This window comes from Saccostrea cucullata, unplaced genomic scaffold, assembly GCF_032062105.1.
Source record: "Saccostrea cucullata isolate Sc308-1 unplaced genomic scaffold, CSIRO_AGI_Scuc_v1 ctg1781, whole genome shotgun sequence".
NCBI lineage: Eukaryota > Metazoa > Mollusca > Bivalvia > Ostreida > Ostreidae > Saccostrea > Saccostrea cuccullata.
The window spans coordinates 1-57215 of NW_026922689.1; the positions used below are offsets into that span (position 1 = coordinate 1).

Genomic DNA, 57215 nt, shown 5'->3' on the forward strand with positions numbered 1-57215 from the left:
GACATTTTATGAAATAAATAATAGATTGTATGTTGTCAGTTTCATTAAAATTTGTCAGTAGCTTAGATCCGCCAACCGGAAACGCCACAATACTCACGTTGATGCTATTTCATGGCTGTTTTCAGAAAATTGAAGTAGACTTTTAATTTTATGTACGATACTTACTATCCGAGTGAAATCTAAGTATAGTTTACGGACATCATCTTGTATGTAGTGTAGTATTAGAGGGGTAAGTAAGAACTTTTGTGCACCCGTGTCGGAGTTTATTTGCAAAATTTATTAATTTATAAGTATAGATTATGTAGTTATGTTAATGATATCCTCTGAAGTTTGAAAGTATTTACGCAGTTTGGATTTGAACCTCCATATTTAAAATCTTTTGATTGTTGCAGAAATTATTTAATATTTTACAGTGATTTACAAGCATTTGAATATTTCTGCATGTGGTAGTATGCATATACACATCCCGTGATTTAATTATATATTTAGAAAAATAAATAAATTAGAGCTCTTAGAAATGATCATTTAAACTCAATTTACCTTTAAGTATATAATAGCACATTTTTATGTGTTGAAATGATTGTTTTGAGAGGTATCAATTGTTCTATAAGATTGTTTGTATATTAAGGCTTTATTAATTATAAAATATTATGAAGTTCACAGTTCACACCTCATTATCTACAATCAGGGATATCCCAGCCAATTAGCCAAGAAAAACACAGTGATACTTAATACCCCCTCTCTTTTAAAATACAAACACTCATTTACAAAAAAAGTTAATTTTGAAATAAAAAATAGAAATGATTTTGCAAATTTAAAACACAAAAGATACAAGTATTTTCCTCTTATTTTCTATCAGGTCTTAGCTAGTACAATGTAGGTTGTAGGTTATATGTCAGATAATTTGTTTTCATATAAAAAAAAAAAACTCAAATTTATTTTTGATATATATTACATTGTTTTCTGTCAGAAAACAGTTTATCAGCATCTAAGATTTTAAAAAGACAATACATGTACCAGTATGTCAATAATGCAAATTTTATTGTGAACACTATTCAAGTTATGATTAAAAAAGTTAGGAAATCAACACAGATCAGTGAGTGCTTTGTACATAATATGTATGTTTGACTGACTAGAAATGATTCTACAAAACATTCATGTATAAAGTAGATGTGTATATATGCATAAACATGATAAAGTAATTTAAAGTAAACGAAGAAGTAATTATAGTTATATTGAAAATTTTAGCTGTAATCGATTAAATTACGATTACAAGTACAGTGCTGCTATCCTATAAGTTGACAATTAGGAATAAATTTGACAAAACGGAAAAAAAAAACGGAATGACAACCAAAAAAAAAGCAGATATAGTTATGGTATTCATTTAAGTGTTACATATTTTAATGGATAAAAATAATCGAGATCGACATTCCATAATTCCTGACACACCGCACATTTTAAATTTAGGATTTTCATTACCATGTTAAAAATAAATGTAAACAAACAGATTGTGATAAAACGTGGGCAAGTACTGATTTTGCGAACATCTGTAAAGAATTTGGGCATCCAGAAGAAGGAATTAACGAAAAAAATATAAGTAGACTTTGTTTCAATTTTCCTACAATGATCGGGAGACATGGCCACAGGATCGAGACGTGCTCCCAGTGTGATATAATTTATTATTTAAAAAAAAAAACATAGGTCTATACGGTAATAATGTTAAAGTATATGTTTCATGTAAAATTTTATTTTTCCTAAACCGAGCAGCATAAAAATAACATGCATGTACATGTGAAGTCTAACTGTGCCTGTTTAACATGTTTTTCTGTACGCGGTTATAAAAAAAAGAGATATGATTAGACCATAAACCAAACAGACAAGTCAAAATTTAGATCTAGAATATCTTGACTTTCACATATCAAACATTTTAATTGTGAAATTGTCTTATTATATCAACTATTAAATCTAAATGTATAATTTTTTTTATTTAAATTCATATTAATTTTTTCTTATGTGAATATTTTACAAACATGCAAAATATATAGTTGCTGAATAAAATTCAAGATATTTAGAATGTCAAATTTCTTATTTAACTTCATTTTCTTCTCAGTTTATTGTCAGTTCAGTGCCGAACAAATGTATTTCAATTTTGTTTTATGTGTGGAAATTTAATAATTTATGTTTAATATAAAATATTTTCCTAAATCTTCATTGTCAGACTCAGACAGATTGAAAGCAATAAATATTGTAGCAAGCTCACACATGTTCCTTAGATCTTATAAAACATGCATAAGAAATTAAGAATTCACAGTATTTACAGTATTTATAACTCATTCTTGAGTAAGCCAAGTTTGTATTTTACCTTGGCATTTGATCTTTAATGTTCATTAGTGTCTGATTGAGAGACATTAAAATGATCCACACATCTTACTTAGATCTGATAAAACATGCAAAAGAATTCATAGTATTTACATCAATTATCACACTTTCTTGAGTAAACCTTGTATTTGACCTTGACATTTGATCTTAAAATTTTCAGTGTTTAAATGAGGAAATCGAAAAAATATATGATCAAGTTCACAATATTTTTATTCAGGGTGATTCCTCAACAATGTTTAACAATTGAATATTCCATTACCATGAGACAAATTCATTAAAAGTATCCATGTACAGGATGAATTTCAATGCCAAGATCACAGATAAATTTACATGCACTTTGTTTAAATTTAAGTTTATCAATGTTTTTATTACAGTTGTATAATGTTTTACATGCATATGATTTGGCTTCCTTATCCGTCGCTCAAACTGAATTTCAAATGTCAGAGATATTGTCAGAGAGATGGTCATAAACCGAACAGTTCCACAAATGTCAACAATGCACAGAATAAAGCACTGATCTCCGTAATAAAAGCACCATGATTTCAGACTTAGGACTCTTTGAAACTGGTTTGAACATCTTTCACTATTTAGTCTAACAGCATATGAGATGAACTGCAATCTGTACAGCTGAAATGAGCAGGGTTGTCCTGGAGAAAAAATTATAGGCATGTTGATTGTAAATTTTGTGTTACTACACATGTTAACTGTTTTTGATTGTGATTATCTTTCACATTTCAAATACAACTGGCTTTAATTTCACCCTTTTTCTCTCCCAAAACTAGTGCATTAAGAAATCATGAAAAATAAAATCTTATACTGCAACCTCAGTGATATATTATTTTTTTTTTTATTCTTATTTAACATAATTTACTAACAAGTACATTATCATTCATTTTATCTTGTTGACTTGCTAACAAGTATGAATACATTAGTTTGTGAGATTTATCTCTATTTATTTATCTTTTAATTAATGTTTTTTTCTTTGATTTCTTTTTCTTTTGTCTTGAAATTTGAATATGAAAAAGAAAATACATAATTTATATAACAACAAAATGACTAGAATAATTCAACATTGTTTTCAGTTTAATTTCCTCTCCAGATTTTTAAAATAAGAAAATCACTTCCGAGAATCTGCTGACACGTTATCTCAACTCAGATAATAATGTATATGCATTTTAATGATCATGCAAAAATACATGATAAAAAATCAAATCATACATACTTTTTAGATTAAAATCCTTTCTACTGTGATGACGCATGGGTGCAGGCAAATCCATTCTCTGTAATAATGAATATTAAAGATTAACTTGTGTTTCATAACTCACAATACATCATTACAAATGTACATACAATGTAAGTGCAGTGCTGACTGCTGAATGAGCTTATTAAATATTTAAACAGTAGCATTAGAAATGGTCATAATGATTCTACATTCATTTATCATAAATTGCACTGAAATGAAAGAAACTCTTTTCTAACCTTACTAGGGAAATGATAATAGTAACAAACTGATTAAAGCATAATACGTATGATTGTTTTAGTCTAAGAGCTCATTGATAGCTGATTGAATTCAATCATGTGACAGAGTATTTGTAAATATTTATCCCCCCTTCTATCTAGCTACTTCTATCTACACTACTTCTCTCAATTTTTCCGCACCCTATTTTTGTTAACATAAAATAGAATAAAATGTTTATAATTTAAGTCATTAGAATATTGTCTAAAGGGCGAAATAAGTGTAAAAATTCACACATGTACAGTGTACAGTTTGTAGTGTACTTACATGTTCTCGCACATCATCTATTCAAGTCCGCGGTCGACGGTTCCTGTGGAATTATCCAATCAAACAGAGCAAATTTAACAGGAAAACATGTTACTACACTTTTACACAAGTAAGAATCGGTTAAATCATCCAAACAAGCTGAAGAAATAAGGTCTTTCGATGCCTGGACTCTTCGTTGTTTACATTCTCAAATTATTCCGGTGGTTCGTTCACGGTTAGATCGTACGCCTTATTACTCGAAGTTTATGATGTAAATCTGTTTTTAGTAAAGAGAATGTTTTATTTTCTATTTAAATTTTATAAATAGTTCTTTTGTAAACATTTTATACTGTATTTCTTTTTTGTAAATTATTCTGAAATATGAATGAACCTTTCCTCGAATCTGATTGGCTGTAGGATACAGGATAGGATAGGATAGGATAGGATTGGATTAATTTCTATATGTTCCTATCGTGAATCCTCAATCCCGAATCCTATCCAATCCCATCCCATGTCAACTTGTGGGATAGCAGCACTGTAATCAAAAGTCTCTTCGATTACAGATTACTGTCGATTACTTGAAAAAAAAGTAATCATTACAATCGATTATGATTACTCGATTACGATTACCCCATGCCTGCTCAGGTGAGCGATGTGGCCCATGCGCCTCTACTTTGTAATTTATTTTTATCTATACGTCTGATTTTTACTTTAAATTTTCATTTATTTTTTCGTGTCAGGTAAATACCATAGCTTTCAGCCAGTAGTCAGATGTTTATTGTACTGCTTACTGTTATTTGAGGAATATCAGCTTAATCTCAATGAGCAATCACAGAGAATGACGAGAGACAAAATCAGAGACAGATATTTCCCCATGGTTAATGCAGAAAGCTCAGTAGATATACCACAGGAAATCACAGAAACACATAATGGTGTGATAGCGTTTAAATCAGACGACATCAGACATGACGTCATGTACGCCTTTGTTACGGATTGTATGGTGGAGGACAGTGATCTTGAGTTTTTCCTAACCACAGCGTCACGTGACGTAATATCAGAATACTGCCGGTCCTGGAGTTATGAGAGGAGTGAGGGAGAGAGATGTCTGTATGTACCGGGCACTCCGGAGAAGATGTACGACCTCTTCATAGACAAACTACAACTGGACATCATCACACACTGCACCGTGTCTGATGGGTGGATTCATGACAGTATCAGTAAACGTTGTGAGTATTTATAATTTTTAATAATGTTTCCCCCTAGAAACTAGTTTCAAAAATCGACATAAAAATGTCCTATGTATTGATCAGATTTAATCATGAATTTAAGTACATAATTATTCAGTTCATGTGATTTTGGTATTTCTATTAAATCTGTATTACTTACATGTATTTAGTATTACACACAATTATACATTTTTTCAAATAAAACCATCATATCGTACATCAATGCTCTAAATTATTTGATAAAAGTAAGTTATAAACGACACAATCCATTGAACTGGAAATCACTTTGACTGGTGGTAGGCATATTGGGTTCGTTGTTTTAGTATTGATATTCCTAAAAGCATATTGATTATTTTTACATATCTTTTAACTGCACAAAAAATACTAAGTCTATACATCTAAACTAAAAAAAAAATATGTGATTCATTGTGCAGGTTTACTTTGATTTGAAAGAGTTTATTTTAGATATTATACATTTATTATAGGTTGTAATTTGGGGCATTTCTATAACTTGATGCTTGAAATATTTTAGATTTTGGGGTTTTTTAAATATAATTACTACTATATACATGTGTGTAAAAAAAATTATTGAACATTATAGCACAAAAATCTAGTTGCATAAGTAACATGAGTACAAAGTAAACCGAAAATAGTCCCATATCCACATAATCTGTCGTAAATCTGTTTTTTTATTATAATATTTTTGAAAGATCCTAAATATTCATAATAATTATTAAATTATTTTCTAATACAAATATATGTACAAAATAATAAAATGCAAATTAATATTAATGAATATTCACAAACATTTTCATTTATTATAATAATTTAGTATTATTACATTACATAAAACCTGAATACAATCTAAAATATTAAAGAGTTCTTCTATGACTTCGAAATACATATTTATAATAATGTCAATCTGTCGACCTATCAACTATACATAATAGAATGTTTACAAACAAATGTACTTTTATGACTTCTATGACTTCAAATTTCACAATAGTAATGATGTCAACGTGTCGACCTGTCAGCCAGTAATAAAAGCACGTTATCAACAAATGTACTTTAATGACCTCAAACTTTACAGTAATATTGAGGTCGACCTGTCGACTTGTCTACCTGTCAATTAAACAGACATAGTAGCATGTTTATGAACATTGAAATAAACATTTAGAATAATGTCAATCTGTCAACTAGTCTATTATATTTTGAACACTTAATGAAATAGTACTTTATATATTTGCTAAATAAGGGTACAATTTTTGTCATTCAGGAGAATATTGGTTGTGACATTTATTTTCATCATTTAGTGAATATACCTGAAGAAATATTAAGAAAGGATATCGATGCTAGAAAAAGGTTTGTGAAAAACTTCAAGCAAGGAAAAGTTGAAATGTTTCGCGCCAGAGGAATGATAGTTGGATGTGCAGGTGCAGGAAAAACAACTCTTCTTAAAAAGCTTCACGGAAGCGGTATAACAGATGACGAGAAACCAACTGAGACAACTATCGGCCTTGAGGTCCATGAAGATGTATTTGCTATTAAGGAAAACAAGTTAACAGGTGATAGTTTTTTTTAACAGCGTATATGCTATGTTTCAGTGTATATGCTTTTCAAAGCAAACTGAAGTACGAGGTTCTAATCCTTTGGAATAATACGAGTACCGCTCATGTTTCTCATTTGTTCAAAAGTTCCAATAGTAGGAAAGGTACATGTACAGTGACGTTATTTGGAATTTGTGTAGCATGTTTAGAACTAATGTATACATTGTAAAGAGATGACTACATTAAATATTGCAAGAGCATTGCATTTACCACCATGAAGGTGACCAAGGTATTGAATTGCTAATATACATGTAATTATAATGTTGAATTTTATAAAAAGTTTAGCAAAGATTTTTTGTCAGGAATTCTCTTTTAATTTTATATAATTCTGCTTATTTTCGTACTCGAACAGATTTTGCGAATGCTGACAACAGTAGTAATCTATACCTCGACAACAACTTAATAAGCATGACAGACTTCGCAGGACAAGTGGCATACTATGCATGTCACCAGGTTTACCTGTCAAGGAGAGCATTTTATATTGTGGTTGTCGAGATGTCCAAAAAGCTTGATGAAGAAAGTCGATTGTATGACACAGATCGTCATGATCCAACAGGGTCCTTATTTCATTCATGGACTTACGGAGGTGAATTACATATCGATACATAATTTATCTGCCCCCAGTCTTAGGAAGAACAATTACAAATTTTATTAAATTTAATCAGATTTTCTAAGGCAATTTTTTCTTTACATTTGTGAAATCATGAGCTTCTTCTCCTAGGTATACTTTTTTATGTGTTTGTCTTTTGAATTTATGAAAAGGTATTTTGCAGACGATCTACGAAAGGGTTTGCTAACGAGGTTTATTGTAAATAGGACAAGAACTAATAACATTGTAAATGTATATTTTATCTATATTTACATTGTAGTAATTTAATGTAAAGGGTAATTAATTTACAAACCAATTGAAAGTTAATACCGAAATGAAAAAAAACCATGTGCATAATAATCTGTGAAAAGAAACATTAAATATCTTGATAAATAAGAAAAGAAAAAAAAAATAATATTATATATATATATATTGCAGGAAACTATACCTTTTTCCAAATGAACTCATTTTAGATTGAGCATCAATTTAAAAGCATAAAGGAAGATGATTATATCCAAATGAATATTAATCCTCTAATGTAAATTGTTATCACTGTGTGTTTTTTTTCTCTAACATTAAAGAGGTAGAGCCACCTTGGGCCATATTTGGCCCTGAGAATTTCTGAAAAATCAAAACTGATCAGTTTAGGTTGCAAATGCAGTCTTCATCACTTGGAGTGTTGGTGAACACGTATCTATTAATCGTGACGTAATTTCCCATCTAGTCAATGCATTATGACGTCATAAAATGCGTCATTTTCCTAATATCCTGTAAATTCCTTTGAAAACGACCTACAGTTGAAGCTTTTTTTCAATATTTCATATAGAGCACAACCTCTGATCCAAAGTCTGCATATACATAATGAAAGCTCTGTTTCTGAATATCAAAAAACATCTTTTATTTTTTGGATCGTGGGCTGTGCTCATATTTTAATTCTTTGCCGAAAGTAGTCAAATACACGTGTTTTCTGCAAATTTCAAGAACATTGCAATTTCTCAAACCTGTTTTCCAATATCTGTATTCTCAAAAACGAAATTTTATTATAGGAAATGAGAGCATGAAGTGTCTACTTTCTCTTGATATATGAATTGGGAAAAAGAGGGTGATAGTTAATTAATTTATATAAGTACAGGGCCATTTTATGCATAAAATGGCTTGCAAAATAATAGATTCTTGTGATTATCTTTTAAATTAGTTCACGTGAATGGTTACAAGCGAATATCTATAATCACAGTGTCTGGTGATTGCTTTTCTTCTTCATATCAAGCTAGTAAAAGAAATAAACCTAAAATAAATATATAATAAATATAATAAATATTTTTTTGAATAGAAATATTCATACCGGGAATTAAATTCATCGCAAGTTGACATTAATAATTTTATCCATTTAAAAATAACAAAGTCTTGTGATTATGCTTTTAAACGTGATCACCTGAATGGTATCAAGCAAATATTTAAATCTGGTGATTGCTTGTCTTCTTCATATCAAGCCAGTAAGAGAAAGTGATTTTTTAAATATCATTTTTTAAATAAGAATATTCATATTAAATTCAATGCAAGTTGACATTAATATTTATATGTATCTTTATCTGTAGAATACTTCCATTTTTGGCTACAAACAATAAATACATACTGCAATGACGGAATAACACAAAAGGATCCGAAAGACACAACAGCAATCAAAGATTCCATGCCAAATGTCAATTTACACCCGCTTATTATTATTGCCTCCCATAAAGACCAGCTGGTAAGAACAAAGTGTCTTCGTTTTAAAAATTGTCCATGCGTGTAGCGTTATTTGCTTTTGAACAAACTTGATGATAGAAAACCTCATTTGCAGCTGATAAATGTATATTACTACAAAAATATAAAAGTCAAACCTGACTATGGAAAAGTCACCTTGTTTATTATAAAGGAATGTTTTAGGTTACCATTTACATCTTTTTACTGTACTAGTTACATGTCTAAAATAACCCAGATGTTCTAAAGTCGGTGTAAACATTTATATCAAGTTCACTAGGTTATATTAACTCGTCGTATGAAGGAAAGATTCTTTAATTGTTAATTAATAATGCTTCGATATTCCTAAATATCGAGTAGTCCACATCTATCTGAATTCACATACAGGTTACTTAATTTTAAAAGACTTATTTTCTAAATATAAAATGGAAACACACATAAAATAGCAATATTTAAAATTATGTGTCACTCTGAACGGAAAGTAGCTATTTTCGGTCACCTGAGTAAACTCAGGTGACCTATTGCTATCCGTTTTCGTCCGTTGTCGTCCGTCGTCCGTCGTGTGTTAACATTTGAACATTTTCAGCTTTTTCTCTGCAACCACTGAACCGATTTCAACCAAATTTGGCACAAAGCATCTATGGGTGAAGGGAAACAAAAATTGTGAATTTCATGATCCCTGCCCCCTTGGGGCTTGACGGGTGGGGCAAAAACCACTAAAATTAATCCAATCTTTAAAAATCTTCTTCTTTACTTCTGGACATCAAACATCAAGCAGTCAAATTGTTTGCATGATTGTAATCAACATTGAGTCCTCTTCCAAAAGGGCGGGGCTAAATAAGTATATAGTGAAAATGCATTATTTCTTTGAAAATCTTCTTCTCTGCTCCTGGGTATTAAATAAACCAACTAAGTACATAGTTATGATGAGCAAGAGTGCCTCTACCAAAATTGTGAATTTTATGGCCCCAGGGTCAGGGGTTCAGGTGTTAGGGTGGGGCTCTATTGATTATATATAGTGAAAATACATGATTTCTTTGAAAATTTTCTTCTCTCCCCCTTTGTATCAAATAAACTAACTAAGTGCATAGTTATGATGAGCAAGAGTGCTTTTACCCAAATTATGAATTTTATAGCCCCAGCACAAGATGAAACACATTCCTTAAGTCCGGTTTAATGGTGGCTTATAGTACCTTAATGGTGGATTAATGGTTGTCTTTAAGTCACCATTAAGCACCTTTAAGTAACATTTACACCACCATTAAGTTACCATTAAGCCATCTCAAAGTCCTTAATGGGTGCTTAAATGTAGCTTAATGGTAGCTTAATGGTGGCTTACAGGTCCTTAATGGTAGCTTTTAGACCACCATTAAGTCACCATTAAGCTACCATTAAGGGGGACTTACAGGTGCTTAATGTCCAAACTCCATTAAGCTACCATTAATCTACCATTAAGCCACATTACGCAGTCGATAATATAGTTTATATGGGTGAAAAATTATTTTTATAGTGATTTGTTATCAATATTATAAATATAGAGTTCGCACATATCCTGATTTGGTAAAAATAATGAAAAAGAACGAAATTCAAAATTAAATTAAACGTACACGAAGACCAAATGCATGTTTTTAATCTATCCTAAAAAAAAATCGCCACAGTCTGGGCGCGAACCTATGACCTTATGATTGCATGGCATATGCGTTATCCATTAGGCCATCGCCGCTTTTGATTACTACTGAAAATATTAAATATTTAACCTTTATTTTTTACAAAATTTGTTTGGACTTATATAAAAGTATTTACTAGAATTTTGTTGAACGTTTCCTAAAATCTTGAATTGATTTATTAATCAAAATATAAACAATTTTATTTGTGGATCTTTTTGAAAGGCTTATATCACATTAATATTTCTAAACCATTGATTTCGGCTTTTAGATTGTTGTAATGTTATTCAGTTCTTCGCTCTGTTATCATGGTTATTCGAAAATTTATACATGTAAGCATTATATCATGATTGAAAATAAATTAATTATAGATAAAACACAAAAATCTATCATCGAAAAAGAAAGACGAAAAAACAGATTCTACTATATTTTTTAATATACTGCGGATATTACCCAGCAGGCATTTCAACGTTGATTCAACGTTGAATCAACGTTGCACTTCAACGTTGAATCAACGTTGAATTTTGGTTGCATATGAAAGTTGAGGCAACGTTGAGACATAACGTTGTTTCAACGTCAATTTTCAACGTTGAATAAACGTTGAAAAATGGGTTGAATTTTTGGTTGATTTATGGTTGATTTTTGGTTGCAAATGAAAGTTGAGGCAACGTTGAAGCTTCAACGTTGTTTCAACGTCAAATATCAACATTGAACAAAAGTGAACATTGGTTGAAATTAGGTTGAGATTTGGTTGAAATTTTTCGGTTGTACAAACGTTGATATTTGGTTGAAATCACGTTGAATTCATAATTACATTTTGCTTTATAAACAAATACATTTCAAATTCTAATAAAAAAAATTATTCAAGTTGTGTAATATTTATATAAGTTGTGATCCAGTATTATGATTGTTAGAGAATTTATTTTACATGCTTTTTAAGACAAACACAAACTCGGATTCAATCACTGAATCTCAAAAATCACTGCGTGACAAAATTTATATTCCTAGTGAAAAGTGGGTCACAGTAATCACATCGAGGTCCTTCAAAGTACGTGTCTGCCTTCAAAGTACGCGTCTGCCTTACACTAATAAGTTCCACAAAGTGGCGGATCCATTGATTTTAATCACGCATATAGTTAAGTCCAACGAATGAAAGAAATGAACAGGAGAATCCACCCTCTAAAGCAAAAGCCTATTGATAATAGAAATAAAGATGTTGAAACCATTTCTTCGATAAAATGTACGTAACACGTTATTTCAAATGATAAAAATAAATATACATGAATGATTTTAAAAATCAGACAAAGAAATATATTCCGGTACTTGGATTTAATTAACATGATTAAAAGAATTATAGTTGACTTCATGTTAAAATTCGTATGAGTATGCTTATAAATAATTATTACTAAAGAAAAATGTTATAGACATACATATACATAGTGTACTTACAAAGTGTTGCATTCCTTTGTATAATTCTCACGGGCGAAGAATCTGATGCAATCAAGGCTGACTATACAATCAATTCCCTGCACCACTGGTTGATTGAACCTTACGACGAACTACAATTAGTTAAATTGCATAAAATATTAGTATACTAGCTTATATTTCATAACCAAATAAATATCAACAAAACACATAATACACTAACCAAGGATGTGCATTTCACGCAGATTTCAAATATACTTATAAAACAAGAATTAAATGATGAACAGATACAAAAAAATTTATTTCTTAAATTCATGAATAGGAAATAATACTTACTGAGCAGAAGTTGATATTCCAGTCTTAATCCTTGTGTATATAGCTGGAAAAACACATTAAATATGAACAGCAAGGAGACGCGCACTTCTTGTCCATCAGTTGAATTCAAATTTTGACCTAGATAAGCTGCAAACAGCGATACTCTGCCCAGCAAGAAAATTGCATAACAAGGTTATCCTGACACTGAAACTGACCAACTAAGCGAGAGGCACTCCTTATCTGATATCTCGAAGGTTTTTGGGGAGTGGATCTTAAGTAATGCAACTTGACTGGGGTTAATTAATTGTCAGTGTGAAAATTCTTATGTGTTTATTTGAATTTTTTTTATATTTTGTGAAAAAAAAGACTTCTTAGATTCGCTCTGTTTACGTATAATCTGCGCAAGAGTATACGGCACGGATCCATATGAGTCTAATTTTAAGAACATTAATTAATTCGGAATAATTATTTTTATTAATTCTAGAGTAACATGGAATTACAGTGAGATGTTGGATAAAGATGTTATTATTTATTAAAAGTTTATATTTAACATATTTTATAAATATGTCCAAAAAATAGCATTCACAATTTATTAAAAAAAAAACCTTTTTTGAAAAATAATTATAATGAAGCGTTAAATGTAGATGCCATGGTTCATATAAACTCATATTTAAAATTTTACAATGGTACTAGCTATTGGCACAACTCTTTTGAGTAAATCAATTTATAATGCATGCGTTTCATTTATTAAGTATAATTATTATATATATAATATTTTCTAACAATGCATACAGCTGTGTGTATATTGCGAAAAATCGCATGGATTAGAATTTAAAGACACCTTTATATTTTGAACTTAAAAACTAAAGTGCCCAATACTTGTTACCCGTTGTTTCAACGTTAAATTTTCCTAACTTTCCTAAAGTTGAAAATTTGTTGCATCTTCCACGTTGTTTCAACGTTGAAATCAAAAGACAAGTCAACTTTCCATTTTTAAACCTTGTTTTAACTCTACAATATCAGAAAATACTCAACGTTGAAAACATGTTGAATCTTCAACGTTGTTTCAACGTTGAAAATCGACGAGCATTCAACGTTGAAAATATGTTGCAGCTTCAACGTTGTTTCTACGTTGAAATATCGACGAACATTCAACGTTGAGAATATGTTGCAGCTTCAACGTTGTTTCAACGTTGAAATATCGACGAACATTCAATGTTGAAAATATGTTGCAGCCTCAACGTTGTTTCAACGTTGAAATATCGACGAACGTTCAACGTTGAAAATATGTTGCAGCTTCAACGTTGTTTCAACGTTGAAAAAAGGTTGAGGATTCAACGTTGAAACCTCAACGTTGAAACAACGTTGAAATATAGTTGATCAACGTTGCAACCTATATTCCACCTCCTTTCAACGTTGAAACAACGTTGCGTGCCTGCTGGGTAACGGTTTCTGTGTCAACAATTAGTGACAATCCTCGCGTAAGATTTACCTGGTTAATTACGTTTACAAAAACTTTTTTTAGAATATCATATTCAGTTTAAATTCTTTTTGTATCATTATGAGTATCAAAATAATTGACTTTTTACGATAAATCATAATTTTTAATTTGTTATATGCTTGCATTAAATTTAAATTTTGTAAAAATAATTGATCATCAAAATCTGTCTGTGTACGTTGTGTGTGTATAGTTTCCTGTTAGTTAACCAGGGAGGGGGAACACCTAATTAAGGTCTATTGTCTGACCAGTCTTTATACTGTACACTGTTAATCTTACTCCGTTTCTCAATGTGTATACATCTGGTCGGATGTCATGTTTAGTCTGATCGGCTGTTCTTCTGAAAATCGATTTTGAAATAACAATCATTGAAGACCGACTAGATTTTGACAGATACTTACCGCTGCATTATTAAAAAAAAGATAACGAATTAATTAAAATTATTCATGATGTAAAAGCCATTAAAAAGTTTTTATGGTAAAAGTCTATCTTTGAAAACTAAACATTGGTATACCAGTAGCCCCCCCCCCCCCCAAAAAAAAAATAAGACAGAGATTTTTTTTTCATGAAATTATATGACTTAAAGTTATATTCCTGTGAATTCTGTAGCGGAATGTTTCTTTTAAAACATGAAATAAAAATTATACCATTTTGTTTTTAAAAAGGAATATATATTCTGTGTTCATTAAATAAAGATAATTTTAAGAACAAATTGATTTTTGGTATTGAAAATTTAAGATATTTCACAAGGACTTCCTCCCGGTGTGTAATAATTATTTATTTTTAAAAATCATATACACTAAAAATAAAAACAACGCATGTAATAATAATTTTTTTTAATAATATACGGTTCTGATAAAGCATGTCTTGTTTTATTATCACTGTAAATGATTTTTTAAAAAAAAAAAAAATTAGACACCTCGAGCAAGCCCCTGTGGCTATTAGCTAACATTGTTCTCAGTGATCAAGTTTATGCATATTGACAAAAAAAAATCGTAGAAATTATGATCGAGACAAAATTATGAGTTGGAATAGATTTTGCGTAAATGATATTAAAATAACTAACAGTTAGTTTAAAGAGTCTATATATGATGCGTAAAAGTTTAATGCGGTTTGACCATTAAGTCACCAATAAGCTCAGCTTAATGGTGGCTTAATGGTAGCTTAATGAAGTTTGGACATTAAGCACCTGTAAGTTGCAGCTTAATGCTGGCTTAATGGTGGCTTAAAGGAATTAACTTCTTTAAGCCACCATTAAGTCACCATTAAGCTACCATTAAGCGATTGCTTAAAGGTGGACTTTCGTCTTGTGCAGGGTCAAGGGTCTGGTGTTAGGAAAGGGGGGGGGGCTCTATTGATTATATAGTGAAAATACATGAATTCTTTGAAAATCTTCTTCTCTGCTCCCAGGTATCAAATAAACTAACTAAGTGCATAGTTATGATGAACAATAGTACCTCAAGCAAAATTGTGAATTTTATGGCCCCAGGGTCAAGGGTTCTGGTGTTTGGGGGGGGGGTCTATTGATTATATTGTGAAAATGCATGAATTTTTTTGAAAATCTTCTCTGCTCCTAGGTATTAAATAAACTAACTAAGTGCATAGTTATGATGAGCAAGAGTGCCTGAACCAAAATTGTGAATTTTATGGCCCCAGGGTCAAGGGTTCTTGTGTTGGGGGGCTCTATTGATAATATAGTGAAAATACATGAATCTTTGAAAATCTTTTTCTCTGCTTCTAGGTATTAAATAAACTAACTAAGTACATAGTTATGATGAGCAAGAATGCCTCTTCTAAAATTATGAATTTTATGGCCCCAGGGTCAGGAGTTCTGGTGTTCGGGCAGGGCTCTATTGATTATATAGTGAAAATACATTAAATCTTTGAAAATTTTCTTCTCTGTCTCTGGGTATGAAACAGATGAACTACCTAAATAGTTATGATGAGCAAGGGCCCTAATCAGACAGAATTGTGAGTTCAAGGCCCCAGGGTCAGGGTTGGGGGGGCTCTACTTATATACTGAAAATGAATTAATTGTCCTTTATATTTCTTAAACATTTATTTATTTTTTGATAGGCAATTTTAAGGGTGCCTTTTTAAAATTTGTGCAATGTGTGGACCTAGGGTCAGGGGTTTATGTCACAGTGTTATTGCTAAATATTACTGATTAGTTGGAATGCAATATTGTTCCCCTACCCTGCGTATTGGTATTCAGTAACCAAGCTAAGCAACTGCTAAGTGTATTGTTATGATGATCAATGGTGCCTCTTTCAAAATTGTGAATGCCATATAGCATCTGGCTTAAAACATGAATCAAATTCAATAACTGGAAGGTTGTTGCATAATGCTCAGGTGACCTATAAGGCCCGTGGGCCTATTGTTATGATTTATCGACTCTTCACGTTTATCGGGGGCTGGTACAGTACTATTTGCAAAGGTGCAGTGTTTAGTTATACAAATGCAGCATGCAGACATTATCTTTATTGTCTCTTTAAGTTTTTGTTGCAGTATTCATAAATCGATTCATAAATGAATCAACTAATACACCGATTTTTATTGTTTTTGTTAGCCTAAATAAAACTTCAACTTGTTATTCACTCCATTATTTGATGGGTAATACTACTAACATGAGTAGTATTGTTTAACCAGCATACATTGTCATAGAAAGCAGATACGAAATTGATTAACAATTATTTATTACCATCAGTCACACATGAAAATTCTGTTTAAATTATTAAAATTTCAATTTTAAACCATAATTGAATTAGTCCACTATTATACAGAAGAAATAGTTGTTTTGCCAAAAAAGGAGAAAAAGGAGAATCCAAAGAAATAGGATTTTTTGTGTTTGATGCAATTTTCAATACATCAATGTTAACGTTCGAGCATTCGAAAAATATACAAATCGAACGATATTCCTGGGAGAAAACTAAAATATTTAGACATGTTGAATGTTGATGAACAAATCCTGTCAAAATAGAAAAGAACTATTTTTGTGGAATATCTATACACCAAGAGTAGAAATGACTACACTATCAATTTATATCTATTGTTCATAGTATGTATTTATCCATCGTATCGTACATTTAAATACAATATTTTTGATGGATGATAAATTTAAGATACTCACTCTCTTACATTTGTAGACATTTGTCGTGTAGATCTTCTATTCTTAATTGGAATTACAAATACATTTAACATTAAAAATTGGATTGAGTTTGGCATGTTTTGTATTATCTGCAACATACCGTTCACGGTAGCCTAGTGGTAGAGCGTTCGCTTCGTGATCGGGAGGCCCGGGTTCGATTCTCGTTCGCGGCGCCGCGTCAAACCTAAGACGTAAAAATAGGTAGTGACTGTTCCTTCGCCAAGCGCTCGGCATAAGAAGTGAAAGTCACGGGTCTTTCGGATATGACCTTAAAAACGGAGGTCCCGTGTCACGGTAGGCGCTGGCACGATAAAGAACCCTCACTGCTCAATGGCCCTGAGTGCCGAGTATAGGTCTAAATTTGAAGCCCTTCACCGGCATACAGTGACGTCTCCATATGAGTGAAAAATTCTCAAGAGGGACGTTAAACAATATACAATTAATTAATTATTATCTGCAACGCCATGCCGTCCTGGTTAGACAACCAAACAGCCATCAATTTTAGGATGTATTCTTATGATACCCGAAAAAAACGTGCATTAAACTTTGAAAATGTAATATCTAAGGAATAATTTAAAGACAAGAAATTTGTATGTTAGTGTTCATCTAAGAGAGTTCAACCCTTCGAACTTAGGCCAAAAAGGAGCTATGGAAATTTCATTAAAAATGCTATTAGACCTATTACTCTATAAACTTATAAATATAATCAATTGAAACTTAATTTTGCTTAGATTTACTTGAAAGTATTGAAAGTTGACTTTTAAAGCAAAATATGAGCAAATGAATACCAATTAGATAAATTGTGCCCAAAAATGTTGTTCACCAGTGTCAAAATTAGGCAAATTTTTCCCTATAAAATTGCTCGAAAACCCTAAGAAAAACATATTTCTACAATTAAAATTTCTGTCGGTTGGCTCTTTAAACGGAGTGCCATTCGGCATTCAAATGGCACTTCTGTCGCTTTGAAAAGGGCGATCCCCCCTTCTCGATCATGTCGATTTCACTTGTTGACTTTCATAGGCCTATTTCGTAAATATCGTAATTTTGCATACTCTTGGTCATTAATACAACATAGAAAGATTTTTTTAATTTAGAAATAAAAATAGTTAAACAATTAAATCATAAAAACTATATAAACTTGTTCTTAAATTGTTATCAGTTTGAATTTTACGACATGTTTACGAACGAAGACCCACTTGGGGTAAAATGATCAGAAGAATATATCCTTAAATAGCTCACTAAAGGAAATCAATCATATTCTCAGAGGTTGTTTTGAAAACCTCGTGGATATTTTCAATGAAGTAGTCTACTGTCTGCTTAGCTTACCTTAAAATGAAAGCTTTGTAAATCTTCCCGACAAAAAAAAAATAAATCATGATTCCCGGCGATAGGGTTCCAAATTTAAAAAAAAATTGAAATAATGGTGAAAACTTATTTTAAACATCCGATAATCATAGACGCTACGTAATTTATGTTTATTTATATTTATATATAATCTCGAAAGCTAACATTATTAAATTAACTTTGTTGGGGTTTTTTAACACATGTTTTCATTTCCTTATAATGAAGCAGGTCGGAACTTGTAACACATCAGAAACATTTTACAGCCAGTTGGAAGCGTGCTTATCTAAAGAACAAACCCTAAAACGGCTTATATCACCATATCGATATTTTGAAGTAGAATGTCCACCTAGAGCATTGACTCAAAAGCAACAAAAGACAATTGACATTGTTAAGCAAAGTATCGTTGAAACTGTACAAAAGCTGCCACACTGGGGGGAAGAAATTCCTTTGAAATGGTTTGAACTTGAAAAAATTCTGAATAATGAAAAAGGAAATGGGAAAAAAGTCATTAAGAGGTCAGAATTGAAAGAAACAGCGAAATACTTTTCAGTAGTCGAAGATGACCTCAATGATGTTCTCCGTTTCTTGCACGAAATAGGAAAAATCATATACTTTTCTGTGGATAAACTCAAGGAAACTATTATCATAGATGTTCAGTGGTTTGTTGATGCATTCAAGTACATCATAACTGACGAAAAGCATTTTGCTCGGAAAGACAACATAAACGCACTAGTTAATACTGGGAAAATTACTGGACAATACATTGAAGAGATATGGAAAAATAAACAAGGCAATCGTGATGTACCCTGTGTTGATACGAAAGTTGGTGATGAGACCGATAAACATCATGATTCCTTGTGGCAATCTTACTTAAATCACAAAGATGAAATTCTACAATACATGGACAAACTTGGCCTGATGACAAGAATTGAAGGACATGTAGGCGCTGACAATGAGGAGATGTATTACATTCCGAGCATGAACCGAACCGACTTTTCCATTGAAAATAAAGATGAAATCAGAGGAAAACAAAAATCAGCAATGATAGTATACTTTTTCAAGTCCTATTTGCCTCATTTTTTTCTTTTTCCGATTGGTGGTAAGTTGTTTAAAGTTATGGAAAGTTTGTGATGAAAATTCTTTTTTCAAAAATGCTGCACTTTACAAGGCAGAAGATGCTGGTCATTATTTTGCCATCGCCGTCAACAAAACCTCAATCCAGTTGCAGGTTTTTACGCGTGACGAAACCGTGAAACTTAATGATAAATGCGTCAAGAACATTAGACAAGCAATGGAAGCCTTTATAAAGGAAATAACGGAAACCTTTCACAAGGGAATTATCTATGATGTGGGTTTTTCATGTAGCGATATAAAAATTACAGATGAAGATGAAGATTTTTTTTTGAAAGAGACAGATATTAAACGGGATATTGAAAATTCGAAGGAAATAACCTGTCCAAAACATTTTCTTGGTAATAACAAACACAAAGTCGATACAGGTAGAATACGTGTGTGTTTGTTGGAGAGAAAGGCCACTTCATTTTAAAGAAACAATTAGAATTGTACTAGAGCTGTACTACTTATATCGTTTTTTGAAATAGAATTGTTATTTTTTGTACATAAAACTACATTAACCAAAGGACAAAAAGTCAATTATACCTGAATTACGTATACTAGTCATAATTTCTAAGTCCCCAGGCACGTTTTTGCTTTACACCGTTCTAATATTCAATTATTTTAACAGTATAATTTAATAAGTATACAATGTAAAAACGTAGCGATACAATTTTTTCTCAATTTATTTTATTGAAGCACTTTAACACAATATGCAGAATTGTTTAGACACCCTAGAATTAAAAATTCACAACGTTAGACACTGTGTTATCCTCCATTCAAACGAATTCACAGCAAGACCGTTCCTCAAAAAGTTAACTACATGTATATTTAAAAAAAATTCTTTAATTGAATGTTTTTCCATGTGGAGACTAGGTCATCCTCTAGTTCCGCTAGATTCTGCAGCTGGTAAAACTGTCTTAAACTCCGGTTTATCTTTTCTATACATGTTAGTTAGGGTTGAGATTAGCATGACAAGGGGGCTAACTAAAAGTGTCTGTGCCTTGCTAACAAAAATTACATAATGCCTTATTACATGTATACCCCACTCCTCCAGTTTGACATTGAGGGGAGTCAATTCCGGTTCCGGTTCTTGGATGATTTTTTATGTCTTTGCTAAAAATCTAGCGATTTCCAATGATTAGAAGGAATTCAGGTACATGTATGCTTTGTAGGTTTTTTGGGGATAACTCTAAAGGTTTAAAGTTAAGTTAAGTAATACAGTGAAAGGAAACTGAATTCACGTCAACTACGACCAGCTTGGGCCATTTCAATTTCACTTTCACATTTTTGTGTGGACATTCACCGCATTTTAATAAAACTTTTTTACGTTTTTTATTATCAATTAAAGATCAAGAATACATGGAAGTAAAAACTAGAAAGTCTGCTATTGCAAGCAATAGCTTATGTCGCCCCAAACTGGACAAAACTTTAACTTTTTTCATCACTAAAACAATACCTATTAGCTAAGCTTGGAAAACCATCAACGCATATCAGTCCTTTTAGTACTTTCATTTCATTGATTTTAAAATCGAAGAAAAAGAATTTTCACTTTTCCACTGTTTCCATGGAAACTATTAACAATTTTTAATTTTTGAATGCAACACGCACAATTACAGAAAATAATCATTTAAGCAGTCAAGTTTCATGACGAATGTCCAAAGGACCGGAGAAAACACTCATGGACAAAATTCGTCGCTTTTTGCAAGTTTCCATGGCAACGGTAGCCATTTTGAAACTGAATGACCACACAACACAACTACAACCGGTGATCCTCCTTTGAGAAAAGTTTCAGGAAGATTGTTCCAGTCATCTCCGAGAAACAGCCCGTATAACAAAAACATGCGTACAATCGCTATATGTCGCCCGACTTCGTTCGGGGCGACATAAATATGAAGAGTACACCCGAAAAAACATATGGAATTTGAACTACATGCTTTTTAACAAAAACGGTCACGGTCGAGTTATTACACATTCGATTACAATTTTTTTGGCCTTGACAGTTTAAGTATTGGAAGTTAAAGGCAAAATTGTAAGCAACTATATGAAGTACATTGATATTAAGGTTTTGAACTTTTTGAAAAAAAAAAATAAAAGAGGGGACTTATATAAGTATATATTCTCAATGTAGATTTCTCTTGTTAAATATGTGTGCGAAAAGCATTATCCCATATTTTGATTTTTTTTCTTTTGTTGTACAATAAACGCTGTTACAGTGTTACTCATTTTCATTTTATGAACAATGAAGCATATTTTGACGTTGGTTGACATGGTAACCGTACCACACAGAAAGAACTTTTTACAATGTACCTGGTTTATGTTTATGACATGAGATGAGCTTACATATATCTGAACGAGTTATGAAATAGTTTTATGACTACCTTTATGACTACCATGTTGGGTGGCATTCCATCTCAGAGAGTTGTCCTTAAGTCACATAGCGTATTATGTCGTAATGTTTTCATCTCTGACTTGGTAATGTTTTTTTTTTATATTATCTAAAACTAACATATGTATTATTCAAAAATTCATTAATATCAATTTTTGTAAAGAGGTCAAAATAAACATTTGTGTTTCTTTTTATAAATACAACTATCGTTATTATGCATGGATGTTTGCTTCATAATTTTATCTATATATTCTGTATAAAGTACATTTATCTATATAATGAATAATATTATATGTTAAGCATTTCTTTCAAAAAAAAAAAAACAAAAGAATTGTACGTATAAGTTAAATGTATTAATAGTATTTAACTGACTGCATCAGTTAACGAACAAAATAAAATCAAAAACTAAAGCTGTTCCATTTTTTTTTTTTACCTTTTTTAGGTCATCATGTATTTTATGATGAATCTGACATTCCATTCCATTGTTTCTCGTTTCTTGTTTCTCGTTTGTTTTACACATCATGTACATACCCGGCAAAATTGATATAAATACCACTTGAAACAGAAGTTATTTCTCTTGGCAAACATAATAGCTATGCCAATTAGGTTGAATTTCCGAGATTCAATTTTATTTTAAAACTATTTTTAAGTCTTGTAGCAATTTTAGCACCGAGGATCTTGTCTCCATATTTTTTTTTTCAAGTTTCACGTTCGTAATATAACTATTGAGGTAAATAACTTAGCATCTTTTCAAGAATAAGACAATGATTTCACATATAAATACCAAGAGATATTTGAAATGCTTTTAAGCAATCATTACTTTGAAGAGTCTCATGAACAATTTAACTAAGCTATGATAATCCATCTTAACCATTTGTTAAAAACCTCTTAAGTGAAATATATTTATTCCTGATCTTCCATGCCTTCGGAAATTTCAGATATGGGTCTAAAGCTCAATGAAAACTGCATTCCAGCTTAGAACGCAGACTTTATATCTTCCTACAAACAGATTTTGTCAAAAACAAAAACAAGCATATTTTTGTATATATAAATATTTTGTATTGTTTTGTATGAATACGTTGTAAAACTAATGAAATACCTCGATTTGAGATTAAGAATAGAAAGTTTTATCACATTTATGTAAAAAAAACATATTTCTTGGTCAGCTGACAGAAATTCAAGACGTACCGGTAAACTTTGCTCATATTTGACAAATTCATGTATGCATTGAAATTTTATCTGTCCTTCGTGTCCTTGAAAAACGTTAAGCTTAATTTTGTAATGTGCTACATTATTTAGCTTTCTTTTCTACATTAAAAATTTTATCTTGGCAAAAACAAATGCACATGACAAGTTCAATGGCTTTGCCTTTAGTAGCCACGATGTTGAAACCTCACATAGTCATTGCATATCACACAGGTCTCAGACCTAACATAGTAATAACCTCTCATAATCAACCACAAGACTGGAGCTATATAATTGATGAATTATATAAAATTATAATATTTATTGTATAATGTCCTTCTCGAGAATGTTTCACTCATGTGGAGACGCCACTTCTTGCCGATAGAGAACTACACACTTTGTCATTTACTCGGCACTCAGGGCTACTCTGCAGTGAGGATTATTTTTGTCGTGCCGGCACTAACTATGACACGAGACATCGTTTTATACGGTATCATCCAAGGGACCGGTCTCCACGTCCTACAGTGGCGACGTTATGATTAACGCTTCACTTTGTGACTCTCGATCAGACTCTCTAAACACTGCACCACTTTGATGACCCTGGAGATTCACGATATTAAGAATCTATTGATACTCATTGTGAAATTCCTTGATACAAAAAGCTGCATCATAGAGATCATGTTTATAGAAAATCCTTCACCTTTTTCTTATTTTTTTTTTGCATTTGATAGATATATATTTATCCTTTGATTCTTGTCTATCCCATCCAAACTCTATATGTTATCCAGGCTATTTTGCAGGGCAAATAAGATGCATTTTAGAGCAAAAGGTGTCATCTTTATTTAACCGAAATGGGCAATTTTACAAAAAAAAACACATCGGTACGAGGTTGACTGGAAAACCTAGATGAAGAATTATTTTTTAAAATTCTCGAAATAAATACATAAGGCTCTTTATTCTACAGATTTATCACTAATTGCCTTAACAGCTATAACTTTTAACTATACAAGGGAAGTGATAATATACTTCACCCTGTTAAATATGAGGTCTATAATACATAATTATGTATGTGACAAGTTTAACTTGTCGGCTGTAGTTGAAAATAAATGTTTGTCTGTACAATGTCAAAGAGTTAAAATGTTTATGATTCAGAAATTTCAATCTTCAAGATGTTTGATTAAGGCCACGAGTTTTCAAATGTGAATATTTTTAAAGGATGAAATTTTGCAATTGTCCATGTAAAAAAGCATTCTCATGTGGGGGATATTTTCACAGAAGTTAAACAATATACAAGTTTGGTTGTTTAGTATATTACACCTTTAGTGTACATTTTTTATTCATTTTAAGTTGACATAAAATTGCTTCATGCAACATCTCCATGTTTAAGTTATTATTCATGACTGTAGGATGTGTATCAACTTTAAGATTTTGTGCGTTGGAGGGGGGTATGATGTACATTAAAGCAAATTTTAAGAAAAGCTTTGATTTTCAAGAATGTAAAATATTTATTCGGAGGTATCAACATGCTCAATGGCAGTAGGGCAATTCTAGTTAATGCCATATAGCAAATTAAACACTCATTATTAACAACAAACATAAGTTGAATAACGCATATTTGCTTGAATAAAGATTATTTCATTATGAAACATTTAATCTTTTAATATTTTTCATCTATTCATGGAATACTTAAAACATACATGTATTAAATCTAAAAGATCAAATCAAGTACCTTGTAATAAGAGGGTGGTACTGATAAATGCTGATGGGAAAAAGGTATTGTAATATATGGAAATCATGAATTAATTGGAATTAATTGGCATTGCTTTAATCTTGATTCTCAATATAATAATTGTTTAACAATTTTAAATACTTTTTTTAACAAGCATATGAGCACAGCAAAACGGTTAATCATTCCTTTCAAAAAGTGTATTTATAAATCAGGACGGCATTCAACATCAATCCCGACACAAATTATGTCAATTCGTTTTTTGCACATGACTCACCTACAAACAAACACACCCATTTGTGCTACTATATGCCCTTCAACTCTGTTGCAAGTGGATAATACAACAAATTATTTGACTTCAATTTATGATATGGTTATGGTATAACTTTCAATGATTAATACATGTACACACGAGATTATAACTATTTCATTGTATGTTTGTAGAAACCTTTTGTAACATATTTATATAAGTATCTTATATACACTTTATAGACGTCATTTTAATATATATTCTAGTGCTTTAGTAGCACTACATTGATAACATTGATAAAGATGTAAGTAAGGTCATTGGAGATTTTGTATTTGAGAAATTTAATGTTTGATAGACATACTACAAATAATCATACTATTTTATGACAGAATAAGTATCACTTAAGATACTTGAACACTGTCAGTTTTTTGCTGTAGTATTGTCCAACATAGACATAATTGTTCTCATCATCCACACACACACTACGGGGATACTTCACTCCTTGTTGTTGTGTCAGTAATAGAGACAAGAACTGACCGTCCTGATCAAGGAGGTGAACAGATTTACTTTCAGTATCACAAACCAGGATGTGGCAGAGGACATCAGTACAGATTCCATAGGGATAGAACTCTGACTTCTGACCTGTGTAGGATAATCTGTGTTGTCCCGATTTACTCATCACCACTAGTACATTATAGAAGTCCGATGTACAGATATCCCCATTAATGTTTTCTGTGATGTAGTATGGTGAAATGTACAGTCCCTGTCCTTTGTTATCCCTCTGTATGTTCTGTGGTTCTTTTCCTGTTTTGTTGTACCTGACGACTTTACCAGCCATACCCGCCAGTAAGTCTCCGTTTATGTGAGATCAGTGAATACTGAGTGGTTCCAAGTCTCCAGTTTTAATGAATTCAGTGATATTATTGTCCTGTTTCATCCTATTGATTACTTTCAACTTTCTGTCTGTAAAGATCAGATCCCCGTCCTGTATCACTGTGTGATAACCTTGCACTCCACCACTGGTTTTATTTTCTGAATCTCATTTCCCTGTAGATCTATTTGAATAAGATTACCCTTATTGTCACCGATCCAGAGTCTGTCTGATTGAGCTAGTGATACATAGTATTCATGATCAACACATGGTACATTGAACTCCCTGACCTTGGTGACAGAGGAAGATACAGACAATGTTTGTATTTTGTCAGATTTCTTTCTGTCTTCTTTCAACTGTTTATGTTTAGATTTCATTGATGTTTTGTAGACACTTTCAACGGGCGATATTTCTCTCTTTTCATCCTTATTGTTAGGTATATGTATTTTACCAAGTAATGTGGTGATATCATCTTTGCTGTATTGACCAGCAGTAAATCTTGGTATGACTGGTTTCGTTATCTCAGGTATGGAGCGGATCTTTGGCTTCTCAGATATTAATTTCTGAGGTTCTGTAGAAGACAGGCATCTGTGGAGCTCTTTGACGAGGTTATTAAGATAAGCGATGTAGTCATCCATGGTCTCGTTTTGTGTATTTAGATTATCCAAAAGAGATTGCTCTATCTGGTCTAACTGTTTCATGTTCTCCGATATGACTGTGTCCACCATACTTTTAAAGAACTCACCTTCAGTCTTCACTGATGTTCTGATATTGTCCATGATGTGTTTGATTTCACATGCATCTTGTTTAATTTCCATCAGAAAATCTTGTGATATAGGGAGAAAATACTCATGGATTTTTGAAATTTCTTTTTGGCAAAGCACAGACTTTTCTGCATAGATTGTTTCTAGATCAAAAAACGTATGTCTATGATGGTTTCCATTTATAGCACATTTGGAACATAATGGAACCTGACATTCATTACAGAACATGTCTATATCTTTAATGTGGTGGATCTTGCATTTCCTCACAGGAAGTAGTCTTTTACGTAGCTGGTAAAGAACCACCTCATGATTCCTGTTTCCTGGATTTTTCAGATGTTCATCTCTGCATTGTTTACAGAATCTTTGATGACAAGGGTTGTAGTAGAACTTACAGTTTCTTTCACATTCTTCAGTGCCACACTCTAAAAAGTGTTGGGCTCTGGGAGGAATACCAGTTTTAGATAAAGCCATCTAAAAGAAACAACGTTTTAATATACTCAATTGGACGAAAATGGGCAGACCCTGGTAATGGGCATTTCAGAAAATGTGACTTATAAAGTAGAATAGATTGATTAATATTAAAAAGTGATAGAATTTTAATTGTCAAACATCTAGTAGCAAACATATCTGATCTGACATTTATATGAAAAAAAACATAATGTTAGATATATGCTTAAAATGTATTTAAATGTAGAATTTAAAAGGAAAGAATTCTTAGCTTTTATTTGATTTATCAAATACTTTTTGTATAACAAAGCTGGATTTAACAGTCTATTCATGTTTCCCAGTCCCTTAGTAAATGAACATGTAGGTATATAAGTATTATATAAATAAATTTAATTTAATCCATTGTTCATGCATGGTAAAAAGAGAAAAAAAGACTCTAACATTTATTATTTGATACTTACAATATCTATAATGAAATATAAGCATGCCCTTGTCCAACAGCCTTTAGATTGTCAGAGAGAGACGTACCAGTCAATAGTTTTAAAACACGGCCTCTTATTTACTTTCTGGTTAGAGGTGATTTACAGAGGTGGTTAGAGGTAATAAATATCAGAGGTGAATATTGACATACTGAATACCTGACACTTGATGGCCCTTGGCTGTCCTGACGTAGGGGCTACTCTGGTTTATATGACGTATAAAATGGATTTTAATAAATTTATGACAGTCAAAAATATTGATTTGATTTTATTGAAGTCATTTTTCTTTTTATTTTAGTTTCTAAATCACATATTCTACATAAAAAAATAGACGATCTAAGGAATATCGCTGATTGTTTAATTGAATTATTTTGTTCCTGCAAGGTTAGGACTGGACCTCAAATTGTGTTTAGAATTTCTTTTAGGTAATCATGAGAATATGAAGAAAACTATTTGAGATAACTATGTGCTTTTCATTGTAGGTGGATTTAAAGGACATTATTAGAAATAATATACAGAAATAAAGGGATAAAATCAGTCCAAAGAACATTGAATTTCACTTAGATATAGTATGCCCTCTAAAATTAAACCTCTACAAATGTTGGAGGAATAAACAAAATGTCACAAGCGAGTTGTGCATTTGTGTTCAAGTAGTACAGGCAGTAATATTGAGTGACAGAGACTCTGTACATATATTTGATGAGGAGGACAATCTGTAAAGAAACGATTTAATTGTAGAAATATAAACAAACATTTTAAAATGTTGGAACGTCAACATTGTCAATGAAAGACATAAGCGCTTCAGGGTTGCTTATCCTGTGAAAACAATGTTAAGTAATAAAAGAAATTGAAACTTAACACAGGAAACTATACAATTATAGTGCAATTTTTAAAACATAAATGATAAAATGAGTGGGCATTGGATTATCCTGTGTAAAAATTATAGGGATACTATTTTTCAAAGAAATTCTTGACGCTATGTTTTTCGTTTCATTGCCGTTAAGTGTGCTCCGCGGGTACAAAGCATGTTGATTCTAAAATGAAGTATATTGATTTCAGTTTAAATTGGATGAAATGGAACTTCAGACACCAACAACACAAGTATTTTTACATATTACAATGTGTTTATTTTTTTTAATTTCTAATGAGTAATACAACGAAGATTGACATCGTCCACGAACTTAACGAACAAAACCGTATTTACAGTATTCCAATAAAATTAGTGACCCAAACTTTGCAAATTTTTGGTTCTCTATGGATGTAATGACATTGTCGATAGTATTGGAAATCTTTCCAGTCCGCAGTGTAATAATGTAAATGTGATGAGACTTTTAAACCATATACAGAGACGTAAACGTAGTCATGGGCATCGTTCGTACAATAAACCTGCAATACACGATGTCTCTTTTGATTCATTACTACCTTATGTAAATCATCAGTTAGGTCTACATCATATTCGAACAAAACTTTACTCTGCCCTTTTGAAACTTTTAAATAGTCTTCTTGAAAAGGCCAATGAACATCCAATTTTTGATTCCTCGTCACATGAATGTAGGTTCGGATCTGTGATTATGAATATTGCATATCATAGGCTTTTTAAACCCGCGCGTTTCACGGAAGAAAATGCAGCTAAAACAATCCGTCGTCTTTTCCTTAAACTTCTATATGCAAATAAAGGAATTGACGCGGTAAATATATGGTGAATTATTATGCTTCCTGTCATCAGTTTGTCTCTATATAACCCATACCCTACTATTCCCGCATAATGTTCTAAGGATTTATATAGCGTAAGCATACTATGCCGAAATAGTGCACGGCTTCCATTTTTGAGGAAAAATCCGACAGCGCCTTTACCGGGGGGCAAACTCACGACCCCGAGATTGTCAGTCCGACGCGCTACCGATTACGCCACAGACGCCGTTATGCCAAGTATTGTACTATTATATATATAAACTTAATTTCAAATATTTTATAACTAAAATTAAAAATAAACAAAATAATTTTTCTAAAATAGTTTCTTGCAACCCCCCTTCCTTCACTCAAATAATATTCTCTAAAACTATCTGTAGATTATACCTAAAGAACGTTCAAAATTAAAGAAAAAGATTATGACGTACATGTTGCATAAGGTGGCGTCTTAATAGAGTAGACGAATGTTACAGGTGATGAAACATTGGGAATGAAGAAAAATATTGCCGTTTTTATACAGTAACAACAGTCAGCATAATAATAACAATAGTGTTGGGTTTTGCGTGCACTATGCCTTAATAGTAGTCAGGGAAGCGAGTGCACTATGTGTCAAACCCTGACTACTACATTGTATTTAGGCATAGTTCACGCAAAACCCAACACTACTATATAAATATAGACCTTAGATCACTTATTTTAAAAGGTCTTAAATATAAGGAACCCCGACGCTATATATAAGTTTTGAATACTTTTACGTCCAGAGTGCCAAAATGCATTTGTACGAAAGCCTATCAGTATCAATCTAGAGAGAAAAAAATTAAAAGGCGTTATAACGCCTTTCGAGAAGACGTAATAATGCGAAAAATGGCGTAATAACACCTTTTGAACAGGCGTTATTACGCCTTTCCAAAATGCGTCATTACGCCTTTTTAAAAGGCGTTATTCCGCCTTTCTAAACGGCGTTATTTCGCCTTTCCAAAAGGCGTAATTACGTTTTTATTTTGAACATATTTAGCCGAACCGAGGGTTGGGGGTGCGGACATCTTACCTTTGGGGCATTAATTTTACAATTTGATTTAGGATTAATTTTCTCAAAAAATAATATAAACAGATAACAATTGGATTTCTAGGAAAAAAGATTTTTAAATGCGATGTGTATTTTCAATGTTGAACCTACTAAGTCCTTCTTTAATACCAGACACACCTATAAAAAGGATCATTGATTTTAATTGCACAAAATACCTATGCAAATAGTTTGCCTGCTTTTTTCCAAGAAGAGAGAAAAATATCTTCAAATGACATGAATTTCAATCCATGACAAGCAAAGCTCCAGGATACATCTGTCTATATCGCATGTTCCCAAGTAGAGTGTTGCCTTCTCTTAAGTGCCTGTCTCAGAGAAAACCATGCAAATTGAAAAAAATTATCCAGATGCATTATCTTAGTAAATTCAAAAGTGACCCATACAAATAAAGATTTGGTCCAAATGACCTAAAATATGATTTACATTTTGTCGTAAGTTGTTTCTATTTTTAGTAACGGGGATTATTTGTTTTCCTAAAAAAAAGTGTAAAACGAGCATTGACATTCATGGAAAATGATGCATTTTAAGTGCGTCTTTTAAACATATTTACTATAATTTTTATTTCAATGTTGCATATGTTATGGAAGTGCAATAGTAGTTAATTATATTCATTAAAAAAAATTACATATATATTTTGTATTTAGCCACATTATATCAGGGAATATACAAAGAATCTAGATTTTAGCAATAAAGACTTTTTTTTCAAAGTTTGGTTAATCATATATTGAAGCGAGGATGATTTTTTTATTTGAATTTTACTGTTTTGAATTTATTCAATATAGAAGAAAAACATATTAAAAAATTGTCGTTGGCAAACAACTCAGCAACATAAAAAAAAAATTCTAATTATGGGTGAATTTTTCAATATTAACCTTAAATCAAAACATGCCAATTCATGCTAAAAAAAATGATACATAAATGATTAAATGGTATTTTCATGTCATACCAGTACTAATAATTTAGAAATTGTTTATATATAGAAAAGAAATTTGTTTTCATTATAGATGCCTTTAATTCTTATATTAATATTTAGATTTTTTTTTTGCATTTGCCTAGTCAGAGTTAAGTCCCCTTGCGCAACTCTCCTTCTTTAAAGGTAAAAAAATTGCACTGGAAAATGTCTATGGGGAAATTAATAATGACACATGAAAGCAGTCAACTTTCTATGGAAAAACTCACAATTAAATGCAAACAAAATGAGTAAAAATTCACAAGGATGTGATTTTCATAAAGTTTTACCAGATTCCGTGTCATGAAACAGACAGACAGAAAGATGCCAATATGGATATTTATAAAGATTTGATTGCTTATTCTTTTGATGTGTATAGAAGATTCTTTTTATGTGGAATGTTTATCACACTATAATGATGATTTCATGAGTTTGTACAAGCCTGACCTCATAAATTTTTCATTTTACATGTTGAAAACTACCACTTAGTAAAATAAATATTTCGGGAAAAGAATGGATCGTCCGGGATTCGAACTAGGACCTCTCACATGTGAAGCGAGAAACATACCACTACACAAAGGAACCGCTGTAACCTGGCGATAATTATATGCTAAGATGACGTCACATACATGTTTAAATTCACGTTTGATAATTGTCAAAATTTTATACAATGTATGGTGTTTAATTTAACCTTTAATAAACAGTTCTAATAGATGTAATAAGAATATAAAACCCGCCGAGAACCTCTTTTATACGTAATAATAACCCCCACTTTTCAAACGGGGGACAATTAATTATGATACATGTGAACACCTTTGCCCTTGAAATTTACAATAATATTTCATTTCAGAGTATGAAGAATATGAGAGAACAGTAAATTGTCCAGATTGTGTTTAATGGCAGAAAAACTGAAGTTGAGTTGAATAGCTCACAAAGAAGAGAGTGTACGTATTGTTTCATTCGTCAAAAAAAAAAAATCAAGTCATTGCACCTAAAAATGATGTTGTTTTTTTGGATTCAGTCATTATTTATTGAATTAAGAGCTATGTATGTCTAAATTTTTGAAATACTGATATAAAAAAATCCAGAATTATATTTTTTTAGGAGAAGTTTTTAGGTACTTATGATTAACGTTTACTGTATTCTTAAAATTTTTGATTTGAAAATTTAACAAACTTTGACTTTCAATATTTTCTAAACTTTATATTTGCCAGCGACAGTTTTTTTCACATTTTTTTAACATAAGCATCCTTAACAATAAGCAACAACATTTATTGGATTCAAATACCCTCGCTGGTTGTTACAGCAATATCAATTCTACCTAAAATTGACACTTTTTCCGAACATTGGAAAAGTGCCAATTTCATGACCTTTTTGCACTAAAACAAAATGGATGTCAATCATTTTGACTAAGAATTTGTGAAGAACTAACCTTTATCCTTTTGCTACAAAAAAGAATATCTAATTAACTTGTAAAATTGCAATTTTATTTCTCCTCAAAATGTTACTAAATCGTTTAAAAAATTACCTCTAATTTTGTTGCACGAGCTATTTTTAGTAACAGGCCATAAAACTTATACGAGTTTGATCAGTACAATAAATTTGTTTGATTTTCATTCATGCATGCTAGATTTGGCTTACAAAGTTTAACGGCGATCAGAGAAACTTGCCCCTGGACCATTTTGCATGGTTTTCTCTGAGAAAGGCACTTAATACGAATGCAAACAGTTGTCAGTGTGATTTGCAGGAATATGAAGAATTGCATGAATAAAGACGGTTCAAATTATTTTTTCATATATTTATTAACATAAAATAACGCCTTTCCATTTTCCTTTTCAAGTAGGCCAGTAGTACGAGTGCGAATGGGGTACCCCTTCCCCTTCACACATACACACTTTGAGGGAAAAGTCTTCAGTGCTACAGTTTAGATATTATAATTAACTATTGGGTGCTTGGTTCCTGAACATTTAAACAATAAAGTTTAACCGAGAAGTCACCCCACGAGTTTGGCCAGTAGAGTGGGGGTGGTGGTTGGGGGGGGGGGTTAAAGCACGGGCCTGTTAAATGAAAAATTATGGTTATTCAAAAAGCGTTATAACCCTTTTGGAAAGGCGTAATAACTCCTCTTAGAATGGAAAGGCGTAATTACGCCTTTTAAAAAGGCGTAATAACGCCTTTTAGAATGGAAAGGCGTAATAACGCCGTTTAGAAAGGAGATATAACGCCTTTTTAAAAGGCGTAATAACGCCTTTTGGAATGGAAGGCGATATAACGCCTTTTTTCGCGTTATTACGCCTTCTCAAAAGGCCTTATATCGCCTTTTAATTTTTTTCTCTCTAGATTGATCCTAATAGGCTTTCGTACATTTGAACTACCTTATATATATTGGTTTATGAAACTTCATAAATATCCTTACAAACAAAGATGCATAACAGGTTCCAGTAAATGTTCAACCAAGTCTCTTTCGTTACTCCTCACTTAGATATTGACAATAGTGAAGGAAAAAGTTCAAGAGTACTGTGCAACTATATATTCAAGAAGTGGCGTGAATCAGATGTGGATATTTAAAAACTATAAAGAATTTTTTGACAATATGAAATCACAAGACTTTACAAAAATCAACAGCTTAAAAACTTACCACTTTTCAACTTTATACACAACTATTCCCCACGACAAATTAAAATCCAGGCTTTTTAATACCACTGATAGCTGCTTCTTCAATAAAGATGGAACTCGTAAATATACTTATCTCGTCATTGATCATATGCAAAATTGTTTTGTTAAAACAGATTCTGATTGAACACATTAGTACTCTGAAGTTGACATCAAGAAGATGCTTGAGTTTCTGATTGACAATATCTATGTGGTTTTTGGAGACCAGCAGGCATGTTTACGAAGCTATCTTATGACTAAGAAACGTCTTAAGATATACTTACGACAATTCTCAAGACTAAGTGGGGTTTTCGAAAGTATCGTAACTTAAGAAAGTTCTTAAGAATTATCATAAAGTTACGACAGCTTTAGACATATCTTAGGTCTGTCGTAAGTAGAAATAGCTGCGTCCATGTTGTTGCTGGCTCGAAGAAATCGTCGTATCAGACTGAATGAGTATTTAAAGATATAGGAAGAATTCGAAAGACCGATTACTAGTATGTCTGGACCGTTAACGACAGCTGTAAAATTATATACATGTACCATGTAATATATATATATATTTCGTTAAATAAAATTTTGATATGACTATTAATTTTTGATGATGTGTTTATCGAAACAAATGTAATACAGTTTGACTGATTAATGATATTTGCATTATTTCATTTGAAAGAGGTATTTATTTTGTTAGCCCCCTCTTGAAGCCTCAAAGCTATCGAAAAAATCATGGATTTTTTGTAATGTGCATTGTATCAGATGGTTTCTACATATGTTGAATTATAACACAATTATAAATGTAAGTTATATTTACACATGACACGGACGTAGCATCGAGTTTGAAGGGGGTGGTAGAAAAAGATTTCAACTAACATAGAAAAAAATCTTGATAATGTACATTTAAAAAAAAATGATAAGCGAAAAAGAACCCCGAAAATTTTGTGGCTCGAAAATCCACAGGCACCTGATGTTACTTTCTTTTTCTTAAAATAAAAGAATATAACCCCTACCTAATAATAAATTATTTTTAGGTAGGGGTATATTTTTATTAAAAGAAAAATACTGTGGTTTCATAAATATTCGTTGAGCACCAATTTTCGAGGATTTCGTTGTTGAGCAGATCCACAAATTTAAATGCTCATTGAATTAAGAAATATGCCATTCATTTGTATAGATGGTATAGGCAATGCGTTTGTCCACGAAATTACGTATCTTCGAAAATGTCATTTTTATAAAATCCACGAAAATTGATGCCAACGAAAATTGATGAAACCACAGTAAGTAATGTCAGGTGTCTAAGCGAAAATCTTATTTCGTGCTGGGGAGGAGGAGGCCTAGGTTCCAACTTCTTTAAGTGCCAAATTTACTCATACACTATTCCATTACCCGTATTTTACTATGTAACACAAAAAGGGGGAGGGGCGATCTTTCAATGAACCTTTTCTAATGGTACAGTGTAATAGTATTTGGACCTTCCATCCCCGATGTTTAATTACGTGCCTGTATGCATCTACTTTCCAAGAATTCCCATGGTTAGAATTCTTATGACATTCAGTGCCTCACGCAGATGCCAACATACATAGTAAGAATATGTAACCTGTAAACAAAATAAAATTTAATCTCACTAAACCTGAGAGAGTCGCGGAGTAAGGAGTTGATCCTTACGTGTCACTCATGTTCGAATCCCACTGTAGGACGTGGAGACCGCTCCTTCGGATGAGACCGTATTAACCGATGCCCGTGTCGCAGTTGATGGTGGCACGAAAAATATCCCTCATTGCTCAATGGCCCTAAGTGTCGAGAATAGGACAAAAGAGCGATATCGGCAAGTTTGGTAAGTGTCTCAATAGGCCCCTTAAAATGGATATCTTAATTTTACTTTATATATAGCTATAATTTGTACAGCTATATATGCGACCTTCATTGGTCATTTTCATTTTGATCAAAATGCCGTTATTTTAGAAATATGACATCATAAAAATCACGTTTTCCCGCCATTTTAGCATATTTTGTATAAAACTGTTTATTTTCAAGCAGTTTTTCTTTCAGGAAATATAGAGCGCAGCCTAGAACACGATTTATATTTTTACCAAAGATGTATCTATTCAATACTAATATGTGACAGAAAAATTATGTATGTTCTACACTGCGCTCTATGTTTCCCATTAGAAAAAACATCAAGAAAAAGGCATATTTTTGGCTTTTTTGTTAGAAAGCAAAAATAGCATTATTTCTCATGTCATTTACAGTTAATGAGGGCATAAAAATGTGAAAAATATATTGGAAATATTTCTAATATAATCTCTTCTACAAAATAAAAATATAAAACATATCTGAATGTCATTCTAAAATGTTGATTTTTATGGGGCCAAAATTGGTTCTTATCATATATACTCCTTTGTAGCTCTCCATCGGCAAGTGGTGGCGTCTCCATATGAGTGAGAGAGAGAGTTTTTTCTCTGTCATATTTATTTAAGACGTCTTAACTTAGAATGGGTTTAATGGGTTTTCCGGGTGACCTCACAGGTGTTGATACATGTACTGCCCTCTATGGCAGAGATTGGAATATAACCAAAAAATCCCACAAATTTTCATGCGAATGATTTAGTCTTTGAGGGAGTGGGCTCCTCCAGTTTTGCCTACTTCCTTCTGATTTTCCGCTGCATCCCGTTTCACTCATATAAACTGGCGCACTTTTCATCGTTTAAGAATTCTGAATGATCAATAGCATTCTGTTTGATTTTAGATGTGTTTGAGAGACGAACATATTTTGAATAGAGGGGGTGCATTATAGATGTTACTTTCACCCTGTTACTTCGAGCATTTCATTGTTATATAATGAGAAATTAATTTTGAGAGTATGTAAGTGGGTTCATCTTTACTCTCTGTAAAAAATCATTTAATATTTAGTTTTAAATAAATGATTTTTGCTGTTGTCGAGTTGAAGGCCACAGTAAAAGATTTTGCAAAAATTTTGCTTCATTTGATTACAAAATTTAAAACAAATCTGCTAATTAAAGGGCACAATTGGTACTAATGGGAATTCCAATAGTATTTTGTAGGTCTCCAAAAACATTACATACATGACTGTATAGATATTGTCAATGGGAAACTCAAGCATCTTTTTAGATGTCGACTTCAGAAAACTTGCGTGTACAATCACATTGCTTTTCAACAAAATAATTTTGCGAAAGAACAATGACAAGGTAGGTAAATTTTCGAGTTTCATTATTATTGAAAAAGCAGTTGGCAGTGATATCTGGACATTAATTTATCGTGGGGAATGGTTGTGTATACAGTTGAAAAGTCTCAGGATTTTAAGCAGTTGTTTTTGATAAAATCTTGTGATTTTAAATTGTCCAAAAGTATCCACATCTGATTTACACCACTTCTTTAATATATTGTTGCACAGATGAAGTAAATTTTTGGAAAAAAGTAATAGAATATATCCTAAATAAATTTCCTTATCAATAAAATTAACATGTAAAGAACTTTGATAATTTTTGAAAATGAATCTGATTTTTTACTCGTTAAATTAATAAGCTAACGATAAGACTGTAGATAACGAATCGGTAGATATCAAAACGGTAGCGAGTTTGAGTGACCTCTCAATACGCAAACAGGATTATTATGGTAAAAAAAGAAATGGTATTGGGCGATCACAATTATTTCTTAGCTTTTTTCGCATCTTTTCAAAATACCCTTAGTTATGAATGTGAATTCTAATACTTTTTTTCTTCAACATTTTTTTGTTTTATACTCATTTGAAATTAGGATGTCAACATGATATAATTTTCAATAGTATTAATTATAATATAATTTCAGCTTTTGTATGCGGATACAAAATCTAACTTACCGTTTTTGAGCTCAACTTATTTACAGAAATTTATTATTTACTTATTCATTTATATATTTCATAGGTGAATCTAAGAATGGTAAAATAGAACAACATGGATTTAAACAAAGAAAGTGGGCGCTTTAGATGGCAATTCGGCAGGAATAGTGGCTCATAAAAAGAATAAAAAAAATTATCATTCATTTATACATTTTTTTTCACAACCTAGGTAATGACTGTGACGCAGGTGAATGTAAAATGGGCAAATTTTCAATTAAATATGTTTGTTTTTATTTGAATATGCACCTGAATATAGCCATATCAGTCAAATGATGCAAAAATTGACTCTTTTATAACGTTTTTCATTAATTTTGTTGTTTCTGGGTCTTCTCTCTATGGATTTTAAATGCGTTATAAGTGTATTTTAAACTGTAAAATATATTCCAGTTGTTTAAAAAATGGAGAGACGACCCAGAAATACCAAAATCTAAACTTTTTCCATTTATTTTATGGTAGAAAATTGACAAAGTCCAATTATATAAGGCTCTGGCTTTAAATAATGATTTAAATGCTAGCTACGTATAGTGTCCCGCGGTAGCTACATTGGTTTGTCGCTGGATTCAAGCTATATCGAAGCAGCATTTTAGGTTCGAATACAGTGATTTTTATATATATATATTTTTTTTTTAAATCTTTTTGCTTATAATTTTTGAATTGGTACTGAAAGAAATACTCTTTGAATATAGTTACTAATTATGTTTCATAAATTATTTTACATTAATTGTTTTATTTTTCAATGCGTTCACATTTTGTTCATTTATAGTGCTAACGTTCCCAACTAGAGATAAACATACATGAACTTGCAACTACAAAGTTACACCTGATGAACAAATATTGAATATATTAAAAAAAAAAAAACTAGAAACTTCAATCGCACTGTTACATTCAATATTTTCAGTGCATTTAAAAACTGAGCACAAAAATTAGTTTGCGTTAAACTTCTATTACATTCTACTGAATATATGCAGCATAGATAATTTATCTTTCATGACACCTTTTAATTGAAAAACAAATTATCTACAAACCAATAAACATAAGGCAGAAATCCATTCTCCTGAAGTTTCTAGGTTCATTGTATAAGATATGTATTACTACATGTAGGCCTTTCAACTAATTTTTAAAGTTGCACATATGGTAAAAAACATTGTATAGATAGATTTATAGGTACATGAAATTATCAAAAAAGATAATTACTTATGCATACTTTTAATTACATTATTAAAAGGTTTAATCATTTATAATTGACTTTTCCGATGTTGTGTTTAAGGACAGGTAACTCAGGTGTGAAAAATGACCAACTGAGTGCCGATTTATGAGTTATCGTTTATAGGAATGACACATAGGCTTCTTCAGCATTGATATTGTTATATACACAAAAGGGTTCCTTACATTGTTTTGTACACAAAAAGTTTTGACCAAGAGAAAGAGAATGCCTTCACTCTACCTGAAATAACAGGGTCAAATGAATGGGGAACGGACTATATTCAGTAGTTTTGACGATTATTATGAAGAAGAAAATTTAATGTCATGTTTTTTGTGTTCGCGCTTTTTCGCTTCCTGTGTAAATATATATATTTTTACAAGTAAATGCAACAATTGATCATCTTATTTGTGTTATTAACACGAAGGAGAACGACCGAATATAAAAATTTAATTACGTTAGAACTGATAAGGAGGGTAGATTTCACTTTTTATTTTAATTAAGAATTTTAATTATATGCAGTAAACCGGTGTCCGCAACTATACAGTAAATAAGTTTAACATTGGTGCTAAATTTTAAAACCACTGGATTCTACTGAGAGCAAAGAAACACTTGGGAAATGCTAAAAACTGCCTTGCGTGTAAACAGTTAGAAACCCCGAGCCTGCTCTAAACAAGTTTCAGCAGTGAGTTATCGTTCATAACACCGACCCCTAGCGGCAGTTGAAAGGCCTACTACATGGTGCTTGGACATTTAAATCTGAATTGTTTCGTGTCAGTGATTCATGCCGACTGCCCATCTAGTGCGCCCACTTTCTTTTGGGAGAAGAGACCAATGACACATTATTTTGTAGACTTTTAATTATTTGCAAGGTTTTTTTGGCAACTAGATAGTCTTGATGTTCATTTAGCTTAGCTTAGACGTTATATCTGCCTTTTTTAAAACTGTAAAATGAAATATAAAAATGAACTGTTATCGCATATAATATTTATAATACGGCCAATTTGTCCAGCGTTATATATCATGTATATGTCATATCACCAAAAGCGGCGTGGTTTGTTTACTCCGTGTTCGTATGTCTTTTAAACAACTCCAACAAAAATTAGATTCAACAATTTGATATAAAAATAAGATAATAAGTAAGATAATAAAAGGTAAAAATTATTTCCTTTCATGATTAAATTTGTTCTTGCTGTAAAGGCTTAAAAGAATATCTGCAGATTAAGACGTTTTTAAACATGAGAACGTTTTGTAATTATGGAACCTTTCCCAATAAATGAAAATCCAAATGATTTAATTCGTCTTTTGAAAGATCTTAACATACAAGGAAATGTTTGAACATGCAATATAGGGAAGGTATTTTGCATGCCAACAGTGAGGTGATTGGAAAAGATTATTAACCTTTAAATTTTTCTTCTTCACTTAAGGAAGGGTTCCACGAGGAATACAACATATAATAGAAGTGTAAAGTAAGGAAACTTTAACAACATATCACTTTTTATATCCTCCTGATTGGTGATCTAAAGGGAAATATTTCTTTGAGTGTGTTTTACTGAGTGAAAGAAAATAATCAAACTTCTATTTTATTAACGCTTTTTGTTTAAAAGGGATTTAATCATATTATGCAATAAAAAATATTTCCTCCCTTTTGCTAAAGTAAATATAGTGCGGAAAGATTTGTGCATATTCTTGCATGTACAGGAAGAAAACACACCCATAGAAGCGTCTCTTTATTTACAACACCTTTTGCACAAACATGTACTCTACTTTATCAATGCATATATCTACAGAAATTCAAATGACAGAAACAACAGCTACGAATGGGTCAATTAAGAAAAGAAAATAAAAATTTGAAACAATTAATATGGTGACAAATTTGAAAATGCAAATTAGGGTTGATTTTTCAAATAGACCTAGTGTTAAAATCAAATGGGTTAGAAATCTTAACCTACTTCCCCTTGTATCATGTTCATTCTGTCTTTTCTCATGGTTCTGACGTACGTCGGTACATTAACTCTGCCATTTCTCTCCCCTTCCCGGTAGAGGGCGTCTAAAGCAATGTATGTTCCGGTTCTACCAATTCCAGCACTGAAAAAGAAATGTATCATTTAAATATATCATAAATGCTACTTCTTTAACATTTATTTTTTCTCCTTATTTTTTGAAATGACAAAGTTGAGCAGTATCATTATAAAAACAAGTTAAAACAAAATTAAAAATTAGACAAAATACGAGTCAGGGTAGAATATAGACTCGAAAATACCAGGGCTGGGAATGAGAGTTATTCCAACAAATACATCCACCGTGTGTCCCTTGTATTGAATACATGAAAATTGTATCCATAGCCCAATTAAAAACAATGTCTTAACAATTGATATTGTACCATACGAAATCCAGTGACAGGATATTTTTGCAAATTGTTATCATATTTAACTCAATTTTGTAAGAAATGTTTCTTGGATTTGAAATAAGAAATGAACGTTGATGAGCAAATAAAATCTTTAACAGTCGATGTTATCCACTATGTACAAGAACGATAAAGGGAATATATACAGATCCCCAACAGTTCATCAGCCAGAACTTTTTTATATTTACCAAATCATAATTATCTGCTTGATTTCATTCTGATTCTAAAATAAAACAAGACATTTCAGAGAATTTGTGTCCCCCGCTTAGGGAAAAAAGAAGACCATGCACAGTTCGGAGGGGGGGGGGGATCTACCAACCCATTGAATTTGTAGAATTATTAAATGTATACATGTATATTAAAGCAAATACAAAATGGCAATATGGATATGAAGATTTAATTGCTTATTCTTTATTATGTGTATTGAAAGATTCTTTTTTTATATAGAATATTTATCACACCACTGTAATGATGATTTTTTGAGTTTGTGCAAGCCAGACGTTATAACTTTTACATTATATATGCTGAATGCTATCATTTTGTATAAAAAAAAAATGTTTCGTGCGTGATTCGCACCCGGGACCTTTTACATGTCAATCGAGAGACATACTACTACACCACGGAGCCGCTTAATAATATAGGAAATTATATGCAAACATCAGGTCACATACATGTATATATGCACGTTCGTTATTGTCACAATTTTACACAATGCATATTTAGCCTTTATAAACAGTTCTAATAGATGTAATAAGAATAAAAAGTCCGCCAACAACCTGTATTATACGTAATAATTCTCCATGTGCCCCTGTGCTAAAAATAGTGCCAAGCGACATTTAATACAATAAATATATACTAATATTATAAAGCAAACGGGGCTGGGTACTTTGAGAGGGATGAGAGATGCCCTGGAGAGTTTTGGTATAAAATTTCATTGCAAAAGCTAAGGATCATCGTGAAATATCGCCCGAAAAGGATAGTGTTACACACAGACAGAATGTTTTAATTTACGACCTTGAACTTTGATTTTTTTGACCTCAAAATCAATAAGGGTATTCCTTAGGCCACAAGTAAATTTTATGCAAAATTTCATTGCAAAAGCTCAAAGGGTTCTCGAGATATCGCGCGGAAACGGAAAGTGTTAAGACAGGATTTATTGATTTCTAACCTTGACCTTTTGACCTCAAAATCAATAGGATTCTTCTTTAGGCCATATGGAGTTGCTATGCAATATTTCACTGCAAAAGCTCAAACGGTTCTTGAGATATCTTGCAGAAACGAAAGCGTTACTGACAGACAGAAAGAGGACGGATATACCCAAATTAATATCTCCCACTTTCAGTGAAAGCGGGGGACTCTTAAGCATTGCTATCCAATTCGATTCTATCTATTTTGTTTAAATAAATTTGCATATTGAGATGATCATAATTATATTCCAGTAAATATGTGACTAAAACAACATATCCAGAATTGAACCCAGCGTGGCGCAGTGGTTAGAGCGTTTGCTTTAGAGTCGCGAAGTAAGGAATCAATTTCTACGCATCCCACTGTGGGACGTGGAGACCGGTCCTTCAGATGAGACCGTAAAAACCGAGGTGCAGTACGTGCTGGCACGAAAAAGATCCCTCACTGCTCAAAGGCCCTAAGTGCCAAGCATAGGACAAAATTTGTAGCCCTCCATCGACAAGTGGTGGCGTCTTCATATGAGTGAAAAATTCTTGAGAGGAACGTTAAACAACATACAATCAATCAATCCAGTGCTTGAACAGATAGATCAATTAATTGTTAATACCAGTATTTTTAAATAAACATCATACTAGGGGTATAGAGGTGAGTATTACACGAAAATATAACACTGATTAAAGCGCATTAGAAGATCGGTAAATACTTTCTTTGGATTTCAGTTTTCAGTTTAAAAGAAATACTTTCCACTGCTTTCTTCTTCTTCTTCTTCTTCTTCTTTTTTAAATCGTTAGTTTCTAATTATTTCATTTGATCCGATTTCGCAAAGCTTAGTATTTACCTCGGTAAAATTTGAAAAAGACGGAATACAATTCGTTACATAATGAAATTTAAGAATGATTCTTAAATCGAACTTGAGAAAAAAAATTCTCTTCATACTGTAAATGATATTTTGCAATAATTTTAAAAACAAATAATAGAAGATTCAGCATGATGCCTTTATCTTTAAGATAAGTAAAATTAATGTTAATCAATTGTTTAAGAATATTGCACATAATGGTTTTGTTATGCACCAATTTCATATTTTTCCCCGGAAGTCTTTTAGAACAATATTTAACACAATGTCATAATTATATCAAAAATATATAATAACAACAATATATTGGGTATTAATTGCGCCCCGTTGTTATTACCAGACATTTTTTGTATTCATATGAAGCAGAATTTGTGCAAAATCTTAAAAAAGAAAACAGTTGCTGTGGCCTTCAACTCGACATTGAAAAATATCAACGACTTATTGTCAATTAATGGTAATTCTCGTTCTTATGTTGATACGATATTTCCTGATAAGCTTGAGATATAAGATACCACAGAGTCTTAGACATCTGTTTCATATATATTTGCATATTTTACAAAAAAAATTTCTATCGTCAACTTCTTTTTTATGCAGCCATATACCTTCATCACCTGAATACAGATTTTTTATATCTCAATTCATTACATACGCAGTAGCGTGCTTTACGTATAAACAGTTTCTAATTCAAGGTAAATTATTTATAAAACAAGAATATCAGCAGTCTTGTTTAAAGTCATCATTTCGTAAATTCTATGGTCGATACAATGACCTTGTCAGCAAATACAACTTATCATTGAGTTTATTGCTGACTGAAGTTTTTCATACTTATTGTTTATTCCATTATTTATACACTGAATTGACATTTTTTCGCAATGTCCCGATAATGACAAGGAGCACACGGCGTGTGTGATCGGTCGGCAGGGAATACTCACTCCTCCGTGGCACCTGATCGAACCTTTGATGTTTATTAGGTCTGTGTTGGCTCTCCTCCTACTTTGTAGTGATGTACTTACTTTTGATCTTCAATACTGTTCGTTATCTCTGTATGTTTCATTTACTAATTTAAATAAGCAAATTTGCATTAAGGCACTATCTACACCTGTAGGCATCCATATGCATATTATTTGACATTAAATTGAATGTGTATAACAATAAGACAAAAGTTAGATAATTAAAAACACATTACATGAATTAGATATTCGTTATTTTTTTATTTCAAAATAAGTGCATTATTTTTTCAAAATCTAATGCGACGTTTCTTTTGGTTTTTGAGTCTCCTGACAAAGATACTTAGAAAATAATCCTAAAATAATTCCTAGAGTTTTATCAAGTTCACTATATAGACAGATAATACTCTTGTATATGTTTGACCACTACAGACAAAACTGTAATTTCTCTTTATTTGACTTACTCAATTAGGTTTCAATTTTCACTTGAAATTTACATTCAATCTTAATATATTTTTTCATTGAAAATATCTGTGCAGTTCTTAGGGAGAACTGTGATGGACATGCATTATACTCCTGAGTCATCCAAATTTTTCTTCTGTTCTTATAAATAAGTTTTTTTTTAAAACCATCTTTATGAGATGAAAAGATAAATGATAAGTTGCTTTCAGTGCATCAATTTATTATATGGACCATATTTTTTGTCATTTATTATTAAATGATCGGGAATCTTTCCTTGGGATTATATCACAGAGATCACGGCAACTGGAGTTCCGGAAGGGTCATTCAGGTCTTCCCTCTAGACCAACTATAGACTTGCTTGTAATTTTATCAACCAATTAATTATATAGATTGCGTGTTTCGATGCATGTCTCGTGTGAATGTAAACATGACCTCACTATTTCTTCATATCTAATAGTTTAATACTATTATAAGGTTTTTGTAATCCGATGAATAATGTGCGGTAGAATATGTAAATATAACGATTTTTTATCAATTGGAGAGAGAAAGATACTAAAATTGAACTGGAATTTAAAAAACAAGATATCACAATATAACCTGCAGTGCACCAATGTATATTTTCCAGTTTGTGGTGACGTTTTAATCACGTGACGATGGAATACCACAAGATTGAGAGGATCAGGAACCCCATGATCTGGCCATCGTGTGTAATGAAACATCAACACCTCACGGTCTTTTCGTTCCTTCAATCAAGAAGAATGCATATGTTATATCGAATGTTATATCGAATTTTTTGTGTGTTGGTCATTTATGTAAATTAACATTGCTTTCTATTTTTCATTGCATACAAATGTTACATAAAATCTAATCCAGTTTGCTATTTTTATATACACTGATTAGCTTTTAAGAAATTGATTTCAAAAACAAAAACATTATACCCTTCTTCATGTAAATATTTATAAACAAAATTAATAAGTGTGAATTATCATTAAGAAAACTAAAGTATTATAAATGTCAATCAAGGAAAATATGTACCCGCCTACAATTTGAGTTTTTTTCTTTCTTTCACTTGGTGCTTTCAATTATAATTTATCCTATTTAATGAAAAAATCCTTGATGGATGTGTATTACAGATTTTCACATTTCAACAAATAGGATTCATGTATTTCTTTTCGTTGGAAGGGAAAGTCTGGGATTTGTTGTTCAAGACAACAGACAGGCATATACGAGGGGCGTTCAATAAATAATGTCATTAGCTCGATGTCATACAACATAGTAGTCATATGACATAAAGCTTGACTTTCTCTCATTATTGAATCTTTAATGAATGTATAACAGTTTATGTGACCACTTTTCATCACATAGTTTTATTGTGAGAAGCTGGGAAACAAGGGCTATTCGAGACACTGCATTATAAATGACTGGTAAAGGATCAGTAAACTAGAGTGAAAATAAAAGCTACATTAAAGCTGCTGTAAAACTTGTTAAAAATCCCAAAGAAATATTCATTGAAATATGTGACATTTACAGCAACCGATGCCTGTTTTATGGACAATTAGCAAGTGGATTTCAAAGATAAAAAATTATATAATGGGCATCAAAAATGGGTACCCTCCTTGCCAAGAAAAATTATAACAACTTATGTACTTTTTGCCAAATTTCAACAAATAATATTTGATGTTGTATGATTGACTTTAAGACACATAGCAAATTTGATAGACATCATATCGGGAGTAGTTTACACTGTTTTTAAGAAACGTTTGACAGTAATTAAGCTTGGTACTCTAAGGTCACCCTGTATTTTGAAAAATGAGTGAAAACGACAGCGTGTACAAAAGTCTTAACAATTATTTTAAAATATCAGCAATTGTAGTAATCCACGTTTGTTTTATATTCAAACAGATATTGGAACATGAATCTATTGTTTAAAATCATTAAAACAAAATTTACCATAAGATGTACTTGATAAAAACGGCGAAGGTCTGTCAAGAGCAAAGGTATGCAAGAGCACAAAAACAGATTTATATGCAATTTTCTTAAATATTAGTGGTATTATTGTTCAAATTCGTATTCAGGGAGACAGTTTAATATCTGAAGGTGTCTAGAAAGCAGTTTTTTTGCAAAAAAATCGGAAGGTTTATCAGAGAAAGGACCCAGAATCAGGAATCCACTACATTGAATTTCTTCAAGACAGCGTTTAAACCCGCATGCCCTAAAGAGTAAAGGGTTTTACGGGATAAACAGAAAGTTAATGTTTTTCACATTAACAATATTTGCCAGATCTTTGACCTTCTGACTTTTTTCTATTTCCAAACTTGAATAAAACACCTTTTAGAAGGAAAAAACAAGTCCAGGAAATCATTTGGTCTGCCATTTTCCAGTATACTAAGGGTCATACCCAAACATGAGTTCTAAAAACAATCAGAAATTGGATAAAAAATGTTACGGACATGTGTTTGAATTGAAATAGATTAATAAGTAAAATCATGAAGACTAAATCATTGAAAAGCGTCGTTTGCTTCTTTCTGAGCCCCAATGACATTATTTATTGAACGCCCCTCGTACATACAGAACAGAAAAATATGATACATGTCATTTTTACTAATACTTCTTTTGAGATTAATAAGGGTTTTTTTTTTTTAAGTATAGTAAAGAGTTGGATACATGTAGTATATATCTGACATATCATTATCAAAATCGTTTTTTTCCAGATATTTATGTATCAGAAATATGTGTAAAAACTTCAAGCTGTTTGCGTTCCATAATCACGATTGAGCGTTTGAAAATAAAATGTAATTTAACGATAAGATACATGTATATCATTCCTATACCATAAAACGTGTCCTTGAACTTTTATTTCATTTCTTGTGACATTGAGCAATATTCATGCTAACACAAGTCAATATCGATTGAAAATTTTAAAATCATATGAAACAGTGATGTCATTGTGCGTATGACGTAACAATACTGTTTTTTGTTTGTTTGTTTTTTTTTTTTTTTGTTTTTTTTGTTCAAGAGAGACTACTCAATGATAGAAAAAAAAAATGTTTATAATATATTTTTGAATTAAGAAAATCAAATAAATACATGAAGATGTTCACTTCAGTGCGGTCCCTTAGAAAAAGTACTATTATATTCGTGTTAGGCCCCTTTAAATTAACATTTAGATATTTCTGTTTTAGTTATCTCTTTAAGCGTTGCATACACATGTATTTAGTCTATTTAAAATATGAGATTGATTTTTCAAGACACACATATTTTATAACAGTATTTTCATACATACATCTAATTTGTTATTTATATTTCCATAATTCTTAAACGACATGATAATCAACATGCACTCAATTATACAATCATTCATTCAATTAAGCATTTAATTTTGACGTTTAATGCTTGTATTTATTGTGCTTTCAAGATTGAACTGCTTGTAGTACTACATAAAGATTTGGTATTGAAAAAAAATAAACTAGTCTAGCTGCTTGGAATCTTGAAAATTGGAAAATTCTAAGAGTTTTATAGATTTAGATACGCCTAGCTGCTCCGACGTGGTACTTAGACAAAATAATGATCAAAGTAAATAATTTAACTTTTTGCATCCCTAGAATCTTCCATACATGTGCCTAAAATTACGACAGTATTTAACAAACGTAAAATTTACCTTTTTGAGCTGAAATGTATCATGTATTAAAAAATATATAAGCATTAGTTTATTATTTAATAGTTGGCTTATTGGAATCGCTAATGGTTGAAGAAATAAAGGTATGCATCTATTGAGTCGATTAACGTTTAATCAAATAAGAAATTAATATGAACATGCGCATTAATTGTAAAATGGCATCTTCCCTTCAACATGGAATATATAAGACCTGTGCTACCGAGGATATCATTTTTGGACCGGTCTTTTGCGGTGCGAGGTTGATTATTCATATTATTGCTTTTCTTACTATTGTGCTATAGTTATTGCAATAAGTTGAATTTACGTAAGGGATTTGGAGAAAAAAAGTGGATATTTGTCTTTATGCATTCATCACCGTTATAATAGGAACAATGAATGTAATTGAGGTCAATCCTATTGTTAATCAATGGGAATTATAAACAAACTTCATGGAGGACTAACACTGTTGCAAGAGTGAAAATATTCCAGATAAGTACCTTGATTTTACTTTTGCCCGAGCATATTTTTTTTATTTTGTCTTGTTGCTTTTAAGAATAAATGTAATCAAAATTCAATCTTTTGTGGGGGGGGGGGGGGGGGGCGTGAGAGTGTCTATGTGTGAGGGAGGGTGTGTGTGTGTGTGTCGGTTACATTCAGATTCAGAACATATGTATTTCGAAATCAACTTTGAGATTACATTGTACTTTTAGATAATGTGCAACAGCAAAATTGGAACTTTAGATTTGACCAGGAATGGTACTGTATCGGAGGCCTGTCCATAAGGATGCATTAGATACATTTTCGTAAAAAATTAGTTTCTTGCTGAAGGAAAAGCAGAATTTTACTACTCATATGGCTCACAATATTGTAAAAAAAAAAATACATGTGTATTTGATCAAAGCATTTGTATGTTTTGTTTATATTCTGAAATTTTTTTTGCTTATATTTCAAGGACATTTTTTTAAATAAAAAAAAGTATATAGCACATCAATGAATAAAGGAACAACATGTGTTGCAAAACACTTATGCCCCAAATGTCAGCTTTGTGTGAAGATTAAAGTTTCCCAGCAACAGTGTCAAGGGATAAAAACATATACTAAAAGTATGTTCTCAATAAAATTGGACAGTTCAAGGACTGGATAATAAAATTTTTTGGCCAATATCAGATTTTCAATCTGCATAAAACTATAAGGTCACCGCCGCGCGCGCGCGCGCGCGCGCGCGCGCGCGCGCGCGCGCGCGCGCGCGCGCGCGCGCGCGCGCGCGCGCGCGCGCGCGCGCGCGCGCGCGCGCGCGCGCGCGCGCGCGCGCGCGCGCGCGCGCGCGCGCGCGCGCGCGCGCGCCCGCGCGCGCGCGCGCGCGCGCGCGCGCGCGCGCGCGCGCGCGCGCGCGCGCGCCCGCGCGCGCGCGCGCGCGCGCGCGCGGGTCAAATGGTCATTTTAAAGGTACGCAGAGGAATGTCTTATACTAGAAACACTGAAATATTCTGAAATATAAACGCCTGACACCAACTGTAAAAAAATAAGGCACAGGTTATTTTTTTTCAAAAATGGTTCAAACTCAAAGGTTAAGGTATCGAAAGAAATCTTTTTTTTTTCACATAAAGTATACTTGTCAGATATTAAGGTTCTAATCTTGTAGCTCGAAAATCAAGTTCGATGTTCAAGATTTTTAAAGAGTTGGTCAAACGGCAAGGTATAGATCAAAAGGTCAAGTATGTTTATATTCCTGGAAACGTCTTACAACAATAATATAAATAAGAAGCATGATAAACCTAGCATAAACTGTGCTAAAGTTTCTACAAAGTTATATTGTGCATAAATCCTTGCAAAATGGGATGAAACTCCAGGTTATATAAGATGGTACTAAAAAAAGTCCTTGTCAGAACGAATAATTGTAAAATATGAAAGGCATAGCTTTAATCATTCAGAAGTTATGGCCATGTTGGAGTTTGTAAGGACAAACATACAAAGTGACAAACAGACAGCTAGACAAAGGGTCCAACGGGCAAAAACTACAAACTTTCGAATCATCAGTTATTAGTAGGGATGTCAAATCGGTCAATTTTTGATACTCGGTTACTCGGACGTTTTTCCGATCGAGTACCCGGGTACTCGATAAAAGTGTAAATAAATATGAACAAGTTAATTGATAACTGTAAAACATTGTAAACTCTTGTAGAAATAAAACCGGTGGGAGGTTACCTGCAAATGCGTTGTAACAATTATGACCACTTTGTAACCGACGAAATTTAATCTAACATTTTTTAGAGTTCAATTTATTTATCAGATAAATATGAGAAATAAAATCAGAAATGGTTCAGTGTTTTTGTTTAAAAAATAATCTGTTCCGTAATTGTAATGTAACTCTTTGGTGCGTTTGATGTCCAAGTGATAAGTTGTCTGAGCTACATGTACGGTATAAACTTGATCAAGTTATCCTATAACAGAGCGCATTTATACGATCTTCGTACACTTTTTGATCCTAGATTTCATAGAATTACGATAAGGTATGTTGTAGTTTGGAGCAACGATGGACATAAGAGTTTTAAAGCATTTGCCTTCAACCATTTGCATTAATTGGCATGTAATCAAATGCATCCAAATCAACAATCGCACGTGCAATATCGTCTGTCTTTTTCCCGAGAATTTACGGCTTCTTGGAGAATTGACAAAATTATTTAATTTATTTAAATATAATGGACCTTAAAAGATGTTCAATGAAAACAAATAATTAAAGCAAACTAAATATAAGGGAAGAAGACAGTCGAAGGTGAGAAAAGCCCGAGTAGGTACATCAGGTGCATGGTCACGATAATTACTGTATAAACACTGTCACAGGCGATAACGGTCATTTAGAGGTGTAGAAAACCCTAATTACTGTATGTACAAGTGCAATGAACATTTTACGTTTTAAAATCGATGTTTTAATGCATTAATAAATAAGCTTAGAAATATTTAGAAATATACATCCGAGTAACCGAGTACCGATTTTAGTATTCGATACTCGGACTTTCGATCGAGTACCCGGTTAACCGGGTACTCGTTGACATCCCTAGTTATTAGGGTATTAAACATATTGCTTTATCTGTCATGGAAATGTCAAACATACAGTGTAATGAGATTCAAACAAGAAATCTGCGAGCCAATGCTCAATGGAAATGTACAATCTTATGTGAATGTATTGGTAAGGTGACATGCAAAGGAAATTGAACCCAGCTATACATGTGTGTTATTCCTAAACAAACTGTGTGCATAGCTCCTAGTAAAACTATCCGTGATGATCGTAAAAGCCGAGAAAACTGCGAGGGAAGTTTGGAATGGGCAGACATACAGATAAATAGGAAGTTAACAGTGAATTCGCTAACTGATTTCTGCCAAAGTACATGTATATACTTAAATGAAAAGTGTGTCAAAATTTCAAGCAATAGGTACTTCAAACGCTGCAGTAATAAAAAAATGACAGCTAGACACACACACACAGACACACCAGGATAAAGCAGTATAACCCTTTCCTTCGGAACGGAGGAATAACAAGAATAAAACAACAAAGAATAACAAAGAGCTTTAAATTTTCTAGTTTCATAGGGATGGATACTTGATAATTTATCTTGGTTATTATACATAACTCCTTCTTACCATGTTGTTGTACACTTTAAAGCGCCTTGATGTGTAATTGGATTACCTTTTCTTCAAGGTTCCTGATTATAAAATTACCATGCTGCATTTTGTCGTTAAGATTTGGCCAATATTGAGTACATTTAATCTACAACAAAAATAAGGTATTACTTATCCACAACTATCTCTCTCAAACTACCATGAAAAATGACAACAACAGTTATTCAAAAAGTACAGGGATGCTGAAAAGATATATTATGAAGTAAATTGTACCTAGACATACATTAAAAACATCCCTACTACAAATATCCATTATGTAAAAAAAGGATGGATTAGTTGTTACCAGATTTAACTTCAAGGATTGTGATGTGATAAAGCAAATTTAACTTTAAGGATTGTGATGTGATAAACTCATATAACTGAAATTTACATGTAGTTTTCTTTGATTACATTTTATATTGCGTGTATGATCTTTTGTTTTGTAAAATATTTCTCCATATATTTTTTGAAGAATTTCTCATTGACTGTTTTCGTTGTTTACATGCATTATCTAATTACCGGTAAGCTAATGACACTCTGTCTTGGAGTGTACACAGAAAGGTGTTTCTACTAGCGCCTTAAAAATCAAACCGCTAAAGGTTCTGTCATTTATAAATGATATGTTGAACTACCTTATTTAACACAAAATTTAAGTGACAATCATAAGGCATATTTCTCTATTCATATACAAAACCGGAAAATATTTACATTACTTCAACGAAAGCAGTAAATACGATGAACAGGGATTATATATTCATTTTTATTTATCTCCAAACCTTTGTTCCTTCTTTAAGATTGGTCAGGCAGACAATTGTGTTAACACATTCCTGACACATCATCCTCCAAAAGTCGACCACCGTTTTCGGTTTTGGACCTTAAACGTTATTAAATGTATTAAAAACAAACAATATCACAAAAATATCTCACAATTTAGAACAAGATGAATATATGTTTTAATTTGTAAATATGATAATTCCATTAAAAAAGTTACCTTGAGTTGCAATATACTTTCGATTATTCTGGGTATCCTGTGGACGTAAAAATTAATAAATATAAAGAATTAGCTAACAATTTAAAAGTTATTTCAAGTCAAATCAATTAAAGTGTACTAGATCCCTTTTTTTAGATTTAGTTTTACGGTTAAAAACATTGCGATAGGAGAATTAAAAGATTTATTGACTATATATTTTTCGAGGTGAAAACCATGTTTCATTGCTAGAATTAACCATTTTAAAGGAAGTTTCCTTTGTCATTTTGATACATGTAACAAATGTTTTTCTAAGAGTTACGACCTGTTATTGATATTGATCTAAAAGTTGCACTGATTATAACAATAAGTACTTCCCTCGATATAGTTGGCGTTGATGTAGTCATTTTCATTAGGAACTGTGGTATTCAATACAACTCGAGAGTGATCATCTATGAATCAATTTTAAGAAAATGATATCTTTTATTCTTTAAATGAAAATCAAACTAACAAAACCAAAAAGATGCAAAATGCATGTTTAAATTGTAATTTTTACAAGGAAAAGTAGTAGTATATCTATTTTTAGGTTTATTTTCAGGCTTCTTAGCTTCTTCACATGGAAACAGTTCTCCTCTTGGAATTTCCTATGAAAATTCAATAAAGTGTTTTACGCTTACAAAAGAGTGCCTTTCTGTCATGTTATAAATGCACAAAATTGTCATTCAGTCATTTGAATTATTGTATGACATGTATATACCATATCAACTTATTAAGTTTAAATTATTTGATATTACATATGTATCATACATGATACTCGTGTTTGAATCCGGCGTTTTCAGCAGCAGACATTTTGGCAATAATTGCCTGTAGATTCCTTGTAAGAATGGTTTTATTTGTAGGAGGACCTCTCTTAGCTTTCTCTTCAACGTCATGTAATTGTAGATTATTTTGTTCTTTTCTTTTCTTTGACGTAAGTGCTGTATAAGAAAGTTTAAGCGATAAATTTAGCTGCCTTAAAAGGGAAAAGATACCCTAACAAGGAAGAATTAAAGCTAAATGCAGTTCACTTTTAAAGGAAACAGTAGTTAACAAAAAAAACTTTAACCCTGACAACTACTTTCGAAACGTTACTAGTTATTTCAAACGTGTATTCCTTGTAAAAAGACATTTCATTGGCTTCCAACGGTTTTGACCTTGGCCTTGGATTCTAACTTGCATTTAAGCAATCAAGATATTTTAATCCCTCCTCATAAGCTGCCGTACGGGGGCATTAATGTTTTACAAATACATTTTGTTTATGCTGTAAATCATACTTCATTGCTTTGAATATTTGCATTAAAAAGAGAAATATTGGAGTAAAGAAAGGCCTCGCGCATGTTTTAAAAATATGCAGTGAGTCCATAATTTAATTTAATTCGTTAATCTATTTCTGTAATGTGTAATCATTTGCAAGAAAGATTGGTGTTGTTTATATTAGGAGTCTTAGTTTTTCAGGGTTTTTGAAATCATATTTTCAAGACGAATTTCAGAGACCAGAAAGATCAAAGCATATTTTTAAAGAAAAATTGTTTTTATGAATTGATCTAAAAGAAAAAAATAAAATAGGTAGTTCTTTGAATAAATACAAGAGTTAAACCTGTACCTGCAGTTTGTTGATTCTGAGATGTTACAGGTGACATTTGTATTGATACAGAAGCTCTGCTGGTTTTCTGGTGTATTTTTCGTCGTAATCTATGAAAAATAGTCACAAAAAACAATCTTAAATACCATGAATAATCTGTATATTTTTAGTATTATTACCCTTTTCTAGTGTTAATTTCAAACTATGTTTGGATTATTTATTTCATCAAGATTCCAGGAAAAATTACCTCATAAATAGAGCAAGCAATGCCAGTAAGATGATCACAACAGTAAATGCACCTAAAACAGCGCCAATGGTAAGTGGTTGAGCAGACGTACTTTTAGATTGAAGAGGGGAAGTTCCTTCTCCTTTGAAAATAATGTTAAGACAAAAGACATGAAACAATGCTAATGAATTATATGCAAGGGTTAATTATTTTACATTTTGATAAAAGTTTGCAAAACATATGCCAAGTTTTCAGTGGTGTTGTCTTAAGAGTTTCATGTGCAAGTAAACAATTAGTTTTTCGTGTTGATATGAAATTTGTTGAAAAACTAGAGAATAAATTCCTCTTGATGATTGTCTTTTTTTTTTGACTCACCTTGATTACACCAGTCTCCATAATATGGTTCTTTACATCCTTCAGTACAGCTACCATTGAATCTATCACAAGTCCCGTTCACACAATTCGAACTGCATGGATCAATGCAATTTTCTCCATATTTGTCGTGAGGACATTCTAAAGTTATAATGTTTCGTTTATTTTTTTCAATGAAATATAATTTAATAAGTCATCAACTGAATAGAGTACCTGTATTACTACATTCAAACATTATCATATGGGATATTTAAAGCTGTGTAAAAAATACCTATACAAATAAAATATATACCCCCTTAGAAGATATGAGAAACATAAAGCTTCCAATAATTTGTTTACAAACACTGAATATTGTGACTGCTTTTTGAATACAAGTTTTATTTTTCTAAAGCTCAATTGCCTTTACACCGAAAAAAACCGACATGCTTTTAATTCATGATCACCTGAACTGCACATTGGAGAACCCTTCCAACCAATTTTACACAAACAGGATCCGTCGGTAAAATTACATATATCTTTACAGTTTTTGGAGCAATTTTTAAAGCAGTTTGCACCGTAGAAACCTGTTGCACAAGCTATAACGAAACATTTATTGAAAATGTCAGTTGCTATAGAACAGAGGAGAAATAAGAACCGTAAGGAAACAGATAAATAACATGTTTGTAAATAATAGACATAAAAATTCTACACTACATTTGTTACACATATTCCCAAGGTAGCCATTTTGGCAGCCATTGGGACACACCCCATCTACATGGTTACAATATTCTTCATTGGTACAGTGTCCACTACAACGCTGTTTACACCCTTCACCAAACCAGTCACTGGGACATACTGTTAAAATAACCAAAATTGTTCACTTAAAGGTACTCCTCAAAATGGTTACTTGTATGCTTGAAAAGTATGCGGAATAAAATTTTAAAAGTATACACACCTTTATTACAAATATCCCCGGTGTATCCTGGAGTACATCCAGAGTCACAGTGACCAGTTTCCTTGTTACACGTGTTTCCATGTAAACAATGTCCACTGCAGTTTAAAACACAGTTTGGGCCATAACGTCCATAGCTGCATGCTGTATTTGATATCATCAAAGATAGAACTACCGGTACATATAACGATGAAAACGAAAATCAATTATTCTAGACGAAATAATATTAACTCACGTTCATTACACATTGGCGATGTCCATCCAGAAGCACAACCTTCATCACAGATTCCAGTCACGTGGTTACAAGTTTGATCATCCAAACAATCTCCAGAACACCGAAGTTTGCAGTTCTTACCATTATGATCCACTATCACACGCTATTAATGCATATACAAATGTACATATAAGGATTTGAAAGGACATCAAAAAATATAGTCAATTACTGCACTTGTGAAAGTGACCTAACCTGTTTGACATAGCTGTCCGGTCCATCCAGGCATACATCCCATACATGTTCCATTTATTATATCACATTTACTCTCTTC

At 32.0% G+C, this 57215-nt stretch overlaps 1 protein-coding gene, 2 long non-coding RNA genes and 2 pseudogenes across 4 annotated transcripts; 1 reads left to right on the forward strand and 4 right to left on the reverse strand.

The window, feature by feature from the left end:
- Nucleotides 1-2571: 2571 nt before the first annotated feature.
- Nucleotides 2572-4546, reverse strand: LOC134262223 (uncharacterized). The gene is made up of 3 exons (XR_009990977.1): nt 4163-4546; nt 3602-3659; nt 2572-3026 (listed from the first exon to the last, which is right to left on the reverse strand). It is a non-coding gene; the product is annotated as an uncharacterized LOC134262223 (long non-coding RNA).
- Nucleotides 4547-4884: 338 nt separating this feature from the next.
- LOC134262225 (probable serine/threonine-protein kinase pats1) lies at nt 4885-20105 on the forward strand. Of its 2 annotated transcripts, none has more exons than XM_062744606.1 (5): nt 4885-5367; nt 6681-6932; nt 7327-7560; nt 9159-9310; nt 18923-20105. In XM_062744606.1, the coding sequence occupies exons 1-5, from the start codon at nt 4980-4982 to the stop codon at nt 19826-19828; spliced, it is 1932 nt and encodes a 643-aa protein (XP_062600590.1). In that variant the 5' UTR covers nt 4885-4979; the 3' UTR covers nt 19829-20105. The 2 variants fall into 2 exon arrangements, with proteins under 2 accessions (XP_062600590.1, XP_062600591.1); XM_062744607.1 differs by having other exon boundaries at nt 18926-20105.
- On the reverse strand, nt 11913-12983 carry LOC134262224 (uncharacterized). The gene is made up of 3 exons (XR_009990978.1): nt 12729-12983; nt 12417-12526; nt 11913-12159 (listed from the first exon to the last, which is right to left on the reverse strand). It is a non-coding gene; the product is annotated as an uncharacterized LOC134262224 (long non-coding RNA).
- A 5652-nt stretch (nt 20106-25757) lies between the features above and the next one.
- On the reverse strand, nt 25758-27512 carry LOC134262226 (E3 ubiquitin-protein ligase TRIM45-like; annotated as a pseudogene).
- A 13819-nt stretch (nt 27513-41331) lies between these two features.
- LOC134262222 (receptor-type tyrosine-protein phosphatase T-like) lies at nt 41332-56514 on the reverse strand (annotated as a pseudogene).
- Nucleotides 56515-57215: the final 701 nt, after the last annotated feature.

Excerpts from the sequence above, each read along its gene's own strand:
- LOC134262225 (XM_062744606.1), top strand. The coding sequence starts at position 4,980 with ATGACGAGAGACAAAATCAGAGACAGATATTTCCCCATGGTTAATGCA. Across the intron at positions 5,368-6,680 it reads TGACAGTATCAGTAAACGTT|TGAATATACCTGAAGAAATA; the intron begins GTGAGTATTTAT and ends TTCATCATTTAG. Across the intron at positions 7,561-9,158 it reads TCATTCATGGACTTACGGAG|AATACTTCCATTTTTGGCTA; the intron begins GTGAATTACATA and ends CTTTATCTGTAG.